Genomic DNA, 72,089 nt, shown 5'->3' with positions numbered 1-72,089 from the left:
CTTGAAGGCAGTCCAAGAATTCTTCCAGAAGAAAATCTATGCCATCTCCATCTTATTTACCATGAGTTGTGGGTTGAATCGTGTCCCCCCAAAAGATATGTTGAAGTCCTAACCCCCAGTATCTGTGAATGTGACTTTCTTTGGAAATAGGATTTTTGCAATTGTAATTGAGACGAGGTCCTACTGGATTAGGGTGGGCCCTAAATCCAATGACTGGTGTCCTTATAAGAAGAGGGAAATTTTGACACAGGAAGAGCATTGCTGTGTGATAAGAAGGGCAGAGTTTGGAGGGACTACAAGTGAAGAACCATGAGGGAATTAATTTCTAGTGTTTTAAGCCAACCAGTTTGTGGCACTTTGCTCTGTCAGGTCTAGGAAACCAATACAGCATCTCTGGAAATCGTCTCATTCCATTTCAGAGTTCTGTGTACTTGGCCTTCTCTCCCATTAAATGCCTCTGTGTTTTCCATCCTCTGGCCACTTCTTTTCCATCCTCCTTTTCTAACACTCATGTTGTGTCATCTCCCAGTCCCCAGCTGTCCGCCTCCTATTCCTCCTAAGACCCTCTTGCCCGCTGGGGCTCAGCACGGATGGCCCTCTGCTGTCACGTCTTCCACGGGCCTTTCCCAGATGCACTTGTCTTCCATCTGGGCTGCCACAGCATGACCGATTGAATCTCTGTTAGGCCCCCACAGGGGAGGGGGGCCCCAGGAAGGGGAAGGTGAGAATGCAGAGAAAGACTTCTCTGGCTTCAGAATTCTGCCTCAGTCAGCCCAGTGGTGGCTGGGAGGTGGCGGTGGCGGTGGTGGTGATGGTGGTGGGGACACGTCATTCCTTCAAAGCATGGCGTCATCTCTTCAGATCAAGGCCCTGAAGTATCACAACAGTATTTTCAGAGAAACCATTGAAGTGATATTTTGTCCTGTTCTCTTCCTCAGTTCAAGGTGTTTCTGAGTGAACCTGTCCTTGAGCACAGCTGGGTCTCCGTCTGCGCCCAGGAGTTCTGTTTGGAATTTTCCAGGTGGATTTAGTCAGAAGGATAGAACTGCTCTGTGGTTGGGAACCTCAGACTCAGTGCTTGTCACCCTCAGGGTTCAGCCCATGAAGATGTTCTCCACACAGGGGTGTGGAGAGGCCCAGGGAGACCACACACACACACACACACACACACTTTTGCTCATCCTGCACCGGATCAGACTGTACTGTGTGGGATCATCCAAGTGTGCTGTGTGCCATGTCTCCTTTCAGCGCCTACTGCACAGGGCGTTCTCTGCTTGGAATGTTCCTCTTCACCAAACACAGTCCTACACCTCCTCAAGTCCCAGTTTAAACAGTATCTTCTCTATCTAACTTTCCTGGGGCCCCTCAGAGTAAGCCGGTCACCCTTCCTCTGCTCCAGAACTGGGATAAGGAGAATGAATGAATGCATTATGTGTTACAACCTGCAGGGTGTTTTATAAAGCAAATTTAAACATTTTTTAAATGAAGCTGAATAATATATAATATAATATAATATAATTATAATATAATATAATATAATATAATATAATATAATATAATATAATATAATATAATATAAACAAAATTCAAAAGTTTAAAGAGGAGGTATGGTGAAAAGTCTCCTTCCCGCCCCTATCCTCTAACCAGCATCCTGCTTTTTTACATTTTACTTTTTAATGTGTCTTGTAGATCCTTCAGTATCAGTTCATGGAGGACTGTCTCTTCCTTTCCATCTGCTGCCTGGTGTTCCACTATATGAATGTACCACGATTACGTAACCAGTCTTCAACAATTGTTTCCAGTCCTTAGCTGGTACAAACCATGCTGGTATGCATAACTTTGTACATTCATTGACAGTACTTCATCTTGAGAAATTACTTTTAAATGGTGGGATTTGGGGGCTTCAATAAGGCAGAGAAAGGGACTTTTCTGGCACTGGGTTGGTTACTGCTAATTGGTTTATTCAGTACTTGTTTCAACCCCTCTAGTGTGCTAAGTCTGGAAAGCTAAAAACTAAATTTCCCAGGCATCTGTGAAGGTAGATTCAGGGTGAGATTGTGATTTGGAGTTGATTTGCTGAACAGAGTGGTGGAGTGTGGCTGTTCATTTTGCCAATTGGCATCATGGTAGAGGTGCCCGCTCTGTGAGGGCAGCTCTGAGGACAGCTGTGAGGGCCGATATCTGATACCGAAGCTTCCTGACCGAGGGGAGGCAGCAGCTCCTCAGGAGACCCAGTTCTGTGGTGTAGTCTTGGGAGGTGGTCCTGGAAGCCCAGCTCGGTGCCTTTACCCCAGATTGCTGTCTGGAGAGCAGGAACAGAATGTCAGCCCCCAACCCAGTCCTAATGAATCTCAGCTGCATTTTAGAAGTCTCCCTGGTGGATCACATACACATTCAAGATTGAAAAGTATTGGCCTGGATTATAGTGGACGCAGCCAAGGCTACGGTTACAGTCACTGGTGAGGTGCAGCCATGCAGTATGCTGAGGGCACACCCTTGATTGGTTAAACCATGATCTGTAGGAGTGGAGCCTAGCCATCAGCATTTAAAAAACTCCCTGGGTAATTCCAGTATGCAGCCAGAGTTGTAACTTGCTGGCCTTGAGTAGTCATTTTGAATCTTGGTGGTACATTAGAATTACCTGAGACCTAAAAAATATTCATAAATATTGATTTAACTGGTTTGAGGGAGGCTTGGACATGGGTACTTTACTAAGCCCTGTAGGCAGTTCTAACGTGCAGTTGATAACTACTGGTCTACATCTATTTCTTTGCCTTCCCTGCTATTTATACCCCTTAATAAATACCCCTGTCTTTAGACTAGCTAGAGTGGATTCTGTGGCCTGTAATTATGAACTATGACCACGTGCCTCTTTGCATCACTTGGGAAGTCACCTGTGCCAGCTGCACCTGAACTGGGGCTGATCTATGCTGGCTTAGCTACCTGAAAACTTAGAATGGAAAGAATATGTAATTAAAAAGGGCTGCTGAGAAAATACATTGAGAAGAAGAGACAGGGAAACTAATACCAACAGACCGGTTAAGAAGGATGGTTCCCAGAGGATGCAGGCAGGGCCAGAAATGCACAAGCTGTGCCTGCAGATCATAGAGGGTGAGTGGAGGGTGCAGAGCTCTGGTGGAAGGGAAGAGGAGTTTACATAACTAGACCCATGATTATAAAAAGAAGAGGGAAAAGGCCCAACTAGCTAAACAGATGAAGCTTTATATTTTGGTTGGGTGGGCTCCCAGTTGTGCAGTGACCTTTGGGAGGAGAAACGAAGGAGTTTGGGCTTGGAGAAGGGGCCCACCTGTGCAGGGACAGGGGTTCTTGGCTGTTGCTTCTAAGGCCCTCCTTCCCCTTCTGGTGTCCTCTCCTTCCTCATCCTGTAGTTCAGGCCTCCTGCCCTCAGGGTGGGGAGCTAGCAGCTGCCTGGGCAAGCTTTATTAAGCTCCAGGCCTTGAGGCTGAATCTGGGATTCCCAGCAGGAGCTCATGGGCTAATCAGGAAGCAACTGTAGCACAGTCTGAAAAGTGCTGTCACAAAGGTAGAGGGTATGCATGGTGTTGAGGAAGAGATGTCCACAATGGCAGATTCACAGAGAAGGTGACACGAGAGGTGAGCCATAAAGGGGGAGAAAGGCCCATGGGAAACGAGCGTGAGCTGAGGGCATGGCGGCCCGGGGATGCTCCATGTGCCCTTCCACACTCAGTGCTTTTATAAAAGCTCTTCCCTAAGCTTGGACTCTCCTCCTCACTGTTCTTCTCTTGTCTGCCAAACTGAAGACCGACTCACATTTTCTTTGAGAACTTTCCTCCCCAAGTCTCTACACTATTGCTTTGTCTATGTTGCCACTAAGATACTGTTTTTGTGCTGGTCTCAGCCTATCAAGAAGCAACGCCGTGGTTGGACTCGCCTTTCTGGTTCTTATTATGATTGCAAGATGCCCTTCAGCAGTAGCCATCAGGAAACTTTGAGAAAATAAAGGTCTGTTACTTACAGGACCTGGAAATGACACAGCACACCTGGGGCCACTCTGTGAGGTCTCGAGGAGAGAGCACACATGGGGCTGAGGCTTGGCTTTTACTGGGGTTGAGAGTTGGGTTTTAGGGTTTTGCAGGCTCACCCTTACTGGTAAATTTAAAGCCTAAGAGCAGTAATTTAAAGCACAGAAAGAGAAAACAAGTGGCCCAAATGGTCAGTTATCAAATCAACTGATATCTCAAAAACAAACAAGTGTCTCCACGTGGGGAGGTGGCTGGGCTCATCATCTAGTTGTGAGACTGGCGATGTGTTTGTTTGAGATCACCATCTTTGAAGTGGATGCCTTGTCAATCAAAGCTTAAGTCAGGTACTTGCGTTAAAAAAAGAAAAAAAAAGACGTGTTAGGGTTTACACTGCAAACACTTCTCACTCAATACATCGATGATAGTAATGCCTCTCGTAACCACCTCTGCTGGACTAAGGTAAACTGCTCCCCTCTGCGATTCACACTGATCAATGCCTGAGGCCCCTGAGCCCGTCGGCCTGGGAAGCGACTTTCTAGTTCTGCCTGTTGAGTTATATACTGATCAGGAGCTGGTTGTGTTCACTCCCAAGCCCACTTAGGCTTAATTCTACTTGTTATAGTAGTTACGGGATTTAATTAAGTGTGACATGGACCAGTGAAATACAAGTGTGAGAGGAGGGAGGGTCGTTTCTACACATCCCAAGTTGAAAGCTTCAGGATGACACACGAAGCAGCTGACGTGTGAAGGGGTTTGAGTGACCTGACATTAAGGAAATGGTGTTACCTGGTCCCATCTGCGTCCTGCCAAGACTGAACTCGAGGGCGGAGATCACAGTGGCCTTAGCTTTGTGCCTCGAGTTCCAGCCCAAGGCCTGAGACAGAGTAGGAGTCAATGAATGTAGGCAGATCAAAAAATAAATGAAGAAATAAATGTCGAGGTTTTGAAAGAGAAAACAAGTCTCCCTACAGGTGAGTCATGAAAACAAAGTGTGGAAAAATTAGGTGTGGATGAAACAACTTGAGAAGATCAGAAAAAGACCTGAAAAGCCTGGAGGGATTCTGCAGTTGGATTGCTTTAACTAGGGTCCATAAATTCTTGTTCCAGTTGAAAGAAAAAGAAACTGGCAAAATCATATCCTCTAAGTGCTGGATGTTGTTTATGCATGAAAGGCAGTGTGGAACTTCTGCCAGCAGACCCACACTCCCAGCAAAGGGCTTGGTTTCCACATTAAATAAGAGGAGAATTAGTACATTCATACGTTTTAAGATAAAAAATATTTAAAGGAAGTGTGTTGGTTGGTTTTGGCAGGAAAAGGCATACTTGAATGAGATACTTTGAAGAGAATTTAATAAAAGGACTGTTTATAAAACTGTGAGCAGAAATTAGGGAAACCACAAGGGAGAGGGCTACAGGTGAGGGGAACCCAGGGCTCCTCCTGACAGCAGCTGGGCTTTGGGTTAAGAGAGGGAGTGAGGGAATAAATACCTTGGTTTCTCATTTCTCTCTCCCCCCAGTCTCCTGCCAGTGTCTCCTATTGGCCAAACCCAACAGGGAGGCAGGGGGCAAAGGAGCCCATTGGTATAGTCTGTGCTGGTGAAACTCTCAGGGTGGGGAGCAGATGGAAGGTGAAGACAGTGGATTGGGGGGCAAAGGGAAGGCGTCCAGCTTGGTGTCATTCTTTCTTTCTTTTTTTTTTAAATGATTTTTCACCTTGACATTTTTGATTTTTCAACTGTGAGTCCCAGTCCTGCCATATTGGAGGGCTGCTTCTTCATTTGTTTACATATTTATCTCCTGCACGATGTGGTGAGTAGCTAGAAGCAGGGACTCTGTCCTGGGCATCTTTAGATCTCCAAGTCTGGCCTTCCAAGCAGATGGTAGAGGATCAATAATTCATTGAATGAGTGCTGGTGACATCCTAAGAAAGATTGTCAGAGAATCAGTAATCTGTGTGCTTATTCATTCATTTAACAAATGTTTATTGAGAGACTACTATGTGCCAGGTACTGCTCTAAACAAAGAGGACACAATGAACAACAAGGCTGCAGCCTAGGAGGGAAGGCAGTCAACAAATTCTTTTACTCGTTCAACAAATGTTTGTTGAACAACTAGGTGCTGGGCACTGTCCTAGGTACTGGAAGTTAAACAGTGAACAAGATAAGACCCTGCCCTCATTGAACTTTCATTTGAATAGGAATATTTTGCTCGTAAGAAGCATCTTTAAAGCTGGAAGGGGAGTGAAGGGGCACCACTTTTTAAAAAACTAATGAGGTCTGTGGCTCCTGCTAGATGAGCGGCCAACAGCAGCCACTTGAGGTCATGGAAAGACAATCCCCTGGGCTGGTTGGAAGCCAGAGCTTGGGGTGAATGTCCTTACAGGGCAGGGGTGTCCTTGTTAAGCACATCTGATCCTCTGGCTTTGGGTGATTGGGATGGGTCCCAAGTAAGAAAATCTGAGCTCTTCACACTTCTCCAGTAGCAGGGCTTTACTTGGGAAATCTTCAATGAATTTCTGTGGAATTAAGTGGATTCTTAGCAACCTTTTATCAAGCTGTGGGCTCCCCAGAAGCTGGGCCTGCTAGCTGACGGCCCGGTGGAGGCTTGACAGGGGAAGGGGGTAACGTTGCCTTGTTTAGGTGCTTGGGATTATTTTAGAGCATGTGTCACTGGGCTGTGTGTGCTGGAGCCGGCCTCTTCTGGGAAGCTAAGAGGGGAGCAAACCTAGCTCATCATATCAATACTCCCCAAACTCCTATACTCCTGAGCTTCGGGAGTCTGAATTCCTCTGATGCATAAGTACCAAATTGCTGGGGAAATGGTATTTCTCAGGGGATGGAAGGCTGGGTTCTAGTTGCACATCCCTCCCGTCTTGGTGTGAGGCCCTGGGAGTCAGCTGAATGCAACAATCTCAGGGTCCCTTTCAGCTTGGCCGTTCCCACTTTGAGAATGTTTTTCTCTCTGAGGACTTTGGCTGCTGCAGGTAGACTGCTCCCTTTTCTCAGTGCTTCCCTGGCCACTGAAGGAGCCGCTGTGAATCAGCAGGATTGGCCTTTAGCATTGGTTTTCGGAGACAGCTGCCTCCCCACTGTGTTTTTGCAGGCTCCAGGGAAGGGACTCTCTCCCCTACGCACGTCCCAAAATATCTTCTCTATCAGCCTTTTGATGTTTGGGATTGCTTTCCTGTGGACAAAGCCTTCCATTCCACAATGAAAGCCCCAAAATAGAAGGGAATGCACATGTGTTTGGCATTGCCCACAACAAGCTGTTCTTGGCCTCGTGCTCTGGCTTGTGCTATTCCCTCTGCCAGGAATATCCTCCCCATGCCCTCATTTCCCTTGCACTGAGACTTTAAGAGTCAGTTCAAATGTTTCTTGCCCTAGGGGATGTTGTAATTGGTTTCTGTCTGACTGCAAGAAACAGACTGACTTTGATGAGTTCAAAAACAGGCTGGTGCGGGATGGGTGTGGCTAGGATACAAATCAGAGCAGTGAGGAGAGTTGGACTCCTGGACATCCTGGAGAAGAAGACCTAACTATCTGCTTCTGCAGTTTGTCCCACATAGACTGACTTCAGGAGCTTGAAATTAGGGGCTATGATTTATTCATGTTTGAACCCTCAGACCTAACACAGAGCCTAGTACCTAGGCCATACCCAATGGATGTTTGTTAATAAATGAATGAACAAGTAATTGAATCCTAAGTCTGGGCAGAAGTCGGCTTTGTCTTTGAGGTACTTATAGTCTAGTTAGGGAACCAGAAAACAAATGAAAATGAACTAATATTAAGAGAGAACCAATGCAATGCAGTGGCTAAGACCTGACACAAAGCTTTCGAGATGAATACATCAAAGGTGCCTTAGGAGCAATGAGATTTAATTGGCATGTAGCCCTGAGAAAGACTTTAATTTGCACTAGCAGGCCACTGACTGATAGACACTTTAACTGAGTGCATTCTTTTGATGGGGAAAATTGGAGTGAACATTAAACTAGTATACATTTTCATATAGGGTCCCACAAAGGATGGCCAGGGATGGCAAATGGGGAGGCAGAAGGGGTGCAGAGACAACTCTCAGGGCATCTTGTAGCTTGGCTAAGGGCTGGCCTGCAACATTGGGTGCATTAGAAGATGCCATCCCAACTCCCCTGGGGCCCGTGAGCCACACTGGGTGGTGGGTCAGTGATCCCCACTTGTCTAATCGGATTCGCTGGGCCCACGGAAAGAGCAAGGCTGTGTCTGCTGCCCTGTGTCTGCTGAGTTACTGCCAGCTGTGGGTAGTGAATAAACAGCAAGGCTCCTCGGTGGCCCTTAGGACTCCACAGTGAACCAAGAGAGTCATCCAGATGCTTCCTGACTGTATTGACTTAAATCAAAGGCCAAGAAAGAAGAGCAGCTCTCTTTGCAGCTATCTGTTTTAGAGACCGGCCCCGGGGTGAGTTCTGTCCCATTTCCTCTTCCGTTCAGATGTATTTCTCTGAAACTTCTCACCAAATTTGTTGCCCTTGGACAGTCTCTGCCATCCTGCCAAGGACAAGCAGTGAACGGTAGTGAGGGATTTCTAGGGTCTCCTCTCCCATGACATTTACGTGGGGGAGGGAGGGGGGACACACTAGAAGAACGTCCCAGGACCCAAGAGAGATCATGGAATGCAGTTCATATTGAAGGCATATTACATATTTCTCTTATTTCCCGGGAGAGCACCAGGTATCTGGTATAGACTTACTTCTCTGCATTAAATTAAGAGCCAGGGATCCAGAATGGAGAGGATGGGGAAGCAGATTATCTTCCTGTTGGTGCCCTGTGGATGGGGTTAACATCACAGGCTCTGGACCCACATGGAGATGGGGTTGAGGACTGGCTCTCTGGTGATGGGTGACTTACTCGGTGACTCGGGGCCTCAGTTGCCTAGTCTATGAAACAGGCTCTAGTTCCGACCCTAAGGCTGTGGGCAGAGTTCAGCTGGGTCCTGTGTGCCCACATACTGCACATATGGACCCTGTCCAGCAGCGAGTGCTCACTACCTGGTGACCAGTATGGACCTCAAGCCCTCATTAGTGGCCAGCACACAACTGGAGCTCAAACATCACAATTTGATGAAAATGAGAAAGTAATATTGGTAGTGGGAGAAAGCCTTAGAGCAGCATAGGGTTGCCCAGAGCTAAGGGAGTGAGTGAGGACTAGAATGCAAGAGATAAACAGGTAATGTAGGCACGGAAGCAATTTTACAAAGACGCCAGTAAAAGGACTCTCAGCAAAGAGCAGGCTGGCTGCAGGAGGCTTGTTACTGGGGGGCACATCCAGAATGGGTGAGGAGACCAGTAAGAACATTCTTCAAGTCTGGGCTCCACAACTGTTCTGTATCTTTGTGATTTCCAGTCCTTCTTGGGTCTGCCTCCTTGAACAACCTCATGCTTTCAGTTGGTTGCCAGGGTAGAAAGAACATGGGTACTGGAGTCTGGGAATTCTGGGTTCCAATCCCTGCTCTATCACTTTACCGCCTGTGTGATCTTGTAAAAGTTACTTAACCTCTCTGTGCCTCCGTTTCCTCACCTGTCAAACGGGGCTAACCCCCTTCAACTGGTGATCACGTGGAGTAGAGGAGATCAGTGTATGTAAATCAACTGGCACACAGCAGGTGCTCAGTTATTGTTGTTGACTTGTTTTTCCTTCTATCTTAAGGTGGGCTCTATTGCCCTCAAATAGAGGGGCTTAAAAGTGTGTCTTGACCAGTCAAGAAAGCCCGTTCTAAGGAGGGAATAGTTGTGAGGGAAGGACTTGGAAGGATCTTGTTTTCTGTCCCAGGACTGAAAGGAGGAGGCTCCAGCTCTGGGGGAGGGAAGGGCACCAGGACCCCACCTGGGGGTGACATCAGCAAGCAGAGGCCCCAGCAGGCCTGTGAAACTCTGGCAGGCGTCTTGCTGCTCCATCTCTAAAATGGTGACATGACTCAGCTTCAGCCCTTGGCCTTCCTCCCCATTATTCTCCAGGGATCTTGGGGTGGGAGAAGCCCTGAGTCTCCAGGGTATCAGGGCTTCGTAGCATCTCCTCTGCTGCCTCCCAGAGGACACTTCTGGGATGGCCGCCCTTACGAGCCCTCCTTCCAAGACACAAATGGCCTTGGCCCCTCTTGTCCCATCTGGACCCAAGGTGAACTCTGGGGTCTGTGGGGTCTGGAGGAAAGTCTCTCAGGGGGCTCCTCCTTCCCCTTCTCTCCCCAGTATATCTAGCTCACACTCAGCAGTTCTTAGCTTTCCCATCCCATAATGCAGGCGGGGAAGCAATTTTATAGAGAAGGGAAATGGAGGCACAGAGAATTGACCTGTGTAAGCTCACAGGGCTAATAAATGGTGGAACTGGGACTAGAACTCAGGGGCTCCCAGTCCAGGGCCATTCTGTGCTCAAAAATGCTGAGGCCCATGTTCCATCCCTTTGGCTTGATATTACTGGGCAGTTCGCTGGCAGTTTGTTTGGATAAGTCTTCTCATGTTTTGTTTCTGGGAGGGAATCTGTGTTCCTTTCCCCCTACCATTCCTCCCTACACCCACTGTTTTCTTGAGTCCCTAAAAGGTGTCCCGAAGGACAGAACCCCCCCCTCCGCCCCCAACGCCGGCCCCCAGGCCTGTCTAATACCCAGTTTCCAGGAAGTGAAGCTGTTTCCCAGCCTATTTAATGGCATTGCCCGGAGCTTAAGGGAGCCTCGCTTTCAGGTGACTTATTGTAACACCCGGCTCCGCAGACATCCCTTTCCCCTCTGACTGCATCTGCCGCAGCAGCGGCCCAGCTCCAATGGCAGGCAGAGAATGTGTCTGCTGCATCCCATTAAGGAGCTGGAAGAAGTCACCAGCACTGATTGAAATTCTCAGGTAGAGCGAGTCCCAATGGCATTTGAAGAGGGGAATTTAATTTGATAGTTTATATTCCACTTAGGTAGTCTTCTATCCGACTGCTGGTAAACAGCTGTAAATTGCCACAGCTGTCTTGTGGTGGAGAGGAAATATAGTCTGGAGAGGAAAGTGGTGATGGCAGGATGAGATATCAAGAAGGCGGACCATCCCAGGGGACTCGGTGACCCGGTGTGTATGTAGGGTGGGGCCCTGGGCGCAGGGGACCCCATTCACTTCTTGCTTCCTGGGCCTCACTTGTGAAGTGATGAGCTCAGAACAAATGATTGTTCAGACCCCCTCCTGCTCGGAACTTCAGAGGGAGCTCAGTGGTGCAGCGAAGAGAACTAAGAATTTGGAATTGGAAAAGTCAAGGGCTCACCCCCAGGGCTCACACACCCTTCTTCCTGCAGAACCACAGGTGGGCAGGTCGTCCGACCCTCTCCAAATCTCTGAGGGTGAAATGGCAACCTCGCCGCCTGTCTCCCTCCAGGGTGCAGTAAGGTCAGAGGTTGTGTGAGACAGTGTCATGTGTCCTGGAAGGCCCAGTTAGCAGTGGCTTTCGCCGTGGTTACTGGAACAGAGAGGAACCCCACAGCCTGCTTCTGCTTCTCACTGGCCCTCCCCCTAGGGCTGCAGCTCAGATCATCGGGCAGGACCTTCTTCTTGTAGGGGGGCCAGGCCTGTGCTACGTAAGCCAAGTGGGCAGTTACCCTAGGATTTGAAAAGTGCACAAACTGTCCCCAGCCAACATCCTACCCTTCCCCCACCAGCCAAGCTCATCTCCAGAAGATGCCTGTCAAAGTGAGTGAGTTGTTTCCTTGAAGGGGTAATAGCCCCCAACACCCAGGCTTCCTTCTCCTGGCCATTGGTCAGTAAACTGTTACCTGAGGAAGCAGAGGGTGAACCCTTGATGGGAGTGGGGCCTAGAAAGGGCACAGTGTCACCATCTTGATGGTCCCCAGTTACTTTCTCCCGTGCCCTGGGCACCATGCTGGGCCTGGGGGACAGGGCAGCCATCCTTCTGTCTCCTCATTTATTGCTCCATGCATTTAACAGACGCCAAAAGAGCGTCAGCTACATCAGGTGGGTAGACGGAGAAATGACACAGTGGAAGCTCAAGAGATTTATGTCTAGTTGAGGGGATAAACCCAAGGGTGCGAATCCTCATGTCAGGCTTAATAGCTCCTCCTCACCCACAAGCAGCCTGGCCACGATCCATCTCCTGCTCACTCCTTTAAATAAAATCATGTGATCTGTTTAATGCAACTATCTAGTTCAATGCCATATAACCATCTCCTGCTTTCCACTGTCATGGGTAAACTGTGATGTCTTTCTTCCATAATGGCAGCCCATATGTTGACAAGGTCTCCAATTACTTTTTAAAAGTGTCATTTTGGCTAAATATTCAAAGAAAGGGATGGGGGAGAGGAGTGCACAGTCAACCTCTCTGACTCTCATCTTGGAGATGTTCTGGAAGCTCTGATTCTGGAGTCTGGTCCCATGTGTGTGAGCAGGGTGTTGGGCCTGAAAGAGTGTGATGCAATGGGTTTAGCACCACCCACTGGGGACTCAGAGTCCCTGACCATAAAATTTCGACGCCTCTGCTGCATTGAAGGGACTGTGCCGGCTACAGGAGGAGATTGGGGTTGAGGCAGGAGATGAGGGTGTGAGATGGTCTGACTCTCTTCCCCAACCCTCCCACTTCTTGCCGTCCTGGCTCCAGTCTCTCTGTGTCCTGAGCATCCTGTTTCATCTGTGTGGCTACTCTTGTCTACCCATCCGTGTGGACACTGGCTTGATCCCTCCTTTGCCCACGCCCACCCTGCTCCCAGCTCCTGGAAGCCCACCCAGGGTCAGATGGCTGGGCCTCCCACTTACTTGGGTAAGCACCTGGAAGAAGCAAAGGGAGCATGATGAGAGAGAGAGAGAGAGACCTTCTCATGTGAAGGTGGCACGAACGAAACTCCAAGCCCTTTTATTCTCTGTGATCTGGGACAGACAAAATCTGGATGGGGAGCAATCACCAAGGGAGATGATGAGAGCTGAGGTCAGAATATATAAAATATAAACTCTTTAAATAAAAGGCTCTGATGGTTTCTCACCACACCACCATACCACCCTAATCTCATCACACACCAGGATCACCACACCAGCCTCCTGGTCCATCTCCCTGTTCCCACCCTGGCACCTCATAACCTGTCCCCCGACCTCATTCCCCACCATCCTCCTGTTTCTCATTCTGCTCTGCCCCTGGGTCTCCCTTGGCATATCAGGCATCTTGCAGCCCTGCCCCAGTCCCTTTGCACAGTTCTGTTCATCTAGATCCCCCTCCCTCCACTTCATTTATGTCCCAAATCAAATGTCACCTCCTCAGACTTTCTCTGACCACGTCACCTAAAATCAGACCTGTCACCGTCATATCCTCAGTTCCTAGAAAAATGTTGGGCACGTAGTAGGTATTTAATGACTATTTGTTGAATGTGTCCATGTGAATGAATGAATTGTAGTAGTTAGAGGGGAGTGGAGAAGCAGCCTGCCGTGCCCGGGGTGCAATGTTGCGGCAGGACGGAGGCCTTGGGCGGTGGGCGTTTGCCCAACCATCCTCTGGGCACTGAGGGGGCAGCTGGGGAGGAGGTGGGGCAGGAGGGATGCAGGGTGCCCAGGGCAGCCTGGCCCGCTCACCTACTTTCCCCAGGGCCCTCCTAGCTGAGTTCCTTCTCACTTCCCCACCTTCCCCTCATGCTTCTTTCATTTTCACCCCTGCCAGTTCCTTCACAGAACTAATGAATAATGACAGGCCTGTAATTAGACTGACATCCGTGACTTCGTTGCCACAGTCAGTGACCAGAGTCAGAGATGTGGTCTCCCCTCCCAGCCCCGCAGGGCAGCCTCTCCCTCCACACCCCTGCTCATGGCTGACCTTCATTTTGTGTTAAGCAACCTGCTTTCCAGGATCCTTAAGAGTCATAAAGGAACCAGGTGGGACTTCGTGCTCAGGACCAAACTGGGGAGGCATGGAATGCCTTTCCCCTTTGGCAGCACGTTGTGGGGAAAGGCTGAATCGGGAGCCTGGGCAGGGGTCCTGGGAGTGTCACTTCACCTCCCAGGTTCCAGTTTTGTTCTCCATAAACTCTCAAAGAGCTGGACCAGATCAGTAGTTTTTGGACTCTGTTTGGAATACCCTGGGGGATGCAGATAACACTTGGATTCTACATGGAATCAGAGGGGAACGAAACCATGCCCATCACCTGGCCGAGAGCTCTTCGCTGGGGTCTGTGGACACCTGTGGGGTTCTGAGTGGGGCAAAGGTTCAAGAGGGCCTACCACCTCCCCCGCTTCAACCAGGGTGGCCCCCTTTTGCCTGTTTCATACTCTGTACTGAATAATGATTAAGGTTTCACTTGATGAAAGGCTTCTCCTTTAACATTTGAGAAACCCCACAGCAGATGGTCCCCAGATCCTCTTCCAGTTTTGAAACTTAGGGTCTTTATATCCTTAAGAGCAGGAAGGCGCAGGTCCATGAGATGTTTTGTTTCTCTGGCTGAGTGGTGGCCACAGTAGGCGCTGCAGGTGTATGTTGGAAGCAGGCTGGTGCAGCACTGGCAGGTGCCCCTCGAGGACAAGCCTGGCCCAGTACCTGCTCACAGCAGGGGCTCACTCATGGCTGACTCGCCCCCCTGGGGAGCCAGAGCCAGAGAGGGGCTGTACAGCTTGAAACAGCACTGCAGCGGGAGGAAGTGTGACACGGCTGCTGGGGCCCTTCTGTAGACTCCCGAGTGGTTGGCTCCACTCCCCGACCCCTGAAGGCACCTCTTCTGCCTCCTGGGAGAGGCTGACAGCAGCAGTTATCAAGAAGTCCTTGAGTGCCCCCTCCCCACAATATGCCTTCCCCCACTAAGGGATACATAGCCCTCTCTTTTGAGTGACAGCCCACTCACATGGGAAAGAGGCCTTGGTCTCACCCAGAGCCCGAGAAACCATCATTATCTCCTGATCCAGCTATCAAAGCATTTTCAAATCTCTGATGAGCCAACCCTGGTCTTGCCCTTGATGGGAGAGAGGGTGGTATGCAACGGACAGTGTGATCGATCACAGGGGCTGGTTGGGGAGCAGGTACTATGCCAAAAACCAAGAAGGAGGGATGGAAGGGCCAGAGTAAACCCCACTGGGAAGAAAATCAGGCGTCACAGACAATATAATGTGCCCTGAGGAAAATGATGCCTCGCTGAAGTGACAAGAACTTCCAGGGCTGCCGTCCTATGAGTGGTGGATCTTAGGTCATGTGTCTGGCCACAGATTACAGGAATTCTGAGTCAAATTGGCTTAAACAACTCAGACACGTATTTATCTCCCATAGGAGACTTCCAGAGAGGCGTGGACTTCAGAGTCGTGCTGCTGTGAAGGAGCAAAGAAAAGATTTGATCCTGGCAGTGGGCTTGTGACCTGGTCTGCAGGGCTACGCCTGGGGGCTTTCCTCAGCTCACTCTTCCCGGGGAGCTCCTCCCTCTGGGCCTCAGCAGGCAGTGCAGCATCTTAGCGTCTGGGGAGGTCAGGCTGGCCTGGAGGACAGGGTGGGGCTGGGGCGCGGGTCACCTGGCTGTAAGGCTGGCCCAGAATGGGGGTGAGTTGGGGGTGGTCGGGGGAGGCAGCCTCGGCAGAGGTCTGAAGTGGGTGCAGAGACCTAATGCAGAAGGGAAGCCCCGTCCCGAACAGGCAGTAAGTGGGCTGTTAGGACAAGGAGGGGAGGGCAGGGCAGGGGCCTTGTGAATCTGAAGAGCGAGAAAGAACTGAGTTACTCTTCACAGAAGGGCAGGCATTTAATATCCATCACTCCCTTTAATCCTTAAACAACCTTGTGAATTAACAGGAGGATACAGAGCGAATCATTAAGTAATTTGTTGAAGATTATTCAATTACAAAGTAGCAGGGGTGGGATTTGAACCCAAGTCTATATGGCAGCAATATCCAAAGTCTTCCACTTGTCAGGTTGGTGAGGGGCTTAGCTGGGTGTGGGTGTCTTTGAGAGTCACCCCTGGTGCACTAGGCACCGTGACTGCACAGCTGACTCCACTGGTGGCCGGGTGGGAGCCTGACGTCCTGCAGGCTCCCTGCCTCCCCATGCTGGGCAGGAGCTGTCAGAGCCATCATCTTGGTTTCAGTAAGGGGGTTTGTGCATTTTGTGAGCTCCTCAGCCTAACAGAGACCTGGATCCACTGTGGATTTCCACTCCTTACCTGCCGTGATCTGGTTTCTATTTAATTTTCAACCTAAATGCATCCTTTTTCTCAGGCTGCTTACACCAGCGACACTCAGCCTTGTGGGAGTGGTGGCATGCTGTCATTGTTTGCTTGATTTCAACACTTTTTTCCTGCCTAAAGGGTTGCCTGACAAGGATTTTTAAAAACTTATATTACTATGATTTTCCCTGCTCCTTTATTCCTCCCTCTTCTCCTGTGAAAGGAAATATAATGTCTTTACTTTGTGTATTCCCATCTCTCACCTTGTAGGCTGCTTCTTGTCAAGTAACAGGTAACAGTTGTCTCGCACCAAGGGCTTAACCAGAACAGCTGGAGGTTGAGTCCCTGGGAAGGGGGAGAGTGGATCCCAAGAGCCCTCCAGTTTGACAGGAGACGCTGGAAAACATTCCACTATAAACAGAAGCCACCTCACTGCTCTGATGTGAAAACCTACAATGCAAACACACTCTCCAACACAGAGAGATCAATGCAGGGAAAAAGCGAACTTCTCAGGGGTAAACTATGTCTTCAGAAGTAAGCTGTGTGCCGTTTCCCCCTGCTTCTCCAGCAGTTATAATGTAATAGAGCAAAACCAGAGCAGGTCCCTGTCCTGGGACTCTTTGGGATCCTCTCCCTGCCTCCTCCCCGCCCCCCCCCCCCCCCAGAGCTGAGGGAGACTAAATGGTTGTGAGTTTGGGGTAAGGGAGGAGAGTCTGTGATAATTTGTACTAAAGGTACCCAAAGAATTTAGAATTTTAGTAATTTTACTGTAGTAAAGGAAGTATTAGTTAGCACATAGGCTAAGCTGCTGTAACAAAGTGACCCAAAGAATTCAGTGGGTTTACTTTTATCTGATCTTCCAGACAGGGAGATGGTTCACCGTGGGTAGGTGATCCAACTCTAAAGTCATCAAGGGTCCCAGACTCCTTTCTGCCCTCATCCTCATCAGCATGGTCACTGCTGATTCATGGGCACTGTGTCTAAGTGATAAAGGGGTGTGAACACCTAAACATTTTAAGGGTGAGACTCAGCAGTTGTGGCACTGTTTCTCCTTAAATCCCTTTGGCAAGAACTTGGCCCCATAGCCACATGCAGCCAGCTGCAAGGGAGACTGGGAAGCGTATGCCAGTGGAGGCCAGAACTAAAATGCTGGGATTCTGTTGCTAAAAGGAGAATAGGTACCGGAGGCTAGTTAGCAGATTCGATGACCAAAAAAAAATCTTCCAGATGATCCAATCAATCCTTGACTTCAACTTGATCTTTAGAAACAGTAACCGCCCTCCCCCTCCAACACCATGTTAAATGAACCACTGCAGTGAATTAAGCCGGCTTCAGAAAAAAAGAGGCAACTCCTGCCCCTTCAAGCTAGTCACTAAAATATACAGCCCCCCTGCCTGCCAACAACCCATGAGGCCGAGATCTTATTTTTTTTTTCCCCTCCAAGGAAGCAACAGGAACAATAAATAACACAGCAAACAATGCCCATGTTATTCTGTAAAGGCAGAGAGACTCTACCTGGAGGCCTGGCTGACAAGGCTTCCCAGTCTTCCCCGAGATTTAATGCAAGAAATGAATTCAATTTCAGCACTTAGTGCCTGCCTCGTGGTGGGCTCCCTGTAAATGGCTGTTGAATAAATGCTTTAGAAAGCGGCCGTCTCCATAACATCTGGGGATCTCTCGGAGGAGGGAGGTGGCTTTCACGAGCACAAATGACTTTTCTTATCTTGTTTGTGCCAAGAGAATGGGAAGTGTGGCTCTGCTTGCTTTGGCCAGGCAGCCCCGTCCCCAGGGGCCACCTCAATCCCCAGCAGGAATCACTGCTGTGTTCATGTAGGGGAGGGTGGCAGGATCTCTGCAAAGTCTGCCTTTATCTCTCCATCACTTTAGTAGTTGAAAGTTGGGAAAACCGGTATCACGAACATAGCCATGTTCTGTTAATTTTTTGACAAGAATGTGAAGTGCCTTGAGATCACGGGATAATCTTTAGGTCCTGCTGGGACACAGTTCTCAGAAGTGGTTGGTTTGGGAAAAGGAGCTAGAGAGGCCAACATTCAGAATTAAGCAGGGAAGCCAGACTGGCGAGGAGCCAGGAGATGCCTAAGAGATGGGGGAGTGTCACCATCGGAGGGGAAGGCGGGGCAGGAAGAAGGGACAGGGTGCTGTCTGTAGGTGCTGCCGGGGAAGAACAGGGTCTCAGGTGCCCAGGAAACAGGACTGTGAGAACAAGAACAATAATCACAATAATAATATCCATGCAGCGTGGCACTAGGGAGGTCAGTATGATTATCCGGCCCATTTCACAGGTGGGGAGGCGGGGTTAGACAAGTGAAATAAATGTCCACATTTACACAAGTACCTGGTGGCTAAGCCAGGACCCACCCCAGGTCTGGTGGACTCCAGAGCACGTGGAAGGATGGAGCAGAGAAGCAACACACAGGAACGAACCGCTGAGCTGACAGCAGGAAAGGAGGGCTTGGTGGTGGAGGCACCCGTCAGCTTCCTGAGCAAGAGCGGGTCCTCAGACAGGGGCGGGCGTCACCTGGCAGGAATGGTGAGTGAGGGGACCGAGAGGATGCAGCTGTGACCCTCAGAGCTGACCCAGGAGACACCTGCAGATCCCAACCCCTGGGTGGGGAGCCACGAGGTGGAAGCTGTAGGAGGGGAGCTGGTGGAGAAGAGGCAGGAGGCCGGGGTCACGAGTGGGCTCTTCCTGCCATCAGCTCCCTTAGATGCCAGTGGTTTTCCAAGACAGACCCAGGCTTCCTTCCCTCCCCCATCCCTTCCTCTCCTCCTCTCCTTTCTCCTTCTTTCTTCGCTTCTTCTGCATTTGTAAAAACAAAAACCTAGAGCAAGACGGTCCCTGACACTGCTACTGAAGCCAACCCTGTGACCACGTTTATTTTTTAGTGAGTTCACCCCATCCAGGTTGTGGGCTTCTTCAAGGTTCAGCCTCCGGCTTCCCGGCCTCTTTAAGTGGGTGATGTGACCCACTGGGCTGGAAAAGAGGGTGAACCCCTCCTGCTCGGCAGACTCGTGGTCAGCCCCTTCCCTCACCTCCCCAAACACCTGGATCCCTTCCTGCACCTCCACACATTTCTGAGTCTGACGGAAAAGCCTGGCCTTCCCCCGTCCGATCCCCTTCTCCCATTCCCACTCCTTTCCCTACCTCAGGGCTGTGGGCTTTGGTTTTCTCCTTTAATCATTATTTGTTTGTTTATCTTTCCACTGGTTTTCAACCCCAGGGACAGTTCTCGTCCCCAGGCCAATTTGAATTAATTTTGCTGGGACAATTCCACAAGACAATGTATCAATTGCTGTATTAAAATCAAGATGTATTGCATCTCTCCTGTCCTTCCCGTCCCTTAATTTCTTAGTTTCCTCAAAGGCACAATCAAGTGTGTCTGGCATAATTTGTTCTTCATAAACCCAGACTGCTCACTGCATGCGCTCGCAATTTTAGAGAGATTTTTTTTGGCAGTGTTTTATTTCCATGGTACTTTTCCTTATTGTATTTGATGATTGAATCTCGATGATTAAGGTGACAGTGAAGTGGACCTCGGGCCTGAGCTCTTTCACTGAGGCCTTCCCCTGAATTTCTTCCATCCCTCGCAGTCCTCTGCGCTCTGGCTGTGACCCAGTCACACCCGCTGCCTGAGGGGTCAGGCCACCAAGAGCAGCTGGGGACGTAAGCTAAAGGGTGCTGTGCTCTGTTCAGGATGCAGTGGACAGGCTTCAAGGATCAAAAAGGACATGCAAAACAAGGGCCCGTGGAGAATGGAGGGGAAGCTGCAAGCATGATGATTTTATGCGTTGAATTGTCAAAATTCATATTTTAATTCATGTTTTAAAGCCGTAAACCCCTAGAACCCGTGAATGTGCTCTTATTTGGAAATCGGGTTGTTTTAGTGTAATTAGTTGAGATGACGTCATTGGGGTGGGCTCCAATCCAGTATGACTGCTGTCCTTACAAAAAGGGGACATGTGGACTCAGAGACGCACACAGGTAAAACAGCACGTGAAGATGAAGGCAGGGATGGGGGTGATGCCTCTACCAGCCCACGGGCACCAAAGATTGCCAGCAACTCACCAGGAGCTGGGAGAGAGGCATGGGAGACTCTCCTTCAGAGCCTTCCAGAAGGAACCAACCCTGCTGACACCTTGGCTCAGACCTCTAGTCTCCAGAGCTGTGAGACAGTAACTTCCTGTTGTTTAGGCCACCTAGGCTGGTCCTTTGTGAAGGCAGCCCCAGGAAGCTAATGCGATGGGTAAGAATGTGGGCTTTGCCATCAGACAGGCCTGGGTTTGGATCCCGATTCCGCATTTCATTAACCGTGCGATTTTGAGCAAGTTAATGTAACCTCTTCCAACTCCCATTGCTTCATCCAAAATGGGGTCATCCGCACACCTGTCTTAGTGGATTGGGAGACGTAGCAGCTGCTGTTGGTGTCCTGCCTGCATCCCCTCAGCCAACCTGGAGGTTACCTGCATGTGGTTCCCCTACCTGCCCTCCTGCTTTTTGCCTCTCTGCCTGACAGTGTTCTCTTGCGGCTGGAAGTGTCTGACCTGCAGAAGGTAGAAGATGCCAAGGAGTTGATGTCCTGTGAACACCCATCGATGAGGGAACACCCCTCAGTGTTGGTGGTTAAATATCCCAGCTTCCTCTCCTCTGGGAGGGGGCAACCATCAGCCTCATTGTACATGGTCTCCCAGAGGCCCCTGCAGGCACCAGCCCCAGCTGCCTGGAGCAGTAACTCCTTCCGTGGGCTCCTCTCCCTTGATGCCTTCCTCCAGCATTCCCTCGTAGTCATTGCCGGATCACTACCCAATCAAACTACTTGCTCCCAAATTTTGGCTTCAAGGTTTGCTTTGGAAGGAAATCAGATAAAGAGATTCTGTGTTAAAGTGCTTGGTACAGCGGGTGGTTCATGGGAAGTGCACAATCTGTTTCTGTGGGTAGATGAGCTGTTTGTGGGGCACCGAGGATGCGCAGTCTATGATGTTGGTAAGTGGAGGTGCATCGTGTGCACCAAGGGTCTCCAAAGGCTTGTCCGTCAGTAAAGCGTGAGTGGGGCATCTTCAAAGCCTCATACCCCGTGTGGTCCTGTGATCTGCTCCTGTGGCCTCCTGGAGGGCGTATGGATGGTGAACATGCAGGCATTGGAGAGGGTACTGGATGTGCAGCAGGGGCAACGTGTTCAGATGTCACTGGGGAGAGCAGGCTATGGGAGTGGCCGCAGTGTGTGCAAATACAGTGGTGCAGAGCGTGAGGGCAGTCGGTCATCCACCAACGTTTCCAGCCCCAACGCCAGACGTGAGTGCTGGGAGGAGAGCTCGTCGGACTCCTCTCCATTAGCCTGTCTGCTACAGGGAACTGCTTGGTGTATCGCCCCCGGCTGGCTGCCTGGGAACCGGGAAACCCAGCAACAGGCATGCTGCCTGCTTTGAAGGACTGTCTCCTAAGAAGAGAATGCATATTCAGAGAATTGGAAGGAGCCTCAGCTTTCATTTGAGTTGACCCGTCATTGCACGTGAGAGAAAATGAAATGACTGTGCTAGTCATTATGGAGCAGTGTGGACATTTTGGATAACTCTTTATTGTGGGGGCTGTCATGTGCATTGTAGGATGTTTTCCAGCATCTCTGGACTCTACCTACTGGATGCCAGCAGCACCCCCCGCCCCAAGTTGTAACAGTTGAAAATCTCTCCAAGCATTGCCAAATGTCCCGGAGGGCAAAAATCCACCCCCATCTGAACATTGAGAACCAGTGCTGTAGAATTAACACACATGTGTAGACACACAGAATGAACATGTGTGAACAGGAAATAGATGAGGGCACTTGCTTATTAATCCTGGATGGAGCCAGCTGGCATGGTAGTTGAGAACAGGTTTAAATTTCATTTCTCATTCACCAGCTTTGTGACCTTGGATATAAAATGAAGATCAAATCATTCCACTTCTCTACTTAAAATCCTTCACTAGCTTCCTCTTGATCTTAAAATGAAATCCCTACTCCTTACCATCGTCTACCAGACCTAAATCTCTTTTTACACCCCTCTCCGCTCTCACTTGGCTCTTGCAGCCGCACAGAGCGCTTTTCTCTTCCCCGAGTGTGCAAAGCTCTGTTCCCCCCGCAAGGCTTTTGCGCTTGCTGCTCCCCCAGCTAGGACATCCTCTCCCCAGATCGCTGTGTGTCTGGCTCCCTGTCATCTCCCGAGTCTCAGCTCAAATATCCCCTCTTCAGAAATGCCCTCGCTGACCTCTGACCACCCTAACTAAAGTCGCCCCCCTGCCCTGTCACTCTCCGTCGCCCTGTCCTGTCTCTTCATTACACGTTAACACAATCCTGGTTCCATGCTTTCCTTTGTTTATTGTCTGTCTTCCTCACAACAATGTAGGGTCCAGGAGAGCAGGACCTACAACAGCATTGGACAAATAATATGCTTTTATGGGTTTGTGGGAAAGATTAAGTGAGATGATAGAAAAATAACAACAGTAGTCATAGTAAAGCATGTACAAGCACATGCCTAGAGTAAATATTCCGTGTATGTTGGTGGTAATGTATCATTTTTATCATGCAGTTTAGAGATTATCTGTCACCGTGGCTGCTGCAAATCACCTAACCTCCTCTTCACATTTGCCAGTTGCCTACCTTCCCAATGTAGAATCCAAAAGCACCACCTTTCCCCCTTGGGTGACCAACTCACTCTGGTTTGCCTGGGGATTTTCTGATTTTCATACTGAAAGTCCTGCATCTTGGGAAACTCAGTTCTGGGCAAACTGGGCTGGTTGGTTACCTTATTTCTAGCTCAAATATGAGTTCTAGTTAGGTTCAATGGTATCTTTGACCCAGGACTGAGTTAAATGAGAGGTGTTGGGGCAGGGGACACCCATTTTGCCGGCGTGGTTTTGTGGTAAAGGTGATGGCAGCTTGCCATCTGTTACAGAGGGATAGATCCCCTCAGCAGGCCAGTTCTAAGGTTTCTCCCAGTATTTATTTCCAGCAGATGAGCATAAGACTATCTCTTCAGCACTTCTGGTGGTTTTGTGAGCTCTCCATATCCTTACTAAACTGCTCTCTGTTGACCCTACCTACTGGGGATTCTGTTGTCTGCAACTCAGAGGATCAGCCAGCACACACAGGAGTTGTACACGTCTCTTCAGTGAGGTCTACACTGCAATAAAGAACCTCTTAAGGGATGCTTGAGATAAATCAATATCTAGACAAGCTAGGGGATTGCTCATTACCAGTCCGGTCACTTGATGAGACAAATGCCTGTGTCTGCCATTTCAAATGCCCCAGAGTCTACGGGCTTCTGTGCCTGGGTACCAGCAGACTGGGATATCAATTACACTGGACCCTGAGTATCTCTCAGCTAGCCAGGAGGGTGGAGATATACTCCTCAGGCTGGGAGTGGGCTTGGGAAACTGACCCAGCACACAGGGTTGCCCTGAAGGCCAGGTGGTCCTGTTAGTGTGCCCACAGGGCATTTAGATCTCATGGAAAGTTAAGACAATTGCAAGTACCAGGATATTTGAATTTAGTGAAAAAGTATCCCAAGTGAAGTTTCAATTCAGAAGGCAAGTGGAGAATCAGTCAGCCCCAGGAGCCCTGTTCACAGACAGTGGGTGGGACCTCAGGGGCCTGAACCAGCCCAGGGGAATGAGGTCAGGTGGGGTCTGAGTGAGAATTGGGGCCATCAGCCCACACCTAAGGCTTAGAGTAGAACTCAGATCAGAAGCAGAAATTAGGATTCCCTGAAGGACAATCTAGTATGTACCCCTGAATTAGCAAGAATCCTTGTAGAAATCCATCGTTGCCTTGTATGCATGTGATTCTGAGTATGTACGCATAGTAGTGTTATGGACTTGTTCTGTGTTTCACTTTTTTAACTCTTGGCACTGATTTTTAAAGAACTTTTGCTTTGGGGTAAATTTATTTACTAATGTAGGACATATGCAGTAACATGCAAAATCTTAAGTATATGACTCAATGAAATTTTTATAACAGCTTTATTGAGATTAAAACTAAATTTGTGGGATGTGAATTAAGTTTCAGGAATTTTTAGTATATCCACCAGTTGTGTGGCCATTACCACTGTCTAATTCAGAACGTTTTCATCACTTTACATAAAGAAACCCTGAGCCCATTAAGAGTAACTCCCTGTTCATCATGCCCTGCCCTTTGCCCCTGGCAACTATCAAGCTACTGTCTGTCTCTATGGATTTGCCTATTCTGGATTTTAAACTTCATAGAGATGGAACGAACTCTTCTATTTCTGGTTTCTTTCACTTGATATGATGCATATGAAGTTCATTTATGATGTCCTTTTTCATTACCCTCCAGTATTCCATTGCATGAATATATTTCAATAAGTTTACTCATTCTACCGCTGATGTTGTTTCTAGCTTTGGGCTATTGCAAGTAATGTTTTAGCACTGTCCATACAGCTGGTCTCTCCAGCACTGCTGGTCAGCAACCTGGGTCCCAGATCTGGTTGGTTGCAGAAACTCAGTGGTGGAGACACACCTGGGCCCCAGTGGTGGCCAGGCTGGGACTCTGGTCCTTAATCTGAGGAGGCTGATCCAATCCCAGGGCAGAACTGGAGGTGGTATGGTGACCTCACATGGCTTGACTGTGACTTGGGGGAAAAGGCAAAGGCAGAGATGGAGGGAGGTGCAGGGACTGGGGGAGTAGGGATGGGAGAAGGCACTTGTGTTGGAAGTTTCTCTGTCTGGCCAAGTGCTCAAGTGTCCTCTGACTTTAAGTCAAAGTTCTCCCTACTTCCCAGCCTGGCCCCAGTAAGCAACTGTGGTGGACACGAGGCTACAGTCACTCACCTCCAGAGAGGAATCAAAGAGACCAGCAAAAAAAGACCCCTTTCCTAAGGAACTTAAATCCTACAATGACTGCAGACGGTCTCACGGCCCTGCATTGACCATGGGCACCGCGAGCTTTCACCACCACATTGCTGGCAAGGGGATGGGGCTGACACGCAGCACGACTCCAGGGCACTGTTCACGCTGTGTTCTGTGTGAAGGGGTCCCTGGGCACAACACTGACAAATAAATACAGTGTGGATGACACCCCCACACCACTGCCCTTGAAGCAGGCTTTTGTCACTGATGGGCAGGGCCCGACCAATAGGGCTCCTGCATTTGCTCAGGCTTAGCTATGCCTTTGTAGAACCACTGAATAGAACAATATTTTCCTAGTGGCACTAAATGGGCAAAGGCACCCAAGCAGGGCCTCCCAATCCACAGCACTTGGGCAAACGAAGAGTGTGTATCTCCTCTGATCCATACGCTTCACCCTGGATGTGAACCACAGCACTGATCTTATGAAGGTCCACTGGGGAGACACATACATAGATGTTCTGTGCAGTGATGCTGTGGCAGCTGGGACTGGAGGGACCATGGGTGTCCATCAGGGAGGAACAGAGCAGCAGCATGTGGTGGCAGGTCCTGTGAATTCTGGGCAGCAACCAGAAACAATGAACTACATGGGTGTGCAGCTTCTCAGCTAGAGCTTTGGAAATGCCGCTGAGGGTGAAACAGTAAGACAACAGAGTCTATAATGCAACCCCCATGAGCAAATGAAAAGGACATAAACACACAAATACAACTCCAGGGTATACCCCAAAGGATGGAGTCATTGCCTATGGTGGGTATGGGGGCTGGGATTGGGAAAAGTGGATAGGAGAGGGGCCCTGCATGGGCTGATGGCTGATAACACACACACACACCCCCCCAGGGAGGGAGGGAGGAAGAAGACAGTTCCTTTCTCCCACTTGCTCAAGGACAGTCCCTGAGCTAGAGGCAGCCAGTCTAATGGTTCAGCTTGAGCTGTTGCCATTTCCCAGGAGTTTCTTTCGGGGCAGGGAGGGCCGAGCTCCGTGGTTCCCACGGCCAGAGGAGAAAGGAGTGGGCGGTGCCCTCCTCCTGCCGCTAATTGAGCCCTCACTGGGCTGGGCTGGGCTTTATTAAGTTGCCAGTTCATCCGGGTTATGGATGAGATGCCTCCTCCTTCCTTTAGAGCTGGCTGAGATTTATACTATCTTGGGTGAGAAACCTCTCTGGGCTTCATTTTCCTTTCTGGAGCTCATTTTCTTTAAATGGGTGGGTTGGGCTCTGTTCCCCAGAGAAATTCCAAAGCTGAGAGCCTCCTCTACCCCAGTGTCCAGGCCAGAGTGTCTCATGAGGGAAGTAGCTTGTAGACCATCTCATGTGCCTTCCTCCAGGCGCCCCTACCCTGCCGGGCTCACCCACCTTCAGCAAGGTCCCCACCCCGGCCCCCTGCGATCTAAGGGGTGCTGAGGCCGAGAATGGGGGATAGCACAAATGCTTTGCCGAGGTCCCAGGCAGACTCTCACAGGAATGCATGCATAGCTGGGACGTTGGTCCCGTGTGTCTATGTGTGAAAGTTTGCCCAAAGAAAGTGGACTGCGGTGCCACAAAATTGGGACGACAATGTAGGATCATCTAGTCCAGCCAATGCCGTCTCCACGCACACAGGGAGTGGAAAAGGAAGACACGTCCCCAAGATACGTCCCTGTCCTTAGTGGCAGAAACAGAGCAGAAGCCAGGTCTCCCAGTGTGTGCGTGCACCAAGGGCTCCTACTTTGACCTGACCCTGGACCGATCCTGTTGGGGGCAGGGGGAGGGGTACTCTAGTTCCCACCCAGTCCTGGAGCCCAGGGTTGCGAGGTTTTGTTTAGGAAGAAAGCAAGTGAGGGAGCGAGATGAAGAGACAAAAAGGGGCAAAGACTTCTTCACAGAGGTGGAAATTACCACAGATTGGGCAAAGTGAGGAAAGAAGAGTGGACACAGGGATGGAGAAGAAAGAGACCCTTTCACAGACGGGGGCACTAAGGCCTAAGAGGCTGTTGTGCAAGGGCAGGGTCTAGGTAGTCAGGCCTGGAAACAGGTCAGCCTAACTCCCAACACTGTCCTAGCTCAGGTTGTCATTCTCTCTGTCTCATCTGCAGGACTCCCCCAGGCAGCCCAGCACCCTGACCCCCTTGCTTACTCCCCTGCCCTCTCTGCCATCATCAATTTCATGCCAAGGACACAGCATTGTTCCTGTTCTGTAGTCAGCATTCCATCTGTAGTCTTTGCCCCATCACTGAGGTTTCTAGACTCTGTGCAGAAACCCAGACACAGCAGCCAGGACCCTCGGACAGAGAGGCCAAGCCCTTTAAGCTCCCTGAAGCAGCTGGAGCTACTTGGGTGTTCAGAGGGCAGCCAGGACACCCCAGGCACACCTGAGACACCCAGGGTCATAACAGGGGTAGCACATAGCTATTCACCTGTAAATTCACGTGCTCTTAGTTTCCTAGTTTAATGGAGGGGTAAACTGAGGCAGCCCATGGGGAAGTGACAGATGACGCAGGGAGGACAAGTCTCCCTTTGGAAAACATAGTTTCCTTGCTCAAAGAGGGTCATTGTCTGCCAACCTCAAACTGGACATGGTCAGAGAAAAGGGGTGGGGCCACACGGCACAGAGCACCTGGGTGGGTCCTCATAGCAGCAGCTGTCACTGGCGAGGCTGCACCCAGCAGCTCGTCCAGCCCCGAGGCTCCTTCACATACTCCTCTCTCCAGTTCACTCTCTGTCTTCATCCTCAACTGTCACTTCCCATGTCTCACAGCGACAGAAGTTAAACATCTTGAAGAACTAGGGATTCATCATGTGGCAATGTTGGCTTGGAAAGCAGTACTTTTTCAAGCCTGTCACAAACCCAGGGGCTTTTATCTCAATAGTGGATGATTACAGAGTGCATGGTGCTATTAAGGATTTAAATTCTTACATGTTACAATCTGATGAATAGGCGGTATTGTGGGTTGAATTGAGCGCCCCCCCCCCAAGATATATTAAGTCCTATCCCTCGGGACCTGTGAATGTGACCTTACTGGAAATAGGGTCCTTGCAGATGTAATCAAGTTAAGATGAGGGCATTAGTGTGGGCTCTAATGCAAAGTGACTGGTGTCCTTAGAAGAAGAGGAGGCAGAGCAGTAGTGGGGAGAGGGCCATGTGAAGTCAGAGGCAGAGATTGGAGTGATGCAGCCACAAGCCAAGCAGCACCTGGAGCCACCAGAATCCAGGAGAGACGAGGAAGGATGCTCCCCTGGAGGTTTCATAGGGAGCATGACCCTGCCAACACCTTAATTTCAGACTCCTGGCCTCCAGAACTGTGAGCAAATATGGTTCTCTTGTGTTAAGCCACCCAGTTTGTGGGGCTATGTTACAGCGGCCCTAGGAGGAAATACAGGAGGGAAAAAAAAAATTTAAGTGGAGACAGCTTGGGGGGTGGGAGGAAGGAGGGTGCTTGATTTAAGGGGACCGTGGAATCTCTTCTCTATGTCTACCCAGTGGGTCCTCCTCTAGTTCCTTTCCTCTACCTCCCTTCAACTCTGTAGCCAGTGGATCCGCAGTCTTTAGTGAACAACACTAAGACCTGCCCCATGGACCTGGCTCTGTGCTGGAGGCCGAGAGGGACACAGCAGCTTCGGAGCTGAACTCCCACTCAACGACCTCCTGGGTGCCTGTCAGAGTGGTCGATGGTGTGGGCTCCAGGTCAGAGTGCTCAGCACAAGGCCCAGTGGTGCCGCAGCGCCACACACGCCTCCCCAGTGGCTCGCCCCCTTCCCGCTCGCCCCTGCTCTGTGGTGCTGACCCTGATGTCTCAGTATCTCTCGGAAGCTCTGGGACACTTTTCAGGAAAACCACAGGTCCTAACCCAAGTTGTCATTCTCTCCCCCAGGCAGCCCAGCACCCCCTTGCTTACCCTCCCTCCCCCTCCGCCATCATCAGTTTCAGGGCAAGGACACAACATTGGGAGTTAGGCTGACCTGGGTTCCAGTCCTGACTGCCTAGACCCTGACCATGCACAGCCTCTTAGGCCTCAGTGTCCCTGTCTGTAAAAGGGTATCTCCTTGTCTGTAACTTCCTGCGCCCAGCACTGTGCCTGGCATGCATTCAGTGCCCCACAAACGCTGAGTGGTTGTGTGAATGCCTGGTTCTGGATGCACACAAATCCGTGTTGTTTGCTCAATAAAAGAGGGAAGAGAGAGAGGAGGATTTCTGGATCCTAGGACTGGTTACTGGTTGAGTGGGATATGGCTGCTGCTCCACTGCCAAGGCCGGTGCACTGGGGAGAAGAAGAAAGGGAGAAAGCTGTGTGGACCCAGCAGGGGACATTGCTGAGCCCAGAAGGTGCGGGGATGGGAGGGATCCCAGCCTGAGGCTGTTTCCTAAGGCAGGTGGGCAGAAATCTGGCAGTAGGTTTTGACCTCAGGTGAAAATACACATTCACACACTAATGGACGCCCATGCACACCCCATCCCTGAGGCAGTAGGTACATAGGTCCCTAACACACCTGGCTCATATGCTGGTACGGTACAGGTTCTGGCTGGTTTCTCCTGACAGAATAGTAGGAGCAGGGAGGGGATGTGCCCATAGAATGGACAGGACTGTACACAGTGTGCAGCCTTGCTGAGCATCGATTGATGGGCACACTTGCTCTGCAAGTATTTGCTTATTTACTGAGATACACAGTGTGCCAAACTCCGAGCATGCCTACATAAGTAAGCCACATATGCACCAACATACTCAGGTCCCTGCAACCACATCTCTTCAGGGGCTAAACCCCACATGTAGGCATGTTTAAAAGGATGCTTACTTCCATCACAAATGCATGCACGTATGTACACACATGCACGCACTCATACATCCACAGACACCCAGTAGTGGCCAATGAACTTTCTGTCTTATCCCTCATAAAAAGCAAAATGGGAAGATTTTCATTTTAACGGTCAGCTCCTGGCCCAGTACTATTTCCCTAGTTAACGCTCCTGGGGCTAGGGGCCAAGTGCCTGATGCAATGACTTTTTAATGTCCATCTGGGAATCAAGAAGGAAAATGACATGGTACTAACATTTGTAACCTCTGTCTCTCCAGCACTTGAGAAAACTGGATGCTATTAAAATCACTTTAACTCTAAAGGGCATGAGTGGTGGAGACAAGAAATCCCACAGCTGCAGCCCTGAGGGCTTCCTGAATGCTACAAGATGCCTTATGGGTTAGGAGCTCTGCACACAGGGATCTTTCAGGCTGTCTCTGCATGATTTCTCCTTCAACTGGAGTGTGACTCCAACCCAAACTGTTTGCAGCTAGTCACATCCATCCTTCTCTCAGCGCTGCCATGGGCAGCACCTCTTGGGTTCTCAGGTGAGCTCAGGTAATGGGGAAATTAGGCTCTTGCTGGGGAGTCCATCCAGCTGATGGGAAGAACAGAGCTCCTGGTTCATGTAGCTCCTGGCCTCATCAAGAAGAGAGTGACACAAATATGCTAACAAACAAGAGAGGAAAAATAGGAGTTGGAAGAGGAAGAAATATTTGTGCAGTGGGGTTAGCACTTATATGAAATTTAAAAGCATGAAAAACAATTCTATATGCTGCTTTAACTGACAGACATATGAAAAATAAAGTTCAGGCAGCCCTTGAGCAGTTTCCAAATGTATACATGTGTATACATACATACACAATTCCCATATATATGCCATACATATATATACATTCCCATATGTATGTATACGTGGAATATACATGGATTTCCATCATGGTTTAGTTAAACCTGTCCCCCAACAACAGTTCAAATGTAAGTTACCATGGTATATTGACAGTGAGTAATTGCACAAAAGGCACAAACTTTGATGCTAGTTCTTCATTCCACAGATCACTCCATAAATAAGCGATGTGCTTCATGGTCAGCAACTAGTCATGTCACTTCTCTCACCTCTGTGGTGACTGGTCACTGCACATCTGTTAATCAGTTCATGCACAGACAGCAAAGTGCGCGGCTGTGTTGTTTCCATGTCTCCTGGTGATCGACCCGTGTGGCACTTTGCAAAAATGGATCATCTAAAAAGGAAAATGGCCAACAAAGAGAAAAGCACAGCAAAGAGACCAAAAGCTGATAACACTGAAGTGGAGTAAAAAATCAAATGTAAATGGAGTCACAGAAGAAATAGCTGACCGTGGGAGAGTGGGCACGGCTGCCCCTCGGGAGACTGTAGATAACGCAGTCAGATGGATTTAGTGAAGGACAGCTAACTGACATTAATGAGGAAAGTGGTTGTCATGCAAAGGATGAGGCTATCCCAGAGGAAGTGACGTGGGCAAAAACTTCACATTAAAGGAACTCTTGGAGATATTTATGACATTGAAAGTGCAAAGGACAAGACATTGGAAGTTGATTCAAACTTAGAAAGGAGAGAAAAGATATTTGCTCTTTATTGTAAGATGAAAAAAACCCATAGTTGAAAGCTGTTTGCTCTTTATCTATATGATGAGAAGAAAAAGGCAAGCACTGGTCAAACTATTCTTGAGAAGTTTTTTTTACAAAGAAACAAAACACTGTAATTCTGTTTCTAATATTTTAAATAAGTTAGAAAATTAATATTTTAAACACTGTCTTTACTATTTTTAAAGAATTTCCCTGTATGTTTCCCTATACAGACCCTATCACCTACAGTGAGAGTTTTTAAAGTTAAAAAACATTTTTTTTGAAAGATCACAGAGCAATAACAAAATTTCCCATGGATTTTTAAGATGATTTTGCATGGTTTCAGCTTATGTGGTCATTGTTATGGCCCTGAACTACTGTGCAGAGGGAGGACTGCCTCAGTACAGAATAACATATTAGCTATAAAACAATGTGTGGGGGGTGACAAAAACTCAGTTCAATGTTTCTGGTTAGGTCTGGAGGAGGCAGACAGGGGAATGTGACCAGGGAGGTGAACACAGGGGGCTTTGGCTGCATTTGTAATATTTTATTTCTTAAGTTGGTGTAGTAGTTTCAATAACATTGGTTGTGTTTTCTTAAATTTCTTTTTGCTTGTTAAAAATTTCTTATTAGAAATGTAGACATGAACCATACAAATAAACATATCCAGTGGGTCCATTTCTTTGCTATAAATGATGAACACTGGCCCTGACTAGTGGAAGAAGAAGGACAAGATCAGGGCTGGTTATTTAGGGGACGCTTCCTGAAAGAAGTGGTAACTCAGGAGAAAGAAAAGACAAGAGGAGGAAGAAGGGGTCTGAAAAGGCAGAGAGCACAGAGCTCCACGGAGAAGCAGGCCCTGGGGTCGCAAAGACCCTAGAAAGATTCCAGGCGCCCCAGGATGGAGGCTGGGGGTGAATGTGGAGGAAAAGGGGCTGCAGGAGGCCAAGGTTCTGATCTTTGTCCCACTGCTGACAAGCCCAGTGCCCGGGACAGGTCCTTCATCTTCCTGGGCTTCACGTGTCTCGTCAATAGAATGGGGAGCTTCTCTTATCAGAAGAGATGTTTTCTAGATGTCCCCTCCAGGGTTAATTATATTTCTTTCTTGCATACGAGGGTTAAGGCCAAGTGTTGCAAGTTCTCCCAACAATGGGCTGTGTAACCCATTTCTGGGCAAAGGAGGACTGTTCCCATCTGCCCCTCCAGGCAACCCTCGGGAGAATGAACTGCCATTGTGAAGAGGAAGTAAGACCTGTGTCAGCGTGATCATCGTCACTGTCACCTTCCCTTTTCTCCCCGCGGAGGCCACCAGAAGCACGCTCGGGTCACCAGCATCTCCGCAGGGGCTGATTGGGAAGAATTTCCAACAGTGGTACTGGTACCTGGCAGTGGCGGTACAGGGACCCCGTGTGATTGGAAGATATAGGCGCGACGCTGACCTCCAGGAAGGCGGTACTGGCCTCTCAAGGATTTGGGGCAAAGAGAACAGAGGGATAGAAAACATTCTCCATCCTGTTTTTCTTGGAGCCTGAAGGGAAGACAAATTCTTATCTTCTCGTTCCCACCCTCCTCTGCCTTGTCTTCCCAGGGGGCCTTCACAGTCCCTAAATCCTTCACAACAGAATCGGCTCCCAGAGGATAGGGGAGAACTGCAGCCTGCCCTTCTCATAGCCTGTCATTCATTCTGGATCTCTTTCTCATCACCTTCCTTCCAGTTCTAATTTAATCCCTGGTGCCTCTCTTCCCAAATGACAGAACCAGATGAAAATCAGGAAGAAAGGACATTTCTGCAGAGGTGAGAGCCAGGTGCTTCGGAGACATCGCTCTGTCCTCCAGGGATGAGGTAGATTTTCCTAAATCTATTATTAATAAGATGAACAAAATTTTCAAGAATTTATAGCTTTCAGAAAACATTCCAGTTGGGAAACACTTGTCTGGGACTTGAGGTGACTCAGCTCTTTATTGTTCAAAGCAGAGATGCATAGATATGTTGAGAAGGTAGCAGGTAATGTGAACCCACTGGAGAAGGCAAGAATGGCTACGTGGGTGAAAAAACAGTCCTTTTAGTGGGGTAAATGATAACTACCATTTATTGCAACCACAGGTGTTGTGCTAAGTGTTTCACATGCCATCTGCACAACTACCCATGATGTAGGTCCTATTATTAGGCCCATTTTACAGGTGAAGAAATAGAGGACGCAAGGCAATGTGCCTAAGACCATAGAGCCAGACAGAGCCACTCATACAGTAAACGGCTGACGTCTAGGAGAATGTGTGATTTGCTTGTGGGAGTTAATCATGCCTAGGTAATAAACTGCCATCATCTTTTATACATCTATCTTTTCGTCAGTTGCTACCACTTACTTTCCTTAGACTCAGCAAAAGAGGAACCCCAGATGGAGTGCTGGGCTGGCATTAGGACAGTTCCATTCCACAGCCAGCTCAGTCCTTCCCTTTGTATGTGACCCTGGGACTTTGTCTGCACATCTGTCAGAGGAGGCAGTGCGACTCCCTAGCTTCAAACGTCCATCCCAGTCCCACCATCCTGTTGCACATCCATCTACTGACTCCATGGAGGGTGGGGGATCGCAGAGCAGCTGCTGTTTGTGACTTTTCCAGGGCTCCTCCCACCTGGGCATCGCCCCCATGTTGGCTCTACCTTGCAGCGAAGCCAGCCGTGTAGGAGGGCCTAGCTGCCTGTCCCCTTTGAGTTCTCCCTTTTGGGATGTCTTTTCACACCTCCCAGTGCTGAGTGGGAGTGGATGAATGCCACATGTTTGCTCTGATGAGGCCTCTTCCTTCCCCTCCATGGAATGCTTTCAGCACAGGACTTGGGGATCGATGCCTCTAACCTGGCTTTCTGTGAGCTGCTCAGGGATGTCTGCAGAGCAGTGATCCATCACTGCCGCTGTGGGAGCCCTTCTTCCCTGATCCCCAAAGGCTGGAGGAAATGCCTCCTTAGCCAGAGCTGGTCCCTAACTCATGGAGGAGATGAATTAATTACATAGCCTCAGGCACATCGTGGTCCCTCTCTGGGCCACAGTTTTCACAATTGTACAATGAAAGGATTGGGCCAGACAGTCCCCTAAGATACTTCCATCTCTAATGCTGTATGGTTAATTTCATTTCTGTGTTTGTTTCATGTTCCTCCCAATATCTGCTGGTTGAGCTGTTAAGCTGCCTCCAACACCTCACTGGAGGGACATAGCACACTGGGCTAAATGCTGTTTTGTTAGGCTAACTTGCTATTAAAACATGGTTAATATTGAAGTCTTGTTTATGAAGTAGCACTGAATAGAAAAGGCAGAAGAGCAAAGAGGAGGCACACAGTGGTTAGGACATGGGGAAAACATGTCTAACAGCACTTGAGAAGGAGCTCAGAGAGATGAGGTGTTTGAGTTTCATACTCAGTGGATTCTTTGGGCTCTAATGTTGCTCTAAGTTAATAATTTGTAAAAAATGTGGCTAATGAGACAAAGGGGCCTTCCAAATTTCATCAAGGAGCCTATGGGGCTTCCCTAAAATTTCATTAGAAAGAGACCAATTTAAAGATTAACTAATGCAAGAGATGTAGCTATCTGATTGTAGCAGGCCCATGAGGTGGTGGAGTGAGAGAAGTTCCTGGCAAATGATCGAGACCAAAAAAAGAGGAGAGCTGAGAAGGAGAGAATTGGTGTTTCTGTGGCCCAGAGTAGAAGGTTCCCTTTCCAAATGATGAGTTCCAATATCCAAAGAGTGATGCCTTTGGAATCAAGCCCCTCTGTACCGATGGAGTGAAAATAACCTTGAGATGACATTCAACTTCCTTTCACTTATTCAAAATTCCTCAATAGAAAAAAAAAATTCCTCAGTAGCTGTTTAATCAAATTTAGTCTCTTTGCAAGCCTGCCCAACAAGAAGCACCTGTGCAAATATCACTGCTAAACTGCCAGATAAATCTCCTACTATAAATAATAACAGCAGCTATGAGTTACAGTGCTTTCTACGGAGAAGGTACTTCACACACATTTATCTGTAATTTTTATAATAACCCTGCATGGTGGGGATTGATATTTCAGGGCTACCATGCAGATGGCACATTGCACAGCTCTGGGACACCATTCACACTGGAGTCTTTATGAATGATATCTTCTGAAGTTGTGCAGTAGACAACCTGTACTACTGTACAGGTTTAATCATAGTATAACAAGACTTCTACAGTGTTCAGTATTGTTCTAAGCACTTGCATACATATATGTCAGCTCATTTAATCCTTGTACCCACCATGCAAGGTGTCTGGGTTCAAAATATACCTTCTGTCATCCTACATTGCCACTTGGCCAGTTATTTTAATACACTGTCACATGGCATCTGGTCAGCCTCTGCCTGTGACTACCATGCATCTGTCAAAGGGTGACTGTACTGAGTTCCTGGACCTGACAGGCTAAGAACTAGGCCCTTGAGCCTAACAACCCACTGAGGCAGACATTCTGGGAGGCCCTCCCGAGTTGGCCAGGGAGCCACTTTCCATGTATATCAGTCACCACGTTCACCACGCATCATTGTCCCTTCCTGAGGAAGGGGCACACATTCCACATTTTTGTAGAGTAAGAACATAAAGCACTTTGAAAGATTATGAGCTGAGTCGGTAATAAAAAGAAAGCAGAGGAGCAATCTGATGACCACTCCAACCTCAAACCGTCACATCCGAGGTACCAAGGAGGGTGACAAGACAATCCTCAGATCATTTGACTTTTATAACTGATTTCTGGTTGGGCTCAGCACCTTGTGTCCCAGAAGGAGGGAAGAGCCCGTGGTGGTCCTTTCGAGAGCCCTGGTCCTAGCTCCTGCTTTTACTTGCATGCTGGTGTGATATGTCGGCCATGCACATGGCTAGAGGAATCCTTTTCTGGTTAAATCAGATGAAGCATCAAACATTCATTCACTGGCATGAATCGTGAAGGCCACCACTCACGCCCTGTATGTATGTGTGAGGTGGCTGCCCTGGGTCTGTCTCCTCTGCTACCCCCGTCAGCCAGTTTTAATATAACAAGCACCCTCTGTCCCTCAGGTGGCGAGGGCTTCTGTCCTCCACATCCATGTAGCCCCCATGGATTCCAAGCCATCTTGCTGTTGCCATAGAAACTCCACCCTGCCTGCTTGCTGCACATTTGTGAGTACAGATTGCGTCCTGTCATCTCATCCAAATGCCTGGGCCAGCTTAATTCGGGAGAGGGAGAGAGGGAGGGTGGTGTTCAGTCAGATTTGGACGACTTCATGTCCCTCAGCCACTTGGGCTTGTGGGGAAAAGCAGATCAGCTCAGCGTGGCTTCTTCAGCCCATTAGCCCTTTGTAGCCCATCTACACCGTGGGCACCCCTGCTTCACTTCCCCACGTTATTCCTCTTCCTGAATGTTCCCCAGGCCCCTCACATGTTAACTGCCATCCTTAACCCAGCCCATCTCCTCAGAGGCCTCTCCCCTGGACCAGACCCAGAGGTAGGTGTGGGGCTTGTGTTGAAAGAACTGGAGAAGGAAACTGAGGCAGAAAACCTGGTTCTTTGGGCAAATCTCCAAACTCCCCAGCCCAAGATTTTGTCTCTTCACAGGGGCAACAAAAACAGGGTATCCAAGGATATAAAAGTCATCATCCTTATTTATCCCCAAATCTTAGGAACAGTCCCCCAAGATGCCTAGTTTTCTTTAAGTCATTACTAGGATTTCTTTGAACTATTTACATTAACCCTGCTTTTTCCCCCTCAAGGTAAGTATTTTGTCATAGTTACCTTGCTGAAAATTGAGGGTTTTTTTTTTTTTTAAACTGTTTCACCAGGATCTTAAATTGTTATGATCCTTATTATAGCTTGGGCCCAATTCCTAACCATTCCTCAGAACCAAGGCAAACTCATCTCTCCTCTTGTCCTCAAAGTCACCTGTTCGGGCAGTCCCTTGCATCTCGGGAGGCTGTGAGGATGGTGCTGGTGAGCTTTGGAGAGGACTCTGTGTGGTGGGCTTCAGAGCTGGCATTGTATGTTCAAAGGTGCAGTCCAGTAGCCCATGAATATCTACTTTATTTTTTGTTGTAAAATTTTTAGTTTATAGATACATTAGCAAAAATTGTTTTATTGAACTATAGTTGATGTACAATATTGTATGTCACAGGTGTATAATATAGTGGTTCACAATTTTTAAAGGTTATACTCCATTTATAGTTGTAAAATTTTGGCTATATTCCCTGTGTTGTACAGTATTTTATAATTGTAGCTTATTTTGTACATAATAGTTTGTACCACTTAATCCCCTACCCCTATAATGCCCCTCCTCCCTTCCGTCTAGTTTGTTCTCTGTATCTGTAAGTCTTTCTTTTTTGTTATATCATGAATACATACTGAAGAAACAGTTGAAACCAATTGCTTTGAGACAGGGCATGCACACTCTTACTTGCCAGTCTCACCAAGCTATGTTGTCTTTTTACACTCTGATACTCTGATACATCACTAATGCCTAGCTTGGAGCAAAAAGGCATTGTTGTTTGCACCATCTGGGACCAGGAGATGGTCACCCCTTGGTCAGTGGCAGCATGTCTTGGCCCAGCTGTTAACCCTTTCTTGCACTGAGCTTGGTAGACTCCCACTTGCCGAATAAAAACCTATCTTTTGGAGCCAAGGTCCGTGGCACAAGATATTATTCATAGACAGGGTCAGAAAATGAAAAAGGCTCTGCTTTAAATAGGAACGGGTTCTCCTTCATGTTATTAATACACTGAGACAATTACAGTCTCCTGACAAAAATCCAAGGAAGAATAATTGATTTAGGAACTGCTTGGATCAAAGTCAGGCTGCCCTCTGATATAATGTCTCTGGGAACTTGGTGAGCATGTCGCTCAGACCATCCCCCAGATGCCGGACCCCTCCAACGGAGCTGGCCCCGGGTGGGCCGGGGTGCGGGAAGTATAAGATTTGTGGAACTGAGCTTAGCACATCCAGTTCAGAATCTGGAAGTACCAGCCAACAAAGAAAATGCTAACGGTAGTGGACAGCCCTCTAAACCAGGGCTTTAGACGTGGAGTCCATGGAGAGAATTCAAGGGATCCCTGAACTTGGGTGGGAAAATGTCACATCCTTGATTTCGCCAACTTCTAATCGCAGTCGAGCGTTTGCTTCAATCATGAACGTAGACAAACATCAGGAGGGTTCGTGGTGCCTTAGACTTTTCTACCAATGGAAATCAGTTTTTTTCATCATGTGACAAGTTTTGCAGATACCTCCAAAAAGCGTTTATACTTAACACTCCTCTAAAGGGCTTCTTAGACCTGCCTCTAGATTTTGTTTAATGGGTTAAATTACAAATATAAAGAGAGATGTATAAATAACCAGTTTTCTCATAATCCTATATATTTTACATCATGAATTTAAAAGCCTTATTCTGAGGAGGGTCCATGGGCCTCACCTCAGTGCCAAGGGGGCGCACGTCTCAAGGAAGGGTAACACTGCTGCTCTAGGTTTCCCTTTAAAAGGAGATCAACTTCTGGAACTTACAGGTAAGGCCGGACTGGAGGGGTAAAGCCTCAGAGACCCAATTTGGTCGTATTTGCCTATATAAAGAAGACTCTTAGAAAGGGAAATACTTAAACTACAGGAGTAAAATTCTAATGGCAGCATCTCAGCATTTGTGGAGAGATCTTTTAGAGCAGGGTTTAAAATATCCCTATTAAAATACTGCACGGGCAAACAACCAGCCACTCCACAGGCACCAAAGCTTGCTTTTGGTTCAGGTGGTGGCAGAAGGGTGACGAAAGGAAGGAAGGAGGCTGGGATCTCCAAGTTGCCCCGCTATAGAGCGCAGGAGAGACGCTGTGAAGACCTCTAGAGTGGCTCCCACACTGCTCTTTCAAGGGGTGGTGTGGTGAAGGCGCTGAATTTCACCTTGAGTCCAGCAGCCTTGGGGCTACAACACTCTCGGTGTCCAAGAAGCCCCCTCCTCCTCTGGTGGCTGCAGCTTACCAGGACCTGAGCCTCCTGGAGAGATGGGTTATGTGTGGGTGGGGAGGGGGACTGGGAGCTCCCCTCAAGCTGGCAGTGCAAACAAAACAGAAAACCAGGCTTTTGAAGTTTGGCCAGAACATTCTGTAAAGGATTAATTTCCTGACTGCAGGTAGCTGTGGGGTTGAAAAATCCATTTAGTGGATCACAACAAGCATTAAAAAATAGAATAGAAAATAGAGTATGTCACACCCAGGTTAAGGATTATCTTGTGAACCTGGTTTTTGTTTTATATACGTGTGTGTGAGGACTGGGTTGCAATGTGATTTATTTCTTACTGTGGATCGGAGGCAAGAGTTTAAAAAACAGTGCTGCCAAGATGCCCCTGCAGCCCCATAGAGAAATCATGGCAGTGGGAAGAGAGTGTATCCTAAAGTAATAATTCAGTTCAAGGACTCAATAATTATTTTAAGGAATATTAGAAGAAAGCACACCAAAGTTCCGGGAATGCCACCTATTATTCAGTACTAGGCTCAAATCAGGACCTCACCTTTCACGACCTCATCAATCAGTGAGGGGTGCTTGGGTGAATACAGTCAAAAACGCGGAGAGGCTATTTGAATGAACACATTTTGGGGGAAACCCTGAGGCGGGATAAGAAAAGTACGTAGAATATCACAGAGAGGGCAGGCCTGAGCCTGGGGCAGATTACAACCTGGGTCCTCACTCCATTCATGTAACCTTGTTTCTTAGTCTCTAATGAGGGGATGAAAACGCCTGGCCGGCCGACCTCATGGGAGTGGCTTCCTGAGCAAGTGGGATAATGCAGAGAGCAGCTTTGTAAAGTGTCAAAAGTGTCTGGAGTTATTGCCGTCCCGTAGGGAGGGCGACTTTCTCCTCCGTAAATCAGAGTGCTGGCAGATTTGGGGAGTGTGCCGCCGCATCCCAGAGCAGTTCATCTTCCTTCCCTTAGGACTTGAAGCCCGTTCTTCTCCCGAACCCTCCCTTGTTTCTCCCCCTCTGGAATCTTGCTCCATTAACCATGCTTCCTCGATAGCTTCAGCACCCCTTCAGATGTTCCCATTCAGCCCACAAACTCTCAGTTTTTCTCTTGGCCTCCACCAAAACTGCTCTGGAGCCTCTCCCTAAGGCCACCATAGACTTTAGACTTTTTTTTTAATTGAAGTATAGTTGATTCACAATATTGTTAGTTTCACTTTCTACAGCAGTGATTCCCTCTCTCTCTCTATGTATATATATATTTCAGATTATTTTCCGTTATAGATTGTTATAAGATACTGAAAATTGTCCCCTGTGTTATACACTAAATTCTTGTTGCTTATCTATTTTGTGTATGTTAGTTTGTATCTGTTAATCCCACACTCCCAATTTATCCCTCCCCACCCCACACCCCACTTTCCCCTTTTAACCAGAAGTTTGTTTTCTATGTCTATGAGTCATTTCTGTTTCGTCAGCATTTATTACTTGTAAACTTTTTGAGGCTAGACTGACCATTCTGACCATAGACTTCTTCATTCTCAAACTTGGCCTTCACTTCTTAGCTTCCACTTGTCTTCATTCCATTGTAGCTCAGTATAACCAAGCTTCCAGTCCCTTATAATCTTGCTAAAACTGTTCTTGCTCAGATCACCAACAATCTGTGGTAAAAATTTAATAAATACTCTTCCTAGTCCCTAATGTCCATTCTGGTTCATTTGATCTGTTGGCCACTCTTCTGCAAACTTTGGCACCAGAGAGTCACATGTTATCATACACTTTATTACTTCTCTGTGGTCTCTTCTTTCATGATCTCAGGCCTTAGGGACTCACAAGATTTTAAGCATGTGTTACATAGCAGGGCAGCACACGGCTGTAAATGGTGCTGGTGCCGTTTCCTCCTGCTGTTCACCATTCCCGTGGGGCTTGTGGGCTTACTCTTCTCCCGAATTCCCCACCGAGCCTGGTAGCATGGAGCTTCCGTTGTGCGTTGAGGGAAAGCTGAAAGGAAATGAGTAGGGACAGGACAGTGTTCCGTGTCAAAGACCCTCTTGGTCAGACTTCAATTCTGATGCTCCAGGGGAACAGAACATCTTAATCTGCATTTGCAAAAAATGCGAATAAAATATTGAAAAAACTGTCTGTTCTACAGATACTGCAATCCCTTGAGTCACAAAGCCTCCTTTGTGACCCAGGACAGCATCAAGATATTCCCTGAAAAGAATTTTGAGAGAGGGTAGTGGAAACAAAAGATCTGAAACCAGCCAATCTGTCCCCATGTCCTCTCCATAGACCCCCTTCAGTCTTTCTTTTCCAGCTGGAAGAGCTCTCCAGAAGCCAAGTTCCATTATCCCAATTACCCCACCATTTCTTGTGGATCTTGTGTTTCATATGGTCCATCTCATAATGATTCCATCTCTTCTGCCTCCATCTAGGTTGTATATGCAAAAAGCCCATCAGAAAAAACTCATCACATGCAGGGATTCTCAGTGACTGCCTAGGGGAGAAGAAAACCTCCCTCAGCTGTTTTTTTTTGTTTTTTTTTAATTGGTGGGTGGGAAGCATAAATAATTTAAAAATCTACTTCCTTGTAACAGATTCAAACAATCTTTCCAGTCACTGTACAAAGGGGAATTTATGTTTGAACAAGCATTTCCTGGAAATACTTTAACCAGTGGTATAATTTCTGATAGCTTAGGTGCTAAAGGGCAAAGATGAAAAATATGGGAAAAGCTTTTCTGAAATGCCTTTGTATCTGGAGGGTAGATATCTCTGATATTTCATAAGTCACGGCTGTTTGCAACCCGTTTACATTCAGATTCTGTTCTTGTGTCTGGTCCTTCCAAACTTGAGTCTACCAGCTGTGATCTTCCCTCGTGCAAATTCATGTCCCTCTTATCCCACAAGGGCAGGAGACCCTGGCAATACAGTGGGAAAACCAGGGCCTCGAGAATTTTGACAATTGTCTGGGGCTTTCCCTCTACTACCACTCTGGGGTTCCTCGTCTATAGTCTCTCTGCTACTGTCTGCAGAGTGGAAGGTTTTAATATCCTTCATCTCTTACAAATTAACACAGAAGTTCTGCTGACAAGCCTTACCCTTTCCAAGGTTTAAATCCCAGGGCTCTTGAGCTGTGACAATTTAAATGAGCAAGATTTCCAAAAACTGATGAGTGAGGTTTTAAATGTCTCATCGAAGCAAGTTGCCAAATCCTCCTTTAAAAACTTCTATAGGACAAAGTAGTTGGCAGGTAGTTACCTGGGGAAGCCCGCGTGTGCATGTGCAGTGATGGTGGGGAAGATATCTCTGAAGAGTGATTACAAACCAAAACAGCTGGAAGAAACCTTAGGAACAAATCCACCAACGGGCACATTATAAGAATGAATAAAACAGAGCTAAGGAAGATTAAGCCATTTGCTTAAGTGATAGTGTCAACTTTAACTTAGGTCTCCTAAGAGTAGGGCTGAAAAAATATCTAAAGAAATAATGGTTGAAAATTTCCCCAACTTGGTGAAAGTCATAAGCAGAAGGATTCAGGAAACTGAGTAGCCCCAAACAGGATAATCTCAAAGAATCCTTACCAAGGCTCAGCATAATCAAACTTCTAAAAGCTTGCGAAGAAGAAATATTGAAAGCACCAAGGGAAAAATGACAGCTTGCCTACAGAATAAAAACAATTTGAAAGACAACAGATTTCTCATCAGAGGCTATAAGGAAGTGGCACAACATTTTCTAAGTGCTGAAAAAAGAATATAAAAGACAGATGGGCCAAGTGGATAAAAAAACATGATCCAACAATATGCTACCTACAAGAAACTCACTTCAAATGTATTAATATAGGTAGATTGAAAGTAAAAGGATTGGAAAAAATAGACCATGCAAATGCTAATCAAATGAAAGCAGGAGTAGCTATATCAATACCAAAAAAAAAAGGAGACTTTAGCAAAAGGAGAATTACCAGGGACAGAGAGGGTCATTACTTGATGATAAAAGAGTCAACCCACCAAAAAGACATTGCAACTAGAAGTGTGAACAGACCAAGGGACTGACCTGAAAAATATATAGAGCAAAAACTGGTATGTTAAGGGAAAAAAAGGAGAAAGACAATCCACAATTATGGTTGGTGATTTCAGCACTTATGCCTCAACATTGATAGAACAACCAGACAGAAAACTGTATCAGCTCTTTCAGGAAGGGTGTATCCCAGGCAGAATCTAATAGATGTTTATAGGACACTCGACCCAAGAACAGCAGAACACCCGTTCTTGAGTGCCTGTGGAGCTCGACCACATTCTGGACCACAGAAATGAACTTAACAAATTTTTAGAAATTGAAATCATACAGAATGTGTTCCTGAAACAAAAAGGCAAAACAAAGATAAAATGAAAACCTCTAACTGCTTGGAAACTAAGCAACAGCTAACTAATCCATGGCTCAGAGGAAGTCTCAAGGCAAAAAAAAAAAAAAAAAAAAAAAAAAATATATATATATATATATATATATGTATTTTAAAATATGCTATAAAATATGTATTTATATACACTAAAGCAGTACTGAAAAATAAACTTATAGGACATCAAGATTATATTAGAAAAGAGGAAAAGTCTCAAATCAATAATCTAAGCTCCCATCTTAAGAACCTAGAAAAAGAACAAAATAAAGACAATGCAAGGAGAAGGAAGGAAATAAGAGCAGAAAGTCAATAAAATTTGAAACAGAAAAACAATAGAGAAAACCAGTAAAACAAAAAGCTGCTTTTTAAAGATTAATAAAATTGACAAACTTCTAGCAAAACTGACAAAGAAAAAAAGAGGGAGGACACACATTTCTAATATCAGGAACAGAATAGCAGGTATCACTGCAGATCCTGAAGACATCATGAGGGCACTACAAACAGCTCCACACATGTAAACTTGACCATTTAGGTGGAATGAACCATTCCTCACAAAGCACAAACTGCCCCAAGTTCCCCAGTATACAAGAGAGAAGTTGAGTGCCCTACCACTATAAAGGAAATTGAACATGCAGGTTAAAAACTCCTGAAAAAGAACTCTCCAGGCCCAGATGGTTTTACTGGCAAATTCTGCCAAGTGTTTAAAGAATAATTAATACCAATTCGACAATGATCTTTTCCAGAAAATAGAAGAGAAAGGAATACTTTTCACTTAAGAAGCCAATGCAGGCGTACTTCAGAGTTTTATGAAGAACACCCCCATGTGCCACACTCATTTGATCCTCAGCATCCTGCAAGGCTGGCGGAATGGGACAGTAAGAATAAGAACAAGGCCCGTTTGCAGGACGCGGGCCTTTATTGTCTTACAGCATCACGTTCTTTTCACCCCCTCCCTATCCCAAGATTAAATTCCTCTGTTTCTTTCTGAAGGAGGGTATGCCCCAGTGCAAAGCCAAGACTTACCCATATTGATCCTCAATTCAAGGAGTTTTGTTTATCCATTGTTCTCATTTAATCAGAGAATCATGAAAATTACTTAAGTGGATTTACTTCCAATTATTTCTTTTCAGTAAATGTCACCAAATAATTCATGAGTAAGAATTTAACTGATCAAATTGGGCCTCAAAAATACCTGCTTTCTGTTTTGTAGTTTTAGAGTCAATAGAAACCAGAGAAAAGTCGAGAGGAAAGATGCATAAATATGAAATCTGGAGCCTAGTGGGTAGAAATAAACTTAAGTAAAATTGCTCCAGGTGATTGCTTAGCACTCCTGGAACTTCTGCTTAATCTCAGGTAGCACAAGGACACAGAGCTTCTCCTACACCTAACACTCCTCAGCAGTCTTCAGAATAGTTATAAAAGACGGGGGAGGAGGGAGGCTGGTTAAAAAAAATGTTCTGCAATTCCTTTGTTAATGCTGAGTAGGGGAAAAAGAAATCTACAATAGTCACAATGCTATAAGCAGAAGTTCCAAGTTCCTGTTCAATTGTACATCCAGGGAATTATTCAATAAAAAAGTGTGCCAACTATGTATTAGGTGCTGTTCTATAGCCATTTCAAAGTCTGACTTAAAATACTTCCTTTGGAATGGATAATTCATGATTAAAATTTCAAAAATTTTAATGTACAACTCATGATTGGAAAATTGGAAGTGTACAGTGAAAAATAGTGCTGACATTGAGTGTCCCACCCCAGAGGACACTAGCATTAACAGAATCTTTTGTATAGACGTGGAAGAATGGGAGCAAATGTAAAACATATTCTCATCTACCCCGCACCCTTTTTACAAAATGATGGTTATTTTCCTCTACTTAGTTCAAAGTGCCTGATTTCAAAGTGCCTGAAGGAATTCCTCCTTCTTTTATGACTGTATAGTATTTCACGATATGCATGTGCTGGCAATTTAACCAGTCCCTTATACATGGCATTGTTTTAATTTTTTTTTTTTTGCTAATATAAACAAACCTGTGATAAATTACCTCTTACATGCATCATTTTGGAACATACATATCTAAGATAAATTTTCAGAAGTGCAGTTGCATTTGCATGTTTATAATTTTGATAGCCATTGCCAGCTTGCCTTCCTCACCAAGTGTGTTGCTATCAAACTGTTGATTTTTTGCTAATTGTCAGTATCTCAGAATGCTTTGGTTTGGAGGTGGTCCATGACCAACTTTATCATATGATCTAACACGTGGTGGCACATTTCATCACAGTATCTAAGAATTCTCATGACCTCAAGAGCAGTCCACAGAAAGCCAAGCAGAATGATCAAACAGAAAGAATACAGGATATGGCTCCCAGCTGTGAAACAGAGAGACAGAAAGATGGTAGGTGATAGTCCAACTAGAAATTGTTGGTATGTCTCTGACCTAGTCCAAAGGTCTATACGCTTTTAGTAATACTTCAGCAGAAACTTAAATATTGTCTGGAATTGGGTATTACGTTTGCTTTGATTCTGGCTTCTTTCAAAGACAATTCCTAAGTGGCAGTAGGTTTCAGCTCCCTCATCTCAGTAGGTAAATGGGCCTCACCGCTATTTGTCTGCAGAAGGCAATGGACTTGTTTAACCCAAATATTCAATTGGCATACAGTTGCTCTGACATCCGGAGCAATTCTAAAGGTTCTGTCCACATAGCAGGATTTGAATGCTCCGAAATTTGGAATGCATCTCAACATGCATGTCTTAAAGCCAACATCTTAAGCAGATTTTCCTGTCTTTCAGTTCATTTGTTTTCTTATGAAACAAGGATATTGTAACAGCTAGCAGTAACCGTGTCAGCTTGTTCTTTCAGAGGGAGCTTGTTTTCTTTATCTCGAACAGATGAGGAACTCAATAACAGATGCTGGGCTGTGTTCAACTGTTGCAGAGGAACCTACATTTGCAGGTGTAGGACAAGCTTAATGGTGAAACCACAAACAAATGCAGTAACATTCTCATTTCAGAAGTGACATCATCCAAGTTGTAGTTCTTGTATCTGCCTTTACTACAGGGACACCTTGGTTCCAGACTCAGTTTGGCTTGTGTACCTTCTACATCACTAATAAGTTGTTTTCCTAAGAAGTCTGAGTGCAGGGATTGGTGTGCTTCAAGAATCTTGCACTTTCCCATGTGTTACGGACATATTCCTGCAGCATTTTAAGGATGTGAGCACAGCTGTTGTCTCCATGGTGCCCCCATGGCTGGGGATAAACAGTTTCAATGGTGTTGCCTTAGCTCTGACCTTATGTACCGATTCATTCAGTTGAGTCTGTCACTCATCTGCTGAACAGTGGGGGCCAGGACACGGCCTTGAATGCATCTGGCTTTCGGCTGCCTGGCCAGATCACTTGCACCCGGGTCAGTATCAGAGGTGGTAACAAATCTAATCCTCCAGTGGCAATATGGTTTTTATTTTTTAATCACTTAGATTTTAATTTGTTTTTTAGTTTAGCCTCTGCATCCCTTTCTCAAGGCAGCTGGCTCCCTAGTCTAGAAACAAGTATCATAATTTTTTAGTGAATCCTTGTAGAAACAGTCTATGCATATACAAGCAAGTACATCCCAAACCCAAAGCACATTCAGCTGTACTTTAGTAATTTTTTGTCAATTGTCACAAATGTCTGTCATTAGCACACTCCTTGGGAGCACATGGTCAATAGCCCATACATACGTAACATGTCTTTTAGAGGCTGCGAGTTACATCCACAGTATTCCTCTGCAGCGGAGACCTGGCTCCTTCCTAGGATTTTGGCAGTCCCTACGTTATCAGGAACCTACTTATAAAACATCTCCTAAGTGATATCTCCTGGGGATATGTAAAATATTCTTGTTTTGAAAGCTCTTAATCATATACAAAAGCAGAAGGTTTTATTATTATCCTGTATCCAGTCTTGTTTCGACTGTCCCTTACTGGATTATTTAAAAGCAAATCCCTGATCATAATTCATTCTGAGATGACTTTTTCAAAAATGAGTAGGAATACCCATTTTAGAGGGTACAGTTTCCTAATAGCTTTTCCAAAGCTAGACCCTTACTGTGGCCAGTCCCACAATAACTATCTACCCCTCTCCATATGGTCCCTGTCGTAACCCGGAGCTGTTCAGCAGCATTCAGTGTTGAGATTTTTTCCCCCCTAAATCATTAGAATACAGCCAGAAGGGCTTCAGCCAAAGGGTTAGAAGTGATGAAGGTGGTGCAAAGCACCGAGAACCAGCCCACACGGAGCGTCGCAGGAGATGCCCTTTTCCCCATGCAGATTTTGGGAGAGGGTCCCCTTCTTCCCCATTCGCTCAACCTAAACAGGCTGGCCATATCAGACCTCCTGACTAATCATGCTTCTTTCTGCCTCATTCCAACTAATATAGCCATGTAGGAGATATTTGGAATTTTAGATTTTTTAAAAATAGCCTACTGAAAACAGAAGCTGGTGCACGAAGCCCTGGGACTCTTTCCACCGAAGACACTAGGTAGGAAAGACAGGAGATAGTGAACAGAAAAAAGATTAGAGATTTAAACACACACACACAAAGGCTTTAGCTACCAAGACCCTTAGAAGCAGACTAGAGACAGGCTGGGAAAGGTGATGCTTAAATCTATGGCTGGAGTGCAGAAATACATGTTTGACTAAATGTGTGCATGGGCAGAACAGGTCGGGGGCAGACTTTGCAGCCTGAACCAGAATGTTGCAACAATAGCCCTGGACACCAGAACACACCCGTACAATGCTTAAGCACTCACCCGGATATTTTGACAGAAGAGAATTGTGCTGGCTGAGTGAGACTTGACAAATAAGATACTTGCACAATTGAGTTCCTCACTTTTATTATTTCTAGGAAGGTAGACACCAGAAAGAAAATCAGTTCTATCTGGAGCCCAAATTTTCCAAGAAATGTATTAGGCAGGGTAGCTCTGAGATCCAGCCAAAGCCCAGGAAGTCACCTTAGGGGAGAGAGGAGAGTATTCTGGACTCCAGGGCAGGTCTTTTTTTTTTTTTTTTTAAGGAAATTAAGGACTACTTATCAGAAAGAAACACCTTGAAGATACTGGCTTGTACTGAAAAAAAGCATTTCTGAAAGGAAATTTGGAAGCCAGAAATGGCCTGGGGTACAGAACAAGAACCCAGTCAAGGGATCTGGGCCCAGCAAGACATGTCCAGGTGGAAGTCAGTGGGAGCGCCTGACTCACAGAGGGTCAGAGAAAGGCAGTCTGGAAAACACGCTCTCCTTTTCTTAAAATAGTGTGTTCCCTAATAACCCTGGACTGACTGTAAAAAATCACTATAACTCTATAGATCTTAAACCAAAGAAGGTTTCCTCCAGGTATGGAAGTGCAGAGTTGAGTTAAACCCTCATTAATCTCCCTCTTCTGGGAAAATGTCAGATTCTGTATTAGTGGTCATTGGAGCCTATTAAACAACTTAAATTGGTGTTGGGGGTTGGTTCAAGGGTAGATTTAAAGCAGAAATTAGAGCTTGCTGATGACCGGAGAGCAATGGCATGTCTCCAGCAGGACTATTGTGTTTACTAGTGGTACCAAGCGCTGCCAAACTCTGGACTAAAGTGAGAAGACCAGACAAATATTTGCTCATGAAAGAGATACTAATTATGAACATGGTTTCCGATCTTGTTGGCGCAGCACAAACTATTCTGGCCACAGGTATTCCATGACCTTGGCTTCAGTATTATATGAGCTAATTCTTCATCTTTGAAGTGTTTGAGAACTAAGTCTGAGTATTTGTATAAACTACCCATTCTTCATCCCAGTTGTTTAAACGCGTTGCTCATTTTAATTTTGAATTTTGACAGCAGGGACTTCCCCAGCACCACAGCTGGATCTACCTGGAGGTTTGACCTGCCCCTTTCTCTAAGAAACAGCATCCAACAGTCTCACATACGGGGGGCTGTTCTCAGGTGGTTTGATGTTTTCAAAAGGTGGTTTTATGGGAGGTTCCAGGACTCCTAGCTGATGCCTGTCACTTGCAAAATAGCAATCACAGTTCTCCCACCTCCTCTGTACTCATATCAAGGTTTGTGACGTCTCTGGTCACTAGAGATCAACTTCAAGCTGTTCTCTGTTGACAGAAACCTTAAAGTTTCTCCAAATCTTTCCCAAGAACATTCCTTAACTGCTTTAGTCTTTCTTCTACGTGGAGGCTGGTGACACTGGTGACACTTCAGTTTCTAAGGAGGAAGGGGAGTAAGTAGTTCTCTTACATACGTTTTGCTACCCGAGCTGGGGTGGTTTCTGTGGCAAATTTAACCTTCTTAGTTGAAAAGATGCACTTTGCATCCACCTCATGAACACATCATGTCCCTCGTCAACCTCCCTGATGAGATTGGAGGAAGGTGACCACGGCTGCCATATTCAGTTAACCAGCAGACAGTATTCCAAATTTTCAAAAGTTCCAATTTTATCAACAATATATAGAGGTGATGACAGACACTAGGTCTCTTCCCTTCTCTTTAATCCCTCTAGGCAGAACCCACTGACGTTGTAAGCACACACAAATACAGACTCTTTCATCGGGTCAGCCTGCTTCTTCACTTGGGCGCACTGACATTTTCTGAAGGCTGGTCCCTTGGGAAATTTGTGTCTAATAAGGCTAATATATTTCTTAATGACAACTTTTGAAGTCATCCCAGTTGGCTTTGGTACATGACATGGATTCAGAAACAACCACTGATTTGGGGGGCCCAGAAACAAACCGTGATCTTCCCCATCAGGTCTCAAGATGTGGGTACCCCTGGAGTCCAAACAAGATGTGACTTCCTACCAATTGACACAAACATTGTGATTTTCAGAATTTTCAATTTAGAGTCACTCAGCCAGAGTTAGCTGAATTAAAAATTGTAATGGAGCTTTTGTTGCATACCATAAAATATTTCAGCATGGCGATATACCTTTCTCTTTGCTGCCCTGTCTACTGGCTTTTTTTTTTTTTTTTTTTGGTGTGTGTGAATATTTGAAAAGTACTTTGTAGAGCAACCTAAGTGTCCTACAGTAGTACTGAATTTTTGTGATCAACCTCTCTATGTTTAGGTTATTTAAAAAATCAGTTGGGAAACTTTAATCAGAGCATTCAATAGGGTGCCAAAATACATCAGTTTTTAGGGGAAAAAAAGCATTGATTTAAAATAAGGTTTGTAAACAGGAAGACATTGAAATTTATTCCTGCAAACGCAAGAGAAGAACTGTATCTATCAAAATGGCTACAATAAAAAAATAACGACCGTACCATAAGCTGGTGGAGAAACAGAGCCACTCGTACATTGCTGGTGCGAATGAGAACTCAAATAGTACACAAGATTTAATTCTTTAACCTTTTAATTTTGAAATGATTATAGATTCACAGGAAGTTGCAACAAACCTGCAGAGATGTTCCCTGTACCTGTTAGCTCTCCTCCCTCAGTGGTAACACCGTACATAACCACAGCACACCAGCAAATCTAGGAAAGTGACATCGGTACAGCCCACAGCACTTACTCAGATTTCTCCAGTTTTACGTGTGTTCCTTTATGTATGTGTATAATTTTATGCAACTTTATTACATGTGTTGCTTCATGGAACCACCATTATGGTCAAGATACAGAACTATTCCATCACCACAAGGCTGCCGTGTGTCACCCTTTTAGAGCCACACCAGCTCTCTTACCCCCATTCCTAACCCCTGGCAAGCACTATAATTTTGTTATTTCAAGAATATTCTAGAATTTTGTTCACCATTTTACAGTGTGCAATCTTTTGAAATTGGCTTTTTCCACTCAGTATAACTCCCTTGAGATCTGTTTAAGTTCTTGAGTGTATCAGTGGTTTGCTCCTTTTAATAACTGAGTACATTCAGCCCTCCATATCCAAAGGTTCCACATCCTCAGGTTAAAAATATTAGAAAGAAATTCCAGAAAGTTCCAAAAGGCAAAACTTGAATTTGCTGCAAGCCAACTACTATTTCCATAGCATCTACGTTGTATTTACAATGATTTCCATAGCATGTATGTTGTATTAGGCTTTATAAGCAAGCCAGAGATGATTTAAAGTATACAAGAGGATGTGCATAGGTTATATGCAAATATTATACTTACGCCATTTTATATAAGGGACTTGAGCATCCTCTGATTTTGGTATTCTTGGTTGGGAGGAGGGTGCGGTTCTGGAACCGGTGCCTGGCGGATACTGAGGAATAACTATAGTAGGATTGACTGTGCTGCAGTTTATTCAACTCTTTCCCCATTAAAGACATCTGGGTTGTTTCCAGTATTGGCAAATTTGAATAAAACTGCTGTGAACATTTGTGGAAAGGCTTTTGTGTGAACATAATTTTCATTTCTTTGAGCTAAATTCCCAAGAGTACAATGATTGAGTGATATAGAAACCGCATGTTTAGTTTTAAAAGACATTGTCAAACTCATTTCCAGCGTGGCGGTACATTTTACATTCCTGCCGGCGATATATGAAAATCTAGTTTCTCTTCATCCTCACCAGCATGTGGTGGTGTCAGCCTTTCTGATAGGTGTGCCGTGATAGCTTACTGTGGCTTTAATTTGCGTGCATCTAATGGCTGATGGTGTTTATGTGATTGCATGTGCTTATTTTTCATCTGTGTGTCCTCTCTGTCCTTGTATGTTGCTCCTTTTCTAACTGGACTGACATTTTTCCTCTACTGTTGAGTACTGAGAGTTATTTACATATTTTACATACAACAGCTCTGTTGAATACTTGGTTTGCAAATATTTTCTCCTGGCCGGTCACTAATCTTTTCATCCTCTAAAGACCTCGGGCAGAGCAAAACTTTTAATTTTGTTGAGGTCTAAATTACCAATTTTTTCTTTTATTCATCATGTCATATCTGAGAACTCTTCATCTACTTCTAGATCCCAAAGACTTCCCATTTTTCCCCTAAAAGTTTTATGATTTTATGTTTCATGTTTTACATTTAAAGCCATGATACATTTTGACTTAGTTTCTGTATAAGGCGTGAAGTTGAGGTTAATGCTCATTTTATTTTTGCCTGTGGATGTCAGTTGCTCCAACACCATTTGTCGAAAAGGGTATCCTTTCCCATTGAATTGCTCTGGCAGCTTTGTCAAAAATCAATTGAGCACATTTGTATGGACCTGTTTCTAAGTTCTTTGTTCTGTTTCATTGGTCTGTGTCTAGATACCACCCAAACCACGCTGTCTTGATCACTGCAGCCGTACAGTAAGCCTTAACATCAGGTAGAGTGATTCCTCCCACGTTATTTTGCTTTTACAAAATTTGCTTTAGCTATTCTAGGTCCTTTCCTTTCCATGTAACCTTTAGAATAAGCTTGTGTATAACTACAAAACACCTTTTGGGGAATTTGATAAGAATTGTATTAAACCTATAGATCAGTTTAGAGAAAACTGACATCTTTACCATATTGAATCTTCCAGTCCACAAATATAGTCTCTCTCCATTTACTGGGGTCTTCTTTCATTTCTATCATCTGTATTTTGTAATTTTTCAGCATGTAGATTCTATGCCTGTTTCGTTGGATTTATACCTCAACAGTCCATTTTCTTTGGAGCAATTATAAACTGTATGGTGTTTTTAAAATTTTGATGTCACCACGCTTGTTGTTTGTACATAATAATGCAGTTGACTTTTGTGTGTTTTGCTTGTAACCTGCAACCTTGCCAAACTCAATTATTCTAGGAATTTCTGGTAATTCCTTTGGATTGTCTATGTAGGCAGTCATATCACCTGCAAATAGAAATGGTTTTATTTTTTCCATTCCAATGTATATGTTTTTCTTTTTTTCCCCCAAGATTTAAAGTTGTATAATTGTTTCCAGTTATAAGATAAATAAATCCTTGGGCTGTAACGTACAACATGATACATATAGTTAACACTGCTGTATGAGAAGAGAGTAAATCCTAAGAGTTCTCATCACGAGAAAAAATTTTTTTCTATTTATTTGATTTTGTATCTACACGAGATGATGGATATTCACTAAACTTATTGTGATAATCATTCCATGGTGTATAAGTCAAATCAGTCTGATGGACACCTTAAACTTTACAGTGCTGCAAGTCAATTATGTCTCAATAAAACTGGAATTAGAAATAAAAAAGAAAGAGCCAGACATGCTGCTAAACATTCTACAATTCATAGAACAGTCCCCCCACAGTAAGAAACTATCCAGTCTAAACTGTCTTAGTGGAGATTGAGAAACCCTGATTTATCCTCTAAAAATCATCTCTATGGCAGGGCATGTATGAGAACTCTCTGTACTTCCCGCTCAGTTTTGCTGTGAACTTAAAAAGGCTCTAAAAAAAACACATTTATTGATTTAAAAAATTAGGTTCTATAATTGTGCCTGGGAGTATGTGGGCTTGTTTGAAGAATCGTTGGATGAAACTCCTGTTTTTAATTAGACATGTTTATATCCTGTATCAGAAATACTGAAATTGAGAAGACCTGCAGTTTTGATGCATTTAAATTTAGTGAAACATTCTAAAGCATCAGAGACGGTTTATTTAGCCAATTTTGTCTTGGAAAAATATATGTTGATGACAGGTAATGAATAGAGATAAAAATAATAAAGTACATTGGAAAGTGTTTGGGTTGATATTTATGCATTTGAATTTCAAAAAATACAATTTAGAATATCCTACATTCAGCAGATGTTCTGTGACCTTATCTGGTACTTCAGCACCTATAAAAAGCCTATTTTCACCATTAAAACTATTATAACCAATGGAAGAGTTAATTGGCCTATCCATTCCAAGTTTATTTTCATAACGTGCAACTTTGGATTGCAAGCTAAATTGGAAATAATATCATATTGAAATAGATAAAATTTTCAGAAAGATACAGTGAAAGATAATGGCTAAGAAACTTGTTGACAGTTGTGAATATATACCGATGAGAATTATCCTCCTCATAATTTTAAAAAGTTTAACTGTCAATATAAATCTTTTATTCTGCTTTCACGTAAGTGGATTTTTTTTTTATAGAAAAAATATCACTTTAAAAAGTTTAAATAGAACCGTTTAGGTCTACCAATTTAATAAAAGTCAACCTTGGTAAATATGTGTTTCAAAAAATTATAGAATTTTAACTAATTTTTTAACATCTCCTTTTACTCTAAAAAGAGTGTCCTGGTTTGGACATTAAACTACAATAATTACTTTTGGTATAACTTAACTTTGAACTCTCAGATACAGTCAGCATTATGATATTTTAAGATAGAACATCTAATATAGGTACAAGGATAAGGAATTATCTGGTAAGAGGCCCCTAGAACACTAAAAGTGGGATGGATGACCAGAGTAACCGTAATTTGGGGAAATTAGGGGACACATAAGTGGAAGCAGGTCTGGGGATTGTGCTCTTTGAAAGCTAAAGTCACCTCCGCACCTACATCGGAGAGGTGGGCTCTGGCAGCATGACAGCTCTGCCTGCTGTGGAGCAGCGTGCTTGTGGGGAAATACAGGACTGCAGATCCAAGGGGCCTGGGAAACAAGTTTACTGAATTGGGTTAAGTTGCTGGGAGTCCCATCGTTTGCTTCTGGGCTTCTCTCTTTAATAGCAGTGATAAGTGACTTCAGTGGGGATGTACAGTGTCCCCAGTGCAACACCAGTGAAGAAAAATCTGCTGCTGCACCAGCTCCCAGGATGCCTCACCATTATCAGCGGGTACGTATGAAGGTATGGACCACGGGCATCAACCTGGAGGGTCCTTTGAGTTTATCCCAGATTCCTCTGTTCCTGCGTCCAGCCCAAGCAAAGACAGGAAAAATCCCACACACACTGAAAGTGATAACTTAGAAAAACAGACAGGAGATGCTGGCTGTCATTAATTTAAAATATTCCTATAGGTCACCATTAGACAAGTGCACAGGGAATCATTCTTTGTAATACAGATGATCATTCTAATTTTTTAAAAGTTATGCTAATTGTTTTTTTAAATAAAAAACTTGCAGTTCATTAAAATTCTGAGGTATCTTCATAATAACGATAGATAGAAGTCATGAATATTAGTTGATATGATTGAAATAAAGACATCTTCACAGATATCCAAGAAAAGTATAGGTAACCCTTCACTAAAAGGTCATAAAATTAATTTATATCCATGTTTACCCTCAGTTTTATAAACCATAGAAATCACAGTTCTTAGAGTAGAACAGAGTGTTTTGAATGCTTGTACCTGTGTTTTGATTGAGATCTTACAATGGATTTTGAAAGGCTTTATTTAGACTATATGTGTACTTAACATATGTTAATGAAACTGAATGGTTTTTAATGTGTTAAAAAAACAAAGAAGCCTGTTCTGCTACTGTTATTCTAGATGGCAGACGGGGGAGGTGCACCCGTTTCCTGGGCCTGTTGTAACAAAGTACCACAAACGTGGAGGCTTACAACAGCAGACATGAGTTCCCTCACAGTTCCCCTCGGTGGGCTAGTGGCCCAAAGTCAAAGTGTTGACAGGGCGGTGCTCTCTCTGAAGCCTCTAGGGGAGTAAGGTTCCTTCCTTGCCTCTTGCAGCTCCTGGAAGCCCCTAATACTCCTTAGCTTGTGGCCATCTCTGCCTGACTTCACGTGGCCTTCTTCCCTCTGTCTCTCTTTTCTTCTTGTAAAGACACCAGTCATACCGGATTAAAGGCCCACCCTGCTCCAGTGTGACCTCATCTAACATCCATCTTAGTTATACCTATGAAGACCTCATGGCCGCCTACACAGGTACCAGGGTTTAGAACGTCAGCCTATCTTTTGGGGGGACATAATTCAACCCACAACAGGAGGTTTAACAATTCTAGGCAAGATTCTTGAAGAAACTTCTTGTCAGTGAAGGAAAAATGTGTTATGCTCAGATTATGGGTACCTTTGGGATAATCGTAAGAGAAACAGGGATGTAAACTCAAGACAAAGAGAAATTTGAAAAATCAAAAAAGTTCAGTGAATTTGTGCTAGCCTGAAACATTGCAATAAATAATATCTTGGGATCTCTTAGAGGAACCTACCATAAGACAGAGTTTCTCATTTCGAGATTTTGAATGATACGATTACTCTACTGCTAGGCATGGATGTGATCAAAGCTCGGTTAAGATAAAATGACACTATGTACTTACATATGTCATTTGAAATACTTAATGCTATTACTGGCCCCAAAGGAAGTTCAAATGCAAGCCCAGTCATATCTCCATAGAATGAGGAACTACTGGTCTATACTGGTCTTCACTTGAGGAAGTTTCTCTAGGAAACATGAAGTAGTTCATATAAATATGCTGACATCTTTCGACAGCTGGAAAGACTCAAGCTGGATGTTAACACAGCAAAGGAGCACTCCGAACTGGAAGAAGAAGAGGCAACTGACATGCCGACATGCCGCTGTGAGAACTGCAGTGGGGGACAGTTGGATGGGAAGAGAATTATGTCAGCGCTGAAAGATTTCACAGCTGTACTCCCAAACAAACCTGCAAATGCACATTATACGTACCGGAAACAAAAGAGCCTATTATTTTGTCTTCTTTTAGATAAGTGGTAAAGTACTGGGCGGTAGCAGAAAAGATCATTCTAAAGGGCAATTTAGCCTCCTGTCAGCACCTGGGTCTTGCTAGTTGTCATTTCCAAATGTATAACTACCTTTCCAAAAAGGCAGGGTTAGGCTTTGTGTAGAATGAACCCAGTCTGATAATTCTTTTTCTACACCCAGAATAATTATTTTACTGTATTGCTTTAGGACTCAGAAAGTTTCGATTTGTAGGAAGGACTTTTGGTACATGACTGAAGGAATGATTAAAAAAATCTGACATTGGAACACTGGATGGGTAAAACATATTTAATCCCTTGATTTAAGGGAGCTCCTAGGATCCTTCCAAGCTTAAGTAATGGTAAGAAGCAGAACACAATAACACAACCCAGTGCTTCACGTCCCTCTCCACATATAGATGGTGCATAAGGTGCAGCTACATCTTGTTTGGGTTATTAAGCTCTTGTTCTAACCTCCTGACCATCCTTTTTATTTCCTGCTGTGTAATACTGGGCTGGAACCCTGCAAACCACATTTCTCCTTTGCCAGTGGGCTCTTTTATAGGTTCTGCCACGAGGGGGCACTGGAAGGAGACTGGAAGGCTGCCACTGCCAGGGGCTTGCTCAGTACTTTGAGCCTGGTTCCTGTGACTGTCACCCCAGCCACTGTTGTTCACCCTGGCCGGCAGTACTTGGCTCCAGTTCTTTCCATACACCCAGAACCAGCCTCACCATATTCCCTCAGAACTCCCCAGTGCCTGTCAACCAGTTCTTTATATTAAATTCTTTCTATTAACAAACTGGTGCTGAGTCTCTTTGCCTGACTAGACCTTGACTGAAAGGCATCTATATCTTAACACAATTTCCCTATATACTGTTTACTTAACCATTATATTTGCTATGTCTGTAGGTCATTCACTGCCAAGTACAGCTATAAGACTTAGATGTATGCACGTGTGTTTGCACGGAGCTGAAAGGCATCGTCACGTGAGCTGCCTAGCCTGTGCCTCAGATTGCTCACCTTAAACAATGCCATAGTGTTCAGATCCTGCCTGGCCTGAAAAATCCTTCCAGCAGGCACTCAGTCATTAGCTGAATCATTACATTATTACATTCCCTGCATCGATGCCCAGAACTTTAGATCATGGCTTTGAAGAATGCTTAGACTCCCTTCGATTACTTGCATATCCATTCCAAAGCTTAATGAATGATTATCTTGGGATGGCTGAAGTTAAATATTTGAGACACATGGGAAATGGACGTATTAATCTATGCTGGAGAACAACTGCCCATGATAAAAGAAAAGGCACTTTATTAACCAACAACTGGGGCAGATCATTCCTTGGAGGTGCATGGTATTGTGGGAGATTTGCCTTTCATTTTGCTACCGTCAGCCCATTCTGTGATTTAACCCAGAAAGGAAAACCCGACAGTCAGAATATAGGAAGCTTTGAACCAAGAACATCTTAGGAGCCTCTTATAGTGGCTGTAAGAGGCAGATTTAACAGCAGCAGTTCTTCACATGCATGGATGTGAGAAAGCCAGGGACCTATTTGGGTAGAAAGTTTTTACTCACAGAAAGGACTCATGCCATCTCTGAGCACTTTAATAAGAACCAACCTTATAAGCTTGGACAATGAATCACCAAACTTTGATGGAGCACATATGACAACCATGAACAGATTATTGGAGATTGTGTGGCCTCCAAACTAAAGAGAAAACAGTCTCCCTAAAAGCAGTGGGAACACAGACGTTGAGGAGGTCTCATACAGAAAGCAGATGTTGCACTCAAAAAATTGCATGTTTTAAAAAGCAAAAGGGTAAATGTGGTCATCCGTTGTGAGAATTTCATAGTGTTTGAAGCATTAGGTTTGGAGCCATTAGAGTTCCAAAGGAGTTCAAGTGCACAGAAAGATTTGTCTACAGTGACCTGAAACCTGGGTATGTTACACCCAACCTAGAGATGCACGTAGATGCAGCGGATTTTGCAGTAATTAAGGAAGTGTATCTACATAGTGTAACTAATTCCTACTTCCTCCTTCTTGACTTCTGGCTCAGTCATTTCTACTCAGCAACCACAGATGCATCTTTGACTTTCTGGCTGTTTTCCACTGTGAGATTCAGGGCATTTCTCTGATAAACATTTCCAAGGTCAAGGGTAAGAGAGTAGGTGTGAATAGCAAGCATTCAGCAAGGGGACTCCTGCACTCTCGTCATCTCTGCTGGTGTCAGACTCCCCTGCTCACCCAGGCTTTTCTGGATCAGATGCTTCATCACCTCACGTAACAGAAACCTCCCTGGTCCTTCCAACCCCTGCTTTGCCGCCACCACAGGGAGAACAGAAAATCGCTCCACCAATCCTCTGAGTCCAGTGTGCATTTCACAGCCCTTGTGGCCAGCTTCCATGCATAACTTATTGCCATCATCTACATGCTTTGAAAGATGCTCTCACGTTGCAAAAAGCTTAGAACCTGTCCTGGTACCCCTCCATCCTGCCAGGGGGACCCCCCCCATGATCACCTCCATATCTTGGTTGATGACTTTCCCAGTATCCTGGCTTCCTGGTGCCATGTCTCAACTGCCCTCCCTGCTGCCACAGGCCAAGCCATAACCTGGACCTCGACAGGTGACTTCCATACCGCCGAGACCACAAACCCTGAGCTCCTCCTCTGACCCTAAGTCCCTCGCCTTCTATTTAATCTCAACTCCAAACTGAGTCACTCCTGGGCTCTGATTTACCCTCACTGCAACTTGGCCCTTTCCAAAGTTGTCTTCCAGCTTCTCTTGTACCTTCCTCTTGTACCCAACACCCACCTCCATCAGTCATTTCACTTTTGAGACCTTGGCAATTCCCTCACCCTTTTAGAGATTTGGCCCCTGATTTGCCAAACCTGACCCCTGGTCAAGGAGAACCATCAACCTTCGGACACCTCTAGCCAGAGACCCCAATATCTAACATTTCTGAGCATTTTAACCCATTCATCTTCTCTTAGCCTGAGGACCCCAATTTCAATGCTAGTGTCTGATCTTTCCAAGCCCTCTGCCATGAGGCTCCAGTCGTTATGTTGAACCACACGTTCACTTTGGGCACATGTAGCTGGCCTGCTAACCTACTCCTTGCCCTTCTTCCCAAACACCTGCATCAGCTGTCTTCAAGCCCAGAATCTCCACACCCACCTTTCCCTTCCCTCACCCACCTTTCCCTTCCCTCACCCCAACCCAACTCTGCAGACAGCGCTAGCTCTATTTGACTTCAGACCTCTCCCAAGGAATGATTTTAAGTTTCCTGGTTAATAACCGTTATTTCCTGGCCCTCCATCTCGAAGGCCTCTGAACTCTCCTTCACCCTCCTCCCTGTCTACAAGAAGAGCCCCTCCTTCGGGCCAGCTTTGGTCCCAGGCTCCTACTTCAGAACACGTCCCTGCTTCCTTCCCTCTAGGAACAGTGTGACAGGAGTGGGGCCCGCTCTTCGGTCCTGCACTCGTTAACTTTGCAGACAAGCACAACATGTGTTATAATATGATTCCACACCTATGTGGCTAGGTCGGCGTAACCCCCTGTACACCCATGTTTTACAGCGACCAGAGAATGAAATAGTTCTGCCCGCCCTGTTTCACTTGGCTTCTGGCAACAAGCAGGGGGGGGAGGCTGCCCTCGGCAGGTCCTCACTCACCCTTCAGTGGCATCATCAGGAGCTACATCGTCACCGGGGGCTGAGGCCATGTCCCCTGCCCACCCCCACCCTCCATCCTGTGCATCAAATCTTGACAGGAAAGCTGGCTCCTACTGCCGGGCCCAGAGAGTGTTAGAGGTCGGCACACACTGCCTTGGTTCGTCTTGGCATGTGGGCTGCCTGGCCCCCTCCTCCTGTATCACTGGAGCCGCCCCGGAGCCCAGGTCCCTGGCAGGGACCTGATCTCTGGACAACCCCCTGACTCCTGAAAGTCATGAGATATAGCAGGGCTTGGTGGACATTTTAGAATTTGAGCACCAGAGACAAAATAGAGATTACCTAGAACTTACATCACAAGGAAAAATCACCACCTCACCCCGCCTGTGTGCCTGGGGTGCGCCATCCGGGGGTGGGCACCCTCTGTGCCCAGGTGCCGTCCCCTGGAGTCAGCTGGAGACATTCTCGGGAAGAGGAGCTCAGGTCCAAGCAGGAGGGGCCTGGTGGTCCTGGTGGGTGGGGCTCTGGGTGTTACTGGGCAGAGTGAAATGACCACAGCAGTTGCCCAGCCCCACCTGCCAGACCACATTGCCTTGGATTTACTCCTTAGAGCAAATTGCTGCCCACCTGTCCCCTTGCCTCACATCACGTGGGCAACAGCAATGTCTGAGACACTTGGCAGGAGGCCTGCACCTCCGGTACCAACCCCAAAACGCAGCATGCTGCCTTGGTTCTTCCCAGACCATGTCGGTCTGCTGGCTACACACCCCACATCATCATGGCACACCAGGGCCTCAGCTCCGTGGCCAGGGGCCTCGTTTCTGGGGCAGCCACTGAAGTCACTAGAGAATAGCTGCTGCATGATTTGGCTTTTGTCACAGATGTTATTTGACACCCCAGGCCCCGTTACCCACTCCACCCTCTCAGACCCTTGGCAGGGGGCCTGGGGTACCAGCCACTAAACCATCAGAGGGGGATTAAGCCCTGCCTTGGCTCTTCTCAGAGTGTATTACCTGCTTGGCCCCTCACATCCCTGGGGTGACCCCAAAGTGGCAGTGGGCTGGGCCCCTGGTGAAAGCTCTGTATTTGCAGGAAGTGGTCCCCACATTGCCTGGGGTCTTCCTAGAACTGATTGACTGCCTGACCCGCCGCTCTCCCCACCTCCCTTACATCACGGAACCACGCCAGTGCCTGGGGCCCTTGGCAAGGGGCCCAGATCGCTGCTGCCAGCCCCCGAAGCCACTGGAGCCTCACTGCAGTGTAAGTGGCTGAGCCCTCCAAGGGCGCCTAGCTCAGATCGAGAAGGGCTATTAATTTACAAAGCAGTGTTCACAGCCTTAGTCCTAAAAAGAGAATGTAAAACACCTCATTAATATTGTTATATTGATTACATGTTGACAGGACAGTATTTAGGATATACTGGGCTAAATAAAACATTAAAATTAATTTCATCTGTTTCTTTTTACCTTTTTAAATTTGTCTACTAGATGATGAAAGTTCCACACTGGCCTCGTTCGGGCAGGGCGATAGGAGAGCAGTGTCCCTGTGTCGCCCTGGCCACGCCGGGGACTACAGTTGGGCAGGGCCTCTGTGCCAGCCCCACAGTCTCTGCTGCTAGGATCCCAGGTTACCAGGCTGAGCAAATAAAAATTCAGGATGCTCAGTTTAGCTTGAATTTCAGATAAACAAATATCTTTTATTATGAGCATGTTCTTTGTCATTCTTTGTTGTTTCTCAAATTCAAGTTTGGCATCTTGTATTTTATCTGTCAACCCTGTGAGTTGGGGCGCACATTTGCTCCATGTCCGCCTCATCTCTGGGGCCACACCAGTAACTCAGCCCTGATCCAGGCACCTGGACCGTCAGCCACGGAAGCCCTTACAAGTTAGTCGTTGCATTGCCTTGGAAATCTCAGAGTATCCTGACTGCCCAGCCTGTCTTCCCACAGGTCCCTGGGGCCACACCCACACCTCAGGCCCTTCACATGGCCTGAGCCTCCCAGAAGCTATTTCAATATTGTTTTTCCAATGCCTTGGTTTACTTAAAGTATATTGCCTGGTTTGACAGAACCCATGTCACTGGGTCAACACTGAAACCTCAGACCTCGGCAGTGGTAGTCAGTATATTGACCCGGTTCTTAGAATGCATGACCTCCACTTTGCCCACATGCCCTGTGTTACCAGGGCCACTTGAATGCCTCAGCCCCTTCATAAACAGCCTGGACCACCGGCACCAGCAGCGGAAGCCACTGGAGCCTGGTCTTGGCATTGCCTTTGCAGTTTTCAGTGTGTATTGTGGGCTGGCCTTCACATCCCCCACCTCACAGTGATGTAAGCCCCATAAACCATTAGGAAGTAGCCACCATCTTGCCCTGTTCTCCTTATGGTGGGCCAGTCCCCTTTCCCCTACACACCTAGGTTCACACTGCTTTATACCCCTGACGGGTGGCCCAGGTCACCCTGGATCTCCGGGTATGTGGCCCCTGCAGCGCCCTCCTTCTCCCGGGATGAGGATGGTGGGCCCTGGCCGTCCCAGCAGGCTCCCACTTGCTTCTGGCTGAACCCTTTTTTCTTCCCACTCCTCACTTCTCTACCAGTGGACGGTGGATTGATTCCAGCTGCCTTCCCCACAGGCCAGGCCAGAGTCCGTGAAGACCTCGTGGACCCCCAAGATATGCCCTGCGCCCAGCTGGCTGAGCTCAAAGAAGGCTGTTCAGTCCTGCAAGCCTTGGCACACCCAGCTTCTTTGTTTTCACATCCCACCCTTGGTTGCTGTTTCTGTTGCTTTGTGGTTTTCAGCCTTACTCCTAGTTTCTCCTTTGATATGTGATGTTTTGGTGTTTAGTTCGAAAGAGCACAGGGAGAACTGAAGCTCCAGATAGGAGGTTAGAACACCTGTTTTGACCACAGCAGCTGTGCTGCTGAAGTCCTCTGCAAACCTGGAAAAGCTCCTTGAACTTTTAGCCTCAGTTTTCTTCCATGTAAGTGAGAGGTGGTGTCCTTCGGTGCTTTTGCGAGGATGAGCAGGATGATCTGTATTCTCTGGAGATGTTAGAATGTTACATAGTCTCCTGTACCCACTTTTGGCCTCCTGGTTTTGTTACAGAGGCAAGGACAGCCTCCAAGGATGCAGTCATGTGCTAGGAGAGAGAAGACGCCCTCCCAGAAATTTAAGACATCTTTTAAAGTTCTATTCTAATCACTTTTGGTATAGAAGTCAGAGTGGTGCCCTTTGCCTGATTTTCTCATATCTGGCGCATGTCTTTGCTTCCATCCTTGCCCCGAGTCTCCTTGTCCCAAATCTCAGCTGCGACCTAAAGAGTTTTCCATTTACCATCAACACTGAAGCCAACGCTTGAAAGTGGCAGGAGTCCCTCAGCCTTGGCTGTAACCTTACCCGACCTTGGAAGTTTTGTTTTGGCCCGAGGAGTCTGGCCTCTCCACCAGACTCCTTGAAAACATTTAATAATGGTGTTTTGTGTGTTGTCCCTGGGACTCGGGCTGTGAACTCAGAAGGTTGGGGCCCTCGGTGGAGAGAAGCTGGGTTTTAGGGGCAGGCAGGGGGAGGGTGGGTCCTGGCCTCTGTGAACTGCCCCTGGGTGCCGTGCCCTTGCCCTCCGCATGCTGAGGGGCTGACAGCAGTCTGCCCTCCCGCGCAGAGAGCCTTGCTCTGTCCCGAGGTGACTCCATACCTGTGGTCCAGTGGGAGAGCCATCCTATGGCTAGTTTAGTTTTAATACAGGGAGAAACCTTATCCCTGCATGGAACGAGCCCCCACACCAGAAGGCCTGGTGCTGTGGCAATTTGGGGATGTGGATATGGAGCCGCAGGACTGTTGCAACAGTCCCGGGGGAAGGGGTAGTCAGGTGAGGGGTGAGGAGATCGCCAAGATGACAACGGTGCTGAGCACTGGCCTCTCATGGCCAGCCTGGGCCCTACAGCAGGGAGCTCGGAAACCTTCTGGAATATTTTGAGATCCTCTGTTGGTAAAACTAGAACAAAGTATTCATCAGGGGCCACAGGGGATGGCCCTTCTCCTTTCCCTTCCTTCTCGGAGCCATGTGGAACAGGACCAGCTGGAGGGGAGGACAGTGGACAGCAGGGAGACTCCAGCCGCAGCTCAGGCCTTCCCTGCGGCTCCAGAGCTCTGCATTTTCCAAGATGGTCAGGGTGACGGACTGTCCCTCCGCAACCATGAGCCCGCAGGCCTGGCACCTGAGCCATCGAGCGCTGGCCATGCTGGAGTACAGGCCTGAGGACTCCCCCTTGAGTAGCTCTCCTCTCTGGGAGAATTCTGAAATTAAATGTGTTCATCATTGGTAATGCAATTAATACCACTTGGCACAGATAGGGACCAGGGGATGCCAGCGCCAGATAAGGAAGCCTGCATGGGAGAACCCTTGTAGCTCTGGGATTCTGTGGGCTTAATCCTGCTATTATGGTTAATGTGTGTAATTTGAAATCTCAATGATGTATATCAATAGTGAGGATTTCGTTTGTCTTTTCTAAATATGTGAGTCACACGTATATGGCGTTCTGTGGTTTACAAAGCAGAATTGCTATAACCCTGGCAGAACCACCCCTCTGAGTCATTCTACAGCTGAGAAAACTGGCTTTCAATGTCAATTCCCAAGTTCGCTGCCCCAGGGCCGGTGGGTGGCAGGGCAGTTTGTGTCTGGAGGCCGTTGCCCGAGCCCTGGGCTCGGCAGTGACGTGTTAACTGCGTGAGCCTGAGTGAGGAGTAGGTCCCACTCCTGCCCAACCACCCCCTACCTCCCCCACTCATCCCATAGACACGAGGTGACAGACACCTTCCATGGGCAGCACCTGGGGCTCTGTGACCCTCTGGTCGTTCCCTTCCATCTCTTCCTGCAGTGTGGGTCCCCAGAGCCACAGAAACTTTTGACTGTGAGTGAACAACCCATCACATAATTTAAAAAGATGAGGGTCTGGGAACCATGCTATTTTGCAGTGTTTTGAGGTAAATTGTAATGGCTTTGAGGGCATTGCTATGGACAGAGTGTGTCTCCCCAAAATTCATACGCTGAAGCCCTAATGCCCAGCAGGATGGCATTTAGAGTGGGGTCTTCGGGGGAGAATGAGGTTTAGGTGAGGCCATCAGCTGGAGCCCTGGGAGTGTGGGGACTAGTGCCCTTATGAGAAGATGAAGGAACCGGAGCTCCCTGTCTCCGCGCTGTGAGGACACAGTAAGAAGGAGGCTGTCTGTAAACCAGGAGGGGAGCGCTCACCGCCACCTGCCCGGGCTGGTACCCTGAACTCAGTCTTGTAGCCTCCAGACTGTTAAGCAATAAATGTTTGTTGTTTAAGCCACCCAGCCTGTGCTATCTTATTATAGCAGCCCAAACTGATGAAGACAGGCATGGACAGTGCTTGCATACTTAAAATCTTATTTCTCAGCAATTTGGGGCACAGTGCGAGACACCTGACAGGCCCCGGGTAAGTGGAGACTAAACTCTCCCTTTTCCTGGGAATACAGCTTTCTAAACCTCACTGTGCACTTGCCAGGTCTTTGGCACGACACCCAGAACATTCCCTGCATTTCTAATCTCTTGTGTTCCCGGTAGGTAATTGCACAGAAAATCCATGCTGCAGTGCACTCAAAGAGAATTACAGGGAGTTATAAAACTCCTTTCCACCTTCCTAGGCTCCCTTTCTGACGGAGAAGCAGGCACACATTTAGGATAGGTTAGGTGGGGCGGTGGATGGGGCTGACCTTCCGCTGTGCAGACAAGTCACACATTGTCTTCATGTCACTTAAACATCAACATGGGAGCCCGCCTAAGCTTAGTGCCAGCTGATGCTCAGACCCCAGGGCTGATGTCGCCCGTAAAGCTCCAACCATGCAGCCTCCGAGGAGGAGGCGGCCAAGGTCCAGAGTTGGGATGGGTTCAGCAGTGACAGAAAGCTGGTTCAACCTGACCTTGGCGTTGACCACTCAGGGCTCTTTCTGCTGCTTCGTGGCTGAGAAACACCCTCTCCTTTCTGGAATAATGATCAGTGAGGACTGGAAGGTTTGCACAGGGCAGGACACGCGCTGAGCTGCATTGCAGCAGCAGCAGTAGAAAATCAGGTAGGTTATCGATGACCACTCAGAACGTTGTATGAGCCCCCAGATGGGGACACGAGGTCTGGCAGTGGGGTTAACATGAGAAACCAGGCGTGTCTGAGAAGTGCTGGTCACACGGTCATCTACCCTGGTTGGCAGCTCTAAGCGGTCAGGGATGAGGGAAGGGGCCAAAGAGTCACGAATGTCCTGCCCGTCCTGTCCTGTCTCCGTCCCTCCCCAGAGGGTCTGTGGGGAGGAGGACAGATGAGAACAAGAGGCCAAGAGGTATCAGGGCTGTCAGAGAAATAGCCGTTCTGGGAACTTCCAGAGAAGACGATGAGAAGGAATGAAGGTGTAAAACAAAAATAGTCCTAATGACAGCAGCAGCTGCCCCCTAGGTGTCGCTCTGGCAAGCGCGGCCATGCACCACCTCATCTGAGCCTCACCAAAGACTCGTAAGGTTGATGTTGCAAAGCGCACTTCACAGGTGAAGGTACTGGAGATCAGAAGTTGTCCTCGAGGCTCTCAGGAGGTAGATGACAGACCCAGGATCCCCATGAAGATCTCTAGGGCTCCAGAGCTAGATCCTTACTGCTGAGGCAGAGTGAAAACAAAGCATGGGTTCTTGCATCAGACAAGTCCCAGCTGCATCCTGTGCTGGCCCTGTGACCTCGGGTGAGTGACTTCTCTGTGCTTCAATTTTGTCCTCTGTGAAATGAGGATCATGAGAAGATTAAATGAGATGATGCTTAAAAAGCACCGAGCACAGTTCCTGGTTAGGGCAGGTGTGCAGTAAGTCAGTGGTGGCCCTGTTGTTCTGGTTTCTGCACCTTCACTGTGATCCTGGGCACCTGTAGCTTCGGTCAGCTTTGTGTTATTTGGAAATCTAGATGTCCTCACCTTGTGACAGGGACAGCTCTCTCTTTCCTCACTGTTCTTCCCCAGTCTTTCCCACCTCAGCAAATGGCACCACTGCCATGGAGTGAATCCATATGTTCAAGTCCTACCCACAGTGTGATCATCTTTGGAGATACAGTTTTTACTGAGGTAACTGAGGTTGAGTCCGTATGAGTGGGGGCCCTAGTCCAATAGGATTGGTGCTTTTCTAAGAAAAGGAAGAGACACCAGAGTTCATAGTGAATCCTATGTCATCTATTCCTTTACCACTCCCCCATTCCAGATTATTTTGAAATAAACTTCACACATCCCATAATTTTACCTATAAATATTTTAGCATACTTCTGTAAAAGAACTCCTTTTAAAAAATATAGCCATCTTACTATTATCCTAATACTTATTAACAATCCCTTAAAATAATCAACTATTTGCAATTGGTATTTGTACTTTCATGACTGACTTGGGGGAAAATATTTTTTATAGTTTGTTTGAATCAGGATTCAAAGAGCCACACGTTGTGATTGGCTGACATGTCTCAAATCTCTTTTACTTTATATATTCTCCCGTATCTTTTCATCTCTATCCAATTTTTGAAATAAATAATTTGGGTCATTTGTCCTGGAGAGCTTCATGCAGCCTGGATTTTGCTGATTATCTCCTTGAGCTACAGTTTAACAAGTTCCTGTGTCCTTTGTATTTTCCATAAATAGGGGTGTGTGTGTGTATGTGTGTGTGTGTGTGTGTGCGCGCAAAGAAGATGTCCTTACATGTCCTCATTTTAAGTTGCTCTCTCCTTTGCAGAGGGTGAAGAATTAGATATATCTTTATGTCTTTGGGGATCTAGGAAGGTTTATATTTTTGTTCTAACTGCTATCCTTCGGTCATGAGTTACTGTTAGGTTTCACTTACAAAATGCTTTAGCTCCCGCCTCTCACCACTTATTTGGCTCTTTCCTGCGGGCATATGGATTCATTGGTGAAATCCTTCTTTTAATTTCTTTTCCTCTCCGTGCATTTCCTCCACCCTAGTCTCAATCACCATTTTCTCTCCTCTGAACAATTGTAGTGTCTCTGGGCAAATCCCCCTGCCGCTCCTGGGCTGCTCTGCAGTCCCAGCCAGACCCTCTTCAAACAACCGTGCCGTGACACTGCCTGGCTCCTCGCTGCACCCAAAGTACACTGCACACGCCCTTGGGGGACCTTGGAGGCCCTGCGTGACCTGGCCCTGCTCATGCGCCAACCGCGCCCTTATCCTCCTCCCAGTTCATCACTCTGCTTCTCAGTCCCTCCATCACGCCCGCTTCCCCTGTCAGGGCCCCAGCCAGACCCGGTGTTAGCTTGCCTGGCTTCTTCTCTTCCTCTAGGTCTCAGCTCGAGTGGCTTTTCCTCAGTGATGCCTGTCCTGTCCTCTTGTCCCCCCCAAATATGCTCCCCTGTCCCCCACCTGCTCTCCCACAGCAACCTGTCGATTACTTTGTGGCCCCATCACAGTTTGAAGCAGTGACTTTCATTCGTGTGTACAGCATCCCCCTGAGCCGCGGGGATGCGTTCCAAGACCCCCAGTGGATGCCTGAAACCATGGATAGTACTGAACACTATATATATATATTTGTTGTGTTTTTTCCAAATGTACATGCCTATGATAAAGTTTAACTTATAAATTAGGCACGGTAGGAAAGTACAACAATGACTAATAACAAAGTGGGACAATTATAACAATATACTGTAAAAAAAGTTATGTGGATGGGGTCTCTCCTTCAAAATACCTTACTGTCCTGTACTTGCCTTCTTGTGATGATGTGAGATAAAATGCCTACGAGATGAGATGAAGTGAAGTGAATGATGTAGGGTGATGGAAACCACGTGTAAGGGGGGCCTACTGGACACTTAGTATCCGCCTTTGCCACCCGACTGCAAATTCCACAAGGACAGTAGTAAATCTTACCACTGTGTTCTTAGCCTCTAAAATAGGGGTTGGAACACAGTAAACGCTCAATAAAAATCTAATAATCCATTCATATAATTAGCATGCCTAGGGCGGGGCTGACAGCTTACATACAGAGGACAGGGAGTGGTAGAAAGGCAGAATTTCAGCCCTTTGAAGCCTTTGCAGAACTTTCTCTGCCCTCGTCCATCCAGGTGGCAGCAGCGAGGAGCTGGCCAAGGAGGAGAGCACTGAGAGCCAGCCACGTTGAGGGGTCTTAATGTTTGGGATTATCCTGTGTCTTGGTTTGAGCTCCCTCCAAACCCAACTCTGAGATGAAGATTTGCTTGCAAATACCTTCTATATTGGTGAAGGAAACTCCAGGAGGACAGGGAGTGGGACAAAGTAGGGAAGCACCGTTATCAAGTCAGCCACGCCTGGGGTGAGTGGGACTCAGTCCTATGGGGTGGCTCTGGAAGCTGGGGCCTCAGAGTTACCCTACCTGTGGGGTGAGGGAGCAGAAATACTTCTCCACCAATTCCCCTTAGTCACGGACAGGCAGCTGCCCCTGGGTGGCATTTATTCCCAGGAATTTCTGGGAATGAATTCCAGCAAATTCCAGCAAAGTGGGCTCCAGCAGGCAGAAAAGCCCTCTGACAAAGGATACTCTAATGGGGTAGAGTCGGGGGATAAGGGTGGAGCACAGACAGCACCTGGCACACCTGGAGGCACTGTTACCCACAGAACCTGGCCCTGGGCGCTGTAAGAAGTACTCAGATACCGTCCCTGCCCCGTATCACAGACAGACATCCTGACAGCGGCCAGACAGGAGGCTGTGGGAAGGACGGATCTCCCTGCAAGCAGCAAAGACACCTCGTATCCTGCGAATGCGTCTTCTGCGTGTGCAGGTGACTATGTCGGGGAGGGCCACTTCTCACGGGCCACTCCCGAGTAGGTGAGGGTGTCAGCTCGATGACAGAGAGAGGGCGCTGGCAGACGACAGCCTTCAGCCTCTCAGGGCACTTACACATCTGTGATCTGCGCTGTGAGGTTGGGGGAAGAGATTACTGCCCTCGTTTCACAGAAGAGGAAGCAGCACAGAAGGGAGAAGTGACTTTGCCACGGTCCATCTGGCCCTCCCGGAGTGGGAAGGGGCTGGCTTGCCCCTAAGCCCTGGCTGCTTTCTTAGACATGAGTATCTGCATGGGCGAAGCTATTTTGTCAGAAGTTATGGGTACAGGGAGGGAATCAAGATCAGAGTGAGAATTCTGCACAGCTTTTCCAAAGTGTGGGACAGGCGACGTTCTCAAGAGCAGCCACAAGATGGCAGAGGGACTGCACCCAGCTCCATCTCTCTGATGGCCTTGGGGGCTGGGGGGAGGGGATCAAGGATGAAAGCTTGTTGAAAGTACCTATAGATCCCTGGTGACTCCTGGAGGGTGGGCAGGGAACAAAGTAGCAAATGCAGGGGGAAACGAAAGAAGGTAGGAATTCTGCCAATTACTGTGTGACCTTGGGTAAGTTACTTGCCCTCTCTGGGCTTCTCCTGTAAAACGGGTTTGGACTTAAAGCAGAATATTACAGTTTTTTCCATTTCTGGCCTTGAAGGAGGTTATAACCATGGAGGCACCTTGGAAGCTGAGGTCATCCTTGGTCTGGACTCTGGGACTGGGTGTGAGGCTGGAGGCTGGAGTCTGGAGGCTGGGGAGAGAGTCAGAGGTGGCTGAGACAACAGTGGCCTGAGGGATGATTTCAGAGCAGTGTGAGGGAAAGACAAGAGGATGTTGGGAAGGTACAGAACAGAATGTTCGGAACAAGGAATCAGACTCTCTAGGTGTAGAGGTTATGTCTGTTCATCCCCCTAGGCATAATTCTCAGGGTAAAGCTTGAGCTAAATCGCCTTTCTTTGGGCATCCCTCCCACTACCCCACCACGCTATTCATATCTTGCACACTTCGTATCCCCTTAGCTTGTTTCATTTCTTTCACAGCCGCTATCCTTTTCTGAAATTATGTACTGATTTCTGTCTCCTTCTCTGGAATTTAAGCTCCGTGAGGTCAGGGGCTTTGTCTCTTCTGGTTTATTCTAGTTCCTTAATGTCTAGAACAGTTCCTGGAATATAGTAGTTGCTCAGTAAACAGCTGCTAATGAATGTGTGTGTAAAGAAAGGGTGAGGTAGACATTGCCCTGAATTGGGAATCAGAGACCTGGGGGTCTTCCCGTTTCTGCCACAACCATG

General features: G+C 46.7%; 1 long non-coding RNA gene across 1 annotated transcript; it reads left to right on the top strand.

Annotated features, from left to right (window-relative positions):
- The first annotated feature begins 29,457 nt into the window (after window positions 1-29,457).
- Window positions 29,458-58,060, top strand: LOC123613929 (uncharacterized). The gene is made up of 5 exons (XR_012501136.1): window positions 29,458-30,353; window positions 32,527-33,253; window positions 36,461-36,562; window positions 56,405-56,505; window positions 57,068-58,060. It is a non-coding gene; the product is annotated as an uncharacterized LOC123613929 (long non-coding RNA).
- The last annotated feature ends 14,029 nt before the right edge of the window (window positions 58,061-72,089 follow it).

This window comes from Camelus bactrianus, chromosome 20 (genome assembly GCF_048773025.1).
Source record: "Camelus bactrianus isolate YW-2024 breed Bactrian camel chromosome 20, ASM4877302v1, whole genome shotgun sequence".
NCBI classification, from domain to species: domain Eukaryota; kingdom Metazoa; phylum Chordata; class Mammalia; order Artiodactyla; family Camelidae; genus Camelus; species Camelus bactrianus.
Note: the sequence above shows the minus strand (reverse complement) of the source record. Positions and strands in the feature narration are given on the sequence as shown.